Below are 66,880 nucleotides of genomic sequence, written 5' to 3' on the forward strand. Positions count from 1 at the left end.
CTAGGCACTGAGGCAGGGGCCAGAGGATGGCCTCAGAGCTGCACAGACTCATTTTTTTCTGGAGCATATTCTTGGTAGTTGGCATACTTTTCATAAGACATAGCCGAGGCCGGGCACGGTGGCTCAAGCCTGTAATCCCAGCACTTTGGGAGGCCGAGACGGGTGGATCACAAGGTCAGGAGATCGAGACCATCCTGGCTAACACGGTGAAACCCCGTCTCTACTAAAAAAATACAAAAAATTAGCCGGGCGTGGCGGCAGGCGCCTGTAGTCCCAGCTACTCGGGAGGCTGAGGCAGGAGAATGGCATAAACCCGGGAGGCGGAGTTTACAGTGAGCTGAGAGCCGGCCACTGCACTCCAGCCTGGGCGACAGAGCGAGACTCCGTCTCAAAAAAAAAAAAAAAAAAGACATAGCCGAGTGGACTATGGATGAAGGAAAACATGTTGTAATTGCAAATCTTTAAAATGTTGACTGGGGTTGATGGAGTAATTATGAAGGATCTAGGTGATGATAGTCAACAAAATAAAATAAAATAGGCTCCTTCCTCCCTCCAAAATCCCCCGAATCTATTTGCCACTGGAAATAGACCTTTTGAAAAGAGAGATGAAGCAAACCAACTCTTGACTGATGTCATTTTCTGTTCTCTCCCCAGCCTTCGTGGTTAACCTGGGGATGATGTGGACCTGGGCACTGTGGATTTTCCCTTTACTCTGCAAATTCAACCTGGCAGGTAGGTTGGCCTGGGCCCTTTTACGGGTCATGTGATTATTATTGCCTTCTTTGGACAAGCGTTGTTAACTTTAAAACGACACTGGACTATGGACATCCACAGATAGAAAAGGGGACTTGTGAACACCCTGAATTTGCATGTGTGTCTGTGTGTGCACACATGCATGGAGTTTCACATATACTCATGCATTTGCAAATGTGGCAAGATGGCTTACCATATTTTCAAAGGGAGATACGACCCCAAAAGTGCTGACATCTACTGTTTTAGAATAGAGTAGTCTCCCCTTATCTGTGGGGGAATATGTTCCAAGATCCTCAGTGGATGCCTGAAACTGTGGATAGTACCAAACCCTATATATACTATATTTTTTCCTTCACATACATACCTCTGATGAAGTTTAGGCACGTTTGGGCATGAAGAGATTAAAACACTAACTAATAATAAAATAGAGCCATTATAATAATTTAGTATAATAAAAGTTAGGTGAGGTCGGGCACAGTGGCTCACACCTGTAATCCCAGCACTTTGGCAGGCTGAGGTGGGCAGATTATTTGAGGTCAGGAGTTCGAGAGCAACCTGGCCAACATGGTAAAACCCCATCTCTTTGGGGTTTTACTAAATTGGTAAAATACAAAAATTAACCAAGTGTGGTGGCTCATGCTTGTAATCCCAGCTACTTGGGAGGCTGAGGTGGGAAGATCACTTGAACCTGGGAGGCGGAGGTTGCAATGAGCCGAGATCATGCCACTGCACTCCAGCCTGGGCCAGAGCAAGACCCTGTCTCAAAAAAAAAAAAAGTTATGTGAATGTGGTCTCCCTCTCTCTAAATATCTAATTGTACTGTACTCACCCATTTTCAGATGGCGTTGATCACTAGTAACTGAAACCACAGAAAGTAAACCCACAGAAAGAGGGAACTACTATGATAGGAAGTGCTTAGCTCCATAGTTTTTGTGTTGTTGCTATGGCTTCATATAATACACATATATAAATACAAAAATAATCGGTTTTCATACTATTTGCCATAAATTCCAAGGATATAAAGGGAAATAATGAAACAACATATTTCTAGAGTGTTCCAACTCAAGACTACAGGCCTAATATCCATACAATGGCTTGTAGATCTAAGATCCATTAGTTTGATTATATCTTATGTTTAAAAAAACATTCAGAGCAGAGACACTGGTCTGGTAGTGGGAAGGTGGGGAAGGCGTCATGTAGCATATTCATGTGCTTAGGCTGACATAACAAAATACCTCAGACTGGGTGGCTTAAGCAACAGAAATTTATTTTCTCACGGTTCTGGAGGCTGGAAGTCCAGTGTCAAGGTGGCAGCTGAGCTGGTTTGCAGGTGGCCATCCTTTTGCTGCCTCTTTACATGGTCATCCCTCTGTGCCCACACAACTCTTGTGTCTCTCCTCCTCCTAGGGATGCCAGTCAGATTGGATTAGGGCCCATTGTAATCATCCCATTTTAACTTAGTTACATCTTTAAGTGCTCTATCTCCAAATACAGTCACATTTTGAGGGACTGGGGGTTAGGGCTTCATTATATGATTTTGGAGAGACATAATTTAGCCTATAACATGTACTAATTGGAGTCACCAAGAGGGCAGTCATGACCCAGAGATAATGAGAATGCCTTCAGACTTCTGTCCTGGCATGACCTGCCTTAGCCCCCTGGGGTTACACCTGTGGCACTCAGGAGCTTGATAGACCAGGGGTCCCCAACCCCCAGGCTGCAGACTGTGTTAAGAACTGGGCTACACAGCAGAAAATGAGCTGCTGGTGAGCCGGAGTTACTGCCTGAGCTCTGCCTCCTGTCAAATCAGCAGCTGCATGAGAGTCTCATAGGAACACGAACCCTATTGTGAACTATGCATGTGAGGGATCTATTGATAGATTGCGTGCTCCTTATGAGAAGCTAATGCCTGATGATCTGAGGTGGAACAGTTTCATCCCGAAACCATCCGTACCCCAGGTCCATGGAAAAATTATCTTCCACAAAACTGGTCCCTGGTGCCAAAAGGTAGGGGACTGTTGTGATAGAAAATAGATGATACAGGCAGACAGGACTGTTGCTCTCCCTCTCATCAGCAATTGCTCCCAGTTATCCAATCTAAACTTCTAATTACAGATACTGTGGCTCCTATCAAGTCACCCTTTCCCTCAACTTGTCTTTTTCTGTCTTCTATCTCTGTTTTCCACTCTTCTTATGTTGCACATGTACCAGCTCCTACAAAACTGGCTCCAATATCCACCATTGTTTTCATCTAGAATATCCTTCCCTTGGTCCTGCTTAGCTTTGCTTTTCTTCTCGGTCAAGATATTTTTCAAAACACTGACTTTGCAACAGCACCAAAGTGATATGAGTATAGAGGGAAGGAGGGAGATGGAGAACATCTTTATAATTTTGGAAAACGTTCTTCTTGCATACGGGAAATTCTCTGATAAGCAAGAACATTCTCCCAATTTTTCTTAGAGGAAAGTGATGAATGTTTTTTCCCTTATTTCTAGAAATAGGGGGATATTGCTATGGTTTGTATTTTGAGGGTGTAGGGAAAGATAGATGGGAGTGACCAGCATCTGAGATGGAGTCTCGCTCTGTCACGCTGGCTGGAGTGCAGTGGCACAATCTCAGCTCACTGCAATCTCTGCCTCCTGGGTTCAAGCGATTGTCCTGCTTCAGCCTCTTGAGTAGATAGGATTATAGGCGTGTGCCACCATGCCCGGCTAATTTTTGTATTTTTAGTAGAGATGGGGTTTCACCATGTTGGCCAGGCTGGTCTCCAACTCCTAACTTTATGATCTGTCCATCTTGGCCTCCCAATGTTGGGATTACAGGCATGAGCCACTATGCCCAGCCTGAATGATTTCTTTGTATTCCAGAATCCAATTTAGGGTACCATATTGCATTGAATTGTGATGTCTCCTTGGTCTCTGCTGGTCTATGACAAATTCATAGTCTTTCTGTACTATTCATGACCGTGGCAGTCTTAAGGAATACTGACAAGTATTTCTGGGTTTAGGGGGGAAAATACAACAGAGGTGAAGTGTTCTTCATTGTGCATCACAGTTTTACTCATGTTTGTGACAATCTTCTGATGGAGAATTGAGTAAGACTTAAAATAGGCATACTGATTGCCAACAAGGAGGAAGGCAGGACAACAGATGTGTAGGCTCTGCCAGCCAAGGCAGTTCTAGTACATAGAGCCAAGGTTGTTCAGCTATGTGGAATCACTCTAGATAACTGAAACTGGAAATGGTAAAGAAAAGCAGGAAAGTAGAAGTGAAGTCTAACGTTGATTTGGTTCAGTTTTTATTCCAGTTCCCCTCAACCCCCTAATCTGTGACAAAATGAATCTAAAATCCTCATATGCAGAATTAAAATGTCACGAGGACACAAAACTAGGGAAAACTACTGTTAAGTTCCTCCTGCAAGTCTGAGAATACTGGAGAGAGCAGGCTATTTAGATATTAGTCAGGGAGAGTTGTTTATGCTGTAATAATAAACAAGCCTAAAATATTAGTATTTAAAACAGCCAACTACATGTCCGCCGCAGGTAAGTAGGGACCCAGGCTGGTGGGGCTCTGCTGTCCTCACACACACCATGTCAGCATGCGTTTTCAAGGTGTGCAGTGACAGGAGGAGGAGAGAGAAGAGAGTCATACACCAGCCCTTGGACGCTTCCTCTCACATGACAAAGGCCAAGGCAAATCCCATGGCCACCCTATGGAGGAGCACTGGAAATATTGGTGAGCATTCATTTTATCTACCACAGATCTATTTCGTAACACCAATGTCAAGAGAGCCTTTGTAAGACTATTGCTGTCTCTCACCATATGCCACCCAATAAGGGAAAAACAAGTGTAGTCTCATAAAAACAGCCTGGGTTGAGTGGAAAATCATTTTGGGAGCCACCTCCTCTTCTCCTGGTGGCTCCAAAAATCATTGACACCTGGTGACACTTTTAATGGTTCTGAAAAACAGATATTTGACTCTCTTTTTGGCTGATGGCTTCTAATATATGTTACCAAAGCTTTTGAAGAAGCTTGGGAGAGGTATTTAAGGAAGAACAGGAAAGAGCAGGATTCACTTAGGTTTGACTGGGATGTATTTAGATCTATGAGGATCTATTCCTACACTGATATCTTGGTGGCTGGCTTTGGATTCAACCAACACAAGGGAGAGCAAGAAGGAAATAAAATAAAATATGACCACAGGAGGCCGTAATGAGAATAGTATAAGACTAAGACTATTCTGGGGAAACAGGGAAAGGCTTCTTGTTTCCTTGTTCTCTGGCCAAGAATCAACTTTGAAATCCTCCTGAGAGTTAGTGTGACGAGTATGAGTGAAATGGGGGTGGGGCAGGCTACCTCTGTGTGAATATGTGTAAGAAACTTGGCCAGGGACTAAGGATAGACCCACATATATACACACAGACACACACACACCACACATACCGCACATATACATCGCACACACCACACTACACACACCACACATACCACACATATACATCACACACACCACACACACACCACATACCACACATATACATCACACACACCACACTACACACACCACACATACCACACATATACATCACACACACCACGCACACACCATAAACATACTACACACAGCACACTACACACACACTATAAACACATTACACACACTACACATGCCACACATATGTCACACATACCACACAAACATGTCACACCACACACACATCGTAAACATACCACACACACCACACATATGTCACATATATCACACAAACATATCACACTCACCACACACATCATTTACATACCATATACACCACACACACACCAACACACACACTTCAGCAGACACACACTATACACACATTATAAACACATCACACACACTACACACATACTGCACATACACCACACATACCCTGCACACACTACACACACACACCACATACACATCCACACTACACACATACCACACACACTACACACTCATACCATTCACACATATACTATGCACACATACTACACATACCACACACACATCACACACATTATACACATCACATACACACCACACACTACACTCCCCCCCATACACACACATGCACTGTGCACGCACTGCCCTTATCTCTGAGCCATGGAGACAGGGAGTGAGTGGGACAGTGTGTGAGTTATTCCTCCTGGGTGTTGCGAGCTAACGCTTGGTTCACCTCTTGTAGGACTTTGCACTTCCTCCTGACAGTTGGGAGGCATGGGGTCTGTTAACATTCTGCTTGTTGACCCCAAAAATCCCCAGGGAGTGTTCCAAGCTGCATGGGCTGTTTGAGAAATGTGTTAATGGTGTAGCTTTCAATCTCTATGTAACATGCAGTATTATTTGATTCAGGTCCAGTTAACTTTGGTCCTTTTAAGCATTTGGATCTGGAGATCACTGGCTTTGTCATGGTTTTCAGCGTGGAAGTAGTAAAGATAGAAAGCCTTTGAACTGCTTGTTGGATGGGTGCTGTGGGTGCCGGGCTCATGTGCAGGACTAGGAGGAAGGCAGCTTCTCTGGAGAGAGCTAGAAATGTTGACACAACAGGAAGCCATTTAGCTCTCCCTCACCCTCATTTGTCATTCTCAGTGGCTCCTTTACACATGTAGACAATGCTTAGTTCATAGACCAAATACATGAATGTATATACAAACACACACATTTACAGCCCTTTTAAAATCCCAAACCTAAACAAAACAATGAATGCCACCCATTCTGGAACCCCTTTACACCACCTTCGTGTTATAGGGTAACACCTCTGACAGAGTTGAAATATATATAATATTATTCAGATATGCAGAGAAATGGAGCATCCCTATTTTCTATGATCAAACAAATCAATTTCTAAAGTCCCCTTACCACTGGAAAGTCAGGCAAGGGTGAGAAAGAGGAGGGTGTGGGTAGCACTTAAATTTGTTAACATTGTGTCATTTCTTCTGGTTTAAGATGTCTTTGGCTAACTCAGTCTCTTTGGGGTTCCTGCCTTGCTCTCTGCTCCTCCTTAAGATGGTGTCTGAATAGATGAGCAAGGCTTATGTGACTGCAGTCTTGGATGTGTGGGAAGAAGTCCTTGTGTTGCCCTCTGTCTTTCCTGAACTGTCTGGTGTGGTCTGATCCCCCTCTGCCATCTCCCATGGGACAGCTGGCTTTGGCTGTGCTTTGAGCCATAGCTTATGCGCCAGTTGTTTGCCCATGGTCCTGAAGTTCCTCTGTGGATAGAAGCTGCTTCATCCTCATCCCAGGCCTGGTCCGGTCTCACAGCTGTATCCTCACCCCCCACTCTGAGGGCACAGGGAAATTTCTGGATCCCTGTGTGCTACATTCACCTGCATGGAGCTCACGTGAAGAGTTGCACCAGGCCACCCTCTGCCAGCACATTGTTAGGACTTCCATGCCACTGTAGAGTTGGTGCTTAGTGGAACATGAGGCTTCCCCTAGACTAGTGGTTCCTAGCCTTTTTGGCACCAGGGACCAGTTTCATGGAAGACAATTTTTCCATGGACAGGGGGTGGGGTTGGGAGTCAGGGAATGGTTTTGGGATGAAACTGTTCTACCTCATATCATCAGGCATTAGTTAGATTCTCATACGGAGCGAGCAACCTAGATCCCTCGCATGCGCAGTTCACAGTAGGGTTCAGCTCCTATAAGAATCTAATGCTGCTGCTGTTCTGAGGTAGGGGTGGGGGTGGGGGTGGGGAGCTCAGCTGGTAATGCTCACTCAACTGCTGTTCACCTCCTGCTGTGTGGCCCCGTTCCTAACAGGCCAAGGACCCATACTTTGCCCAGCGATTGAGGAATCCTACTAGACTACAGCCTGGCAATCTTCCCCAGGCTTGCTGTACCCGGTGAAATAGGCTACCAGCCAGATGACCTTGGTGCATGGAACCCATCCGCTTGTTTGTACCGCTCTATCAAGAACACTGACATCAGAATTCTTTCCTTTACCTTCCTTTCATTCCCTCCCCATCCCTGCCCCCATATTTACTTGTTAGAAGTGATCAGCTTTTTCCTACTTTTTATCTGGTAGAGACTTCCTTCCTAGGAAGCACTAGAGCTTCCTTTGATATGTAATTTAAGAAGTTGCCCTCCTCTCTCAAAAATGCCTGCTTCTTAAGACTATGATCTTGCCAAAGGTTCAACAAAGAATTGAGTGTAAGCCTCAGAGCTGAACATGGCCCTTAGTCTAAAATTGCTCTTAGTTCTTAGTTGTGCGTGTGTGTGTGTGTGTGTGTGTGTGTGTGTGTGTGTGTTTATGATCAACCCCTTGGTCATCTAGTGAAGTCTGTGGGCTAATTCTCAAAACAATGTTTGTAAATGCACAAATAAAATAAATAGCATTACAAAGATACCAAAATATACTGAAATGAAATCATCAAAATATTAAAGAAACAAATTTGTGATCTGGTAATATGTGGTCTTCATTATTAACACATTAAATAAGAAGACCTAATAATTGCCTTAATTTAGATCTAATATTAATAATTACCTTAATTCAGAAATAGTGATAATTTTTTCAAATTGTATTAGTCCGTTTTCACACTGCTGATAAAGACATACCGGAAACTAGGAAGAAAAAGAAGTTTAATTAGACTTACAGTTCCACATGGCTGGGGAAGCCTCAGAATCATGGCAGGAGGCAAAAGGCACTTCTTACATGGCAGCAGCAAGAGAAAATGAGAAAGAAGTAAAAGCGTAAACCCCTGATAAACCCATCAGATCTCATGAGACTTATTCACTACAATGAGAATAGCACAGGAAAAACCAGCTTCCATTATTCAATTACCTCCCCCTGGGTCCTCCCACAACACATGGGAATTCTAGGAGATACAATTCGAGTTGAGATTTGGGTGGGGACACAACCAAACCATATAAATATTTTAAGGTACCTGCAGCAACCAAAATATGATATGAAAATATTTGTGATTTATAATGGTGACAAAGTCACAGGCAATGATGCTATTACTGTGGTTTGCTGATTACACTTATGATGGAAGAAAATTCTAAATTTCAACAGTAGGTTAGTGAAAATTAAAAATGTAAATTTTCCCCATTTAAGTTCATGGACCCCTGAATTCTACCCATGAACCCTTAAAGGTCTAAGTCCCTGTTCTAGATGGTAGTATCTGGTTTCCCTATGAAAGTGTGGATGCTATGGAGTGGGGAGCTCTCAGGAGCAAGATTTCTAAGATATGGAGATACAGTTGAAGATATTTCATAAATTACTGTACAGTCTTCTGGAAAAGAAAATTGTTGATACACATGGGTGAAGTGTGGCATGGTCGTATTCTTGCTTATGCCCTCATCATCTGTTACCCATGGGTTATCCAGAGTGATTCTACCATTTGATGCTTTACTGAGTATATCACAAATACTTTGTATGTATTTCTTGGTGTTTTAAAAATGCTTGCTTCTCCAGTGTTACTTTTAAGTAAGAATGTAAAAAAGGATTTCTTAAAAAAGTAGAAATCTAGCTCTTCAAAGGGAATAATTAAAGAGATGAAGTTAGATTCTTTCCATTGAACCTAATTGAAAGAACCCATTACATCTAGCCACTAACCAAAAAAATCTAGCTTTTGATCAGCATATTTTCCATTAAAAATGTTCAATGCTGGCAATATTTATTGTATACTGAAATTTTTGTGTTTGTGTGTGTATGTTTTTAATTTATTTAGCTCTGCCAGCTAAGCCTGAGAACATTTCCTGTGTCTACTACTATAGGAAAAATTTAACCTGCACTTGGAGTCCAGGAAAGGAAACTAGTTATACCCAGTACACAGCTAAGAGAACTTAGTAAGTACAGGAGCTTGTGTTTTATCGGTTGGGGCATGGGGGAGGCAGAGGCTCCTGATTCATTCATGATTCACATCCCAGATGAAGCAAAAAAGTTTCCTCAGTGACAGCTTCTGGGTGATCTCTGTGTGCATCCAGTGGCTTGTGGACGGGATCTGGAGCTGCAGAGGGAGGGGAGGCATAGCCAGTGGTGACCTCCTCCTGGATTCCCCATTGGCTGAGATCAGTCACAGTGGAAAAATCTGTTTATTTACTCCACCCAACTATACCCTGCCTCTTCCCAGAATGTGTTATAAAACTGTTCATTCTTTCTGGATCCAGATATAGTAAGTAGGGTTGTAATCCCAGAACCAAGAGGCAATTGACCATGGTCTGCCACTAATTTGCTGTGTGACCTCTGTCAAGCAGTGTTCCACAGGACAATGATTCCCCAATTTTTTTTTTTTTACTACCTTAAGCATCCCTCTTTATTCCAATTCTGTAGAATGAAAATTTTATAATTTTTAATTATAATTCTAGCCAAAAGTTAGATGTTTTAAGTAAATATTTGCAGGTTAAAAAATTTTTTTTTCTTTTTTTGAGACAATCTCACTCTGTCACCCAGGCTAGAGTGCAGTGGCGTGATCTCAGCTCACTGCAACCTCCATCTCCCAGGTTCAAGTGATTCTCCTGCCTCAGCCTCCCAAGTTGCTGGAATTACGGGTGCACACCACCATACCTGGCTAACATTTGTATTTTTAGTAGAGACGGGGTTTCACCACGTTGGCCAGGCTGGTCTCGAACTCCTGACTTCAAGTGATCTGCCCACCTCAGCCCCCAAAAGTGCTGGGATTACAGGCATGAGCCACCGTGCCTGTCCTTTTTAACAAAACTTTTTAACATAGCTCATTACTTCCTTCTTGTGAATAATGAATAAGGGGGCCCATGTTGGGAAGCATTGTAAGATGATCTTTAGTCTGTGATTGCAAATTCTTTGTTTTTAAGCAAAATCTCATGTTGCAAGGGAAGTCCACTTTATGTTTTCAGTGGAAAAAATGAAAAAAAAAAAAAAAAACAAGCAGTATTCTCTGCAGCACTGATATAGCTATGAGCACCTATGTCAGAGAGATGCTTTAAAATAGGAGTCAGCAAACTTCTCCTGTAAAGGGCCAGATGGTAAATATAGTAATATTCAGAAGGAGATCGGTCTCTGTCAGAACTTTTCAACACTACTGCTATAGCACTCACACAGCTATAGGCAATATATAAACCAATAGGCATGGCTGCTTTCCAATAAAACTTTATCCATTGACACTGAAATATGAATTTTATGTAATTTTCACATGCCCCAAAGTATTTTTCTTCGTTTTATTTATTTTTCAACCATTAACAACATGTAAATAGTCTTAAGCCTACAGGCTGTGCGAGAGCAAGAGATGGGCTATATTTGACCTACAGACTGTCATTTGCTCATCCCTGTTTTAGAAAATAAGAATGATAGAGGCCTAATAACCCGTGATCCAAATGACTTTTCTTCCAGATTTGTCAGTTCTAGTCCCAGTGTTGAATAATCTGGGCACCTTTATAGGTTTACTCCTATTTTTCTGTCTTATAGAAATATTTCCCCTCTTCCTCCATCTTTCCCTTTGGGTTGTCATCATTATCACCAGTTGGACATGGAGAAATAGAAAACACCTGGGCGTCCCCAGGCCTATACACAGCTCCCCTTGATGGCCTCAGGCCAGCTAGGCTCTCCAGAACTCCTAGACTGCTTGCATTTTTGCAAGAGGATCTCTTCCAAGCAAAGTGGAAGGGTTTCCCTGTGGATGGCCTACCTGGGAGCACTTTTCAGTGGGTCGTGTTTCTGATGTCCAGAAACAATAGGAAATAATTTTTCCTGGGGAAAAAAGGAGGAGTTGGGGATGCCTTCATGGAGATAGTGATTTTTGAACTGAGGCTGAAAGGAGGTCTAGAGGTGTGGAAAAGGAGAGAAAGGTCATTTCTCAAAGGTCACAGCATAAATAAATGCAGAAGCATTCAACTACAATAACAGTAGTAACAGCTCACATGTATTGACTCTGTGCTGGACATTTTAAAAGTGCCTTATGTGTATTAGCTCATTTCATCCTCATAACCCCATGCTATAGATATATTACTGTCTTCATTTTACAGATGAGAAAACTAAGGCACAGAGAGGTTAAAGAACCTGCCCAAGTCACACAGTTAATAGGGGCAAAGCCATGATTCAAACCTGGTCTGATTCTAGAACCTGTGCTTATAACCATGACACATTGCCCTGGAGGCCATTTTTGTGCTGTAAAATAACCATCAACCACTCTTGAGGTCCTTTCTAGTTTCAAAATTCCATGATTCTATGTGACTATGTTTTCCTGTATGACTTCTTCCTGCACACCAGCAAACACTGGTACCTTGCAAGGTGGGCCTTCTTTTCTGTTCTCAGCCTGCTTTATCTCCTCCACAATCCCCAGAACCATGTGGACTATAGCTAGAACCACCCATCTGATTCCCACTAATATGTGTATTTGTTTTCGTTAAGTTACAGCTTGATAGTATATATCTAATCTATCATCAATCTATCTGTTTTAAAGATTTTTCTGAAAACAATATATACTAATGTTCAAAAATTCAACCTGAAAAATTATAAAGAATGTAAAAAGTTACCCAGAATCCCACTGCCAAAGGTAACAACTTGAACATTTTGATGATCTCTCTAGATATCTCTACAAATAGTTATGTAAATATCTTTATATTTATGTAACTATGATCGTTCTATACATGATATGCATCCTACTTTTTTCACCAGCAGTAGATGCATCTTTCCATATCAATCAATATAGTATGTTAAAAACCATCATTTTAAATTCTATTTATGTATCTACCGTAATGTATTTAACAAATCCTTATATATATAAATATATTTTTACATACATATGTAAAAGAATAAATTTTTAAGGCTAGAATCTGGCTTTTTCAGGAACCTACCCATGATTTCTTGCCAATAGGACATACACTGCAACTGTAACTTTTCATGACTTACAGGGATCCAAAGAGGTTTTCATGGCTCCTAAAGCATCTCAGGTGGCAGAAAGCAGGTAACCTTTACCTTTCCTTGGAGGTGAGGAAGGAAGTTGGAAAGAGGACAACCAAATATCCTGGACTATACAGTTCTCAAGAAAAACCCAGAGAAAAACTAACAAATACTGCTTAATACATTAAATATGGCTAAGTTTCCAAACCATTGTACTAAACTCATGTTGAATAACTTTTTCCTTCAAAGCGCTTTTGGAAAAAAACATGATAATTGTACAACCAGTAGTTCTACAAGTGAAAATCGTGCTTCGTGCTCTTTTTTCCTTCCAAGAATAACGATCCCAGATAATTATACCATTGAGGTGGAAGCTGAAAATGGAGATGGTGTAATTAAATCTGATATGACATGTTGGAGATTAGAGGACATAGGTAAGTGTTATTTGATATTCTTATATACTCTTTATTAAATGTTTACCTCCTTCTTCTTTGTTAAAGAGGTATCTGTGAACTCAAAAGTAGGCTCATCAGGTTCAAGGATATAATACGTGTTGTGGGTATACAGAAAGTTCATCTTCTAATTAAAGAAGAAAGGAAGTGGGGGAGGGAGGGAGGGAGGAAAGGAAGGAAGGGAGGAAGGAAGGGATTCACCAAATGAGAAAAAAGGAATGAGAAACAAGAGCTATTTTGTGGGCCACTGGTTTCCTCTTGTAGTTTGTAATTGCACTCAAAGAAACAAAAAGGTCTCTCCCCACCACCTCACCCTGCCAATGTCATTGCTCATAAAGGAAAAGAGCATAAAATTATTCGTTTTTAAAATGCCTCACTACTTCTGACTTAAAAAAAATATTTTCCAGCCGGGCGCGGTGGCTCACGCCTGTAATCCCAGCACTTTGGGAGGCCGAGGCGGGCGGATCACAAGGTCAGGAGATCGAGACCACGGTGAAACCCCGTCTCTACTAAAAATACAAAAAATTAGCCAGGCGCAGTAGTGGGCACCTGTAGTCCCAGCTACTCAGGAGGCTGAGGCAGGAGAATGGCGTGAACCTGGGAGGCGAAGCTTGCAGTGAGCCGAGATGGCGCCACTGCACTCCAGCCTGGGTGACACAGCGCGAGACTCCGTCTCAAAAAAAAAAAAAAAAAAAAAAAAATTTCTGTATCTTTGTTGATATTCTCATTTTGTTCATGTATCATTTTCCTGATTTCCTTTAGTTCTTTGTCCGTGTTTAACTTTAGCTCTTTGAACATATTTAAGATGTTCATTTTAGGGTCTTGGTCTAGAAATTCTGATTGCTGGGCTTCCTCAGGGACAGTTTCTGTGGTTTTATTTTGTTTACTTAAACGGGCCATGTTGTCCTGTTTCTTTGTATGCCTTGCAATTTTTGTTGTTGTTAAAAATTAGGCATTGGAAAAAACAGCTACCTCTTCAAGTCTTTGCAGACTGACTCTGTTCTGGGGCTGTTCTTCATAGATTTGTTGGGCTTACTCTGAGCCTAGGGATTAGCCCTAGGTGAAAACTTAAAGTCTTCTCAGTTCTTTTCTGAGTATACATCTTGCCTAGGTCTGGATGGTGCTTTCTCAGTCACACTATGTATACACACAGCTGCTTTTTTTCTTCGTTTTTTGAGACAGGATCTGGCTCTGTTGCCCAGGCTGGAGTTCAGTGATGTCATCATAGCTCATTGCAACCTCCCCTTCCTGGTCTCAAGCCATTCTCTCACCTCAGCCTCCCAAGTAACTGGGACTAAGGTACACACCACATCCAGCTAATTTTTATATTTTTTTGTAGAGGTGGATTTCACCGTGTTGCCCAGGCCAGTTTCAAACTCCTGAGCTCAAGCGATCTGCTTGCCTCGGCCTTTCAAAGTGTTGGGATTACAGGTGTGAGATGCTGTGCCCGGCCATAGCTGCTTTTGAATGTCTTAATTTTCCAAAGAGTCTTACCCAGTTTCTCCTTATGATTTTATATAATTTATTGTATGTCTCCTTACATAATCTCTTGCCCCAGGCTTCCACGAATCCGTAGTCTCCCTGTAGCTTTTATGAGCACTGCCTGGCTCTTTTCCTGCCTAAGATTAAAGTTAGGCAAAACAGAGACCAGTCGTTTAGTCTGCCTTCCAACAGGCTGGAATGTAAATAAGTATTCTTTGTTCTCTCCAGTTGGTAGAAGGGAAATAAGAGCAGAGATGCCACCTTCTCCAAACCAAGACCACTGATGTTTCAGGCAGAGGGTGGGGCAAGGGCAAGTAAGACAGCCACAAAACTATTTTCCTGCCACTTTGAAGGTGACTTTGTCTTGATTTGGTGTTTATTATGGTTATAAACCTTGGGTTGATTTCCAGAGCTCCTACAAGTTTAGTTCAGCCAGTGTGTGTCCCTTTTTTTTTTTTTTTTCTGAGACAGAGTCTTGCTCTATCTCCCAGGCTGGAGTGCAGTGGCACAATCTCAGCTTACTGCAACCTCTGCTTCCCAGGTTCAAGTGATTCTCCTGCCTCAGCCTCCCAGGCAGCTGGGACTACAGGCACGCACCACTTTACGTGGCTAATTTTTGTATTTTTAGTAGAAACAGGGTTTCACCATGTTGGCCAGGATGGTCTTTTTCTCCTGACATTGTGATCCACCCGCCTTGGCCTCCCAAAGTGCTGGGATTACAGGCATGAGCCACCACTCTCGGCCCTGTCTTTTTTTTTTTTTTTTTTTTTAATCTTTTCATGGAAGAATAAGAACGTAGAGCTACCTAGTCTGCCATTTTGCTGATGTCACTTGATATAAATCAGTTCTTAATGAGATATTCTGAGAGCCATTTTTATTCAGAGGAGTAACTAATACTTTCTATCTTCTTGGTGACAGAGTGTTAGAGTTAAGTGGAACTACACTAGGTATTTGTGTTTATTCTGACTGGAGGTAGTTTAGTGTAATGAGTAAGGGCAGGAACTTTGGTGTGGATACAAATGAGCCTTAGATTGGCTTCTTATTAGAAAGTTATTTTCCCTTTTCCAATACCAGTTTTATCTTCTGTAGAATGAATATAATAAATGTTAGGTGGTTGAAAGGATTCAACAAAATGATTCACCTAAAAAAATACTTATCAAGTGCTCAATACATATCAATAATTTTATGGAAATATTTAATATGTTTATTGTATACAGCTCTACTTACTAGTGGCCACACGGATTGATGATCACCCTTTAGTCCAGGCATCAGTACAAATTACTTTTTGAGTAGCTAACAAGAGCTTTCTGAATATTTTTACCCAGTTAATGTTTTAAAGTCCATGTCTCTAAGTAGGGATTTTGCTTTCCAAAACTCTTCAAGAATTACAAAGACCCCATTCTCCATGATGTGATTATTTTACATTGCATAAAACAGCTCATATGCTCCATAAATATATACACCAATTACGTACTCACAAAAATTAAAAATTTTAAAAATTAAAAAAACAGTATTACAAAGACTGAAAAGATAATACTATTCAATTCTAGCCAGCAAGAGTGTGGTGAATGGGTATTCATACAATGTTGATGGAAACTGAAATTAGTATAACCTTTCTGGTAAGCAAAATGGCACTGTGTGACAGCAGCCCTAAAAACGGTCATGCCCTTTTACCCAGTCAGCTAGTGCTAAGGGGTCTAAGGAAACAATCAGAGATGTAAAGAGAAATTCAACTATCATCCATTTACTCATTCACTTAACAAATACTTGATACCTGCTAAATGTCAGGTGTTAATTCTAGACTCTGTGATCAAGTCCAGCCTTTGTCCTTAAGAAGTTTTAAATGAAAAATTAGAAACACTATTGTTAGTGGTGGAAGTTATCTGAGTTACCTGCAGCAAATCCAAATGGGTCTGCAGTAACCTCAGTTCTTGCCTCCTCAGAAGAAAGAATTCAACTGAGGGGCATAGGACAGAAGGAGAAACCAACACATGTTTTACAGCAGGAGTGGAAGTTTATTAAAAAGCTTTAGAGGCCGGGTGCAGTAGCTCACACCTGTAATCCCAGCACTTTGGGAGGCCAAGGTGGGCGGATCGTGAGGTCAGGAGATCGAGACCGTCCTGGCTGACACGGTAAAACCCTGTCCCTATTGAAAATACAAAAAAATAGCCAGACATGGTGGCGGGCGCCTGTAGTCCCAGTTACTTGGGAGACTGAGGGAGGATAATGGTGTGAACCTGGGAAGTGGAGCTCGTAGGGAGCCGAGATCGTGCCACTGCACTCCAGCCTGGGTGACAGAGCGAGACTCCATCTCAAAAAAAAAAGAAAAAAAGAAAAGAAGTTTTAGAGCAGGAATGGAAAAAAGGTAAACAACCCTTGGAAGAGGGCTAAGTGGGCGTCTTGGCAGTCAGGTGCCCCATTTAACCTTGGACTTAGGGTTTTCCATGCTGGCCTACTTCTGGCATCTTGTGTCCCATTTCCCTTGATTCTTCCCTTACGGTGATCTGCCCACTTGCACGTTGGCCAGCTGGCACTTAGGAAGTGAGCATGCGCAGTGTGTTTACTGGAGTCGTACGCATGCTCACCTGAGGCGTTCTTCCCTTTTCCAATGGAATGCCCCCAGAAGCTCATATACCAGTTAAACTCTGCCATTTTGCCTCTTAATGCCCATGCTTGAGCCTACTCGCCCAATTCCTGAGTTTTTGTTTCGTTTTTTTTTTTTGAAACGGAGTCTCGCTGTGTCGCCCAGGCTGGAGTGCTGTGGTCCAATCTCAGCTCACTGCAGCCTCCACCTACTGGGTTCAAGTGATTTTCCTGCCTCAGCCTCCTGTAGCTGGGATTACAGGCACCTGCCACCACGCCTGGCTAATTTTTGTATTCTTAGTAGAGATGGGGTTTCACTGTGTTGGCCAGACTGATCTTGAACTCCTGACCTCTTGATCCGCCTGCCTCAGCCTCCCACAGTGCTGGGATTGTGAGCCACTGCGTCCAGCCCAATTCTTGAGATCTTATTTTGGAGCTGCCAATCACTAGTAAAAGATGTTTTTATTTATTGGGAAACTGCCTTTCCCTGTTGCTGGCTGCAGCCAATTATTAGGTTTGCAAGGCAGCGTGACAACTGTCTGAGCATCACCTGATGGTCACCTGACTTTCCTGGTGGTGTGTAGGGGAAGCCCTCTCCTGTCCTGCTCATGCCTGATTAGCTACCTACTGTAATACTGTGAATGTGCAATAATAGAACATAAGTCAAAAAATTATGTTAATCCATAAAGTAGAATATTATGAACCTTAAAAATCATGTTTTGAAGAACTATTAATAGAAGGTGATATATGCTGATTGCATATTTTAAAAAAACAAAAGCTTTATTTAGCATATCAATTTTGTTTAAAAGATAATGCAAATAATTACGCAGAAAACAGCTGAAAGGAAATATACCAAAATGGTAATAAGGGTTATCTCTGGTTGGTGGGATAATGGATGTTTTTTAGTTTTTCTTGGTATTTTCTACACTTAAAAAATGTTGTATAATGAGCATATGCTACTTTTATAACTAGAAAAATGCATATTTTCAAAGAGAGAAATTCGGGGCTAGAATGTTTGCAGTGTGGAAGGAAAATGAGAGTTATTTGATAGTGTTTATAGTGGGTATTCCATCATCCTGGAGGTCAAGGAAGGAGAGGCCTAGGGGAGGTGAGAGTAAATAAGAGAGACAGCCTATTTTCTGGTTCTGTGGTCTCTTTTTACCTCCTTTCTGCTTGGCATAGCATATGATGACCCAATCAATAAGAGGCTGATTTGTTGAAAAATCACAGGAATGCATCCTTTTTTCACTGGGTATTCCTTTTTCAGAGGTGTTGGGGTTGGGGGTGGGGGTGACATTCCTTTTGTACTACCTTGCAAATGCCATCTGCATTCATATAGCAGACCACAAAGCACTATCATTTCCTTTCTAAGGTTTTTTCTTTTTTCAATTTTGGATGGATGCTGTTAGCAAATTCTTATCTTTTTGCAAATATGAGAGTTGTATGATTTTTATTTTCAGCGAAAACTGAACCACCTGAGATTTTCAGTGTGAAACCAGTTTTGGGCATCAAACGAATGATTCAGATTGAATGGATAAAGCCTGAGTTGGCACCTGTTTCATCTGATTTAAAATATGCACTTCGATTCAGGACAGTCAATAGTACCAGCTGGGTAAGTTATGCCGTTATAATAATGTTCCTATTAGAGGCCCAGAGGAAAAGAATCATTGACAACTATTGTTGACCTGGAATCATTATTTCACTTTTTACATTGAAAATAGAAGAGAGACACTAGGAAGTATTTCTCTTCCTAGTGTTCCATTTTTCCTTCTGGACCTTTTAGATTGGAAGAGTGTTCTACAATAGGCATTTTTGCCTTCTGAGCACAGGGACACAATAAAGAGTGAGAAATTTACTTCTGCATTATATCCAAGTTTGCGTCTGGCTGTGTGGCTACCAGAGAGTCTATGGTTTGGCCATTTTATTTTTTATTTTTCTGACCCTTTATAAAATCATGAGGTATAACATACATTTGGAAAGGTGAACAAAACATAAATATTGCATTTAACAAATTACTAAGTCAGTGCTCATGTAGAAACCACTGCAGTCAAGAACAGAACATCTCCAGGATGCCAGAGCCCTCTGCTTGCCCTTTGCTCATGACCTCCGTGAGAGCTAACTATTGCCCTGATTTTCATGGTAATCTTCTTTGCTTTCATTTTTTACCATTTAAGCCTGCATCACTGAAGAACATAGTTTAAAAGACTATGCCCTCTTTCCTTGAGCCCTCCTCCTTCATCCTGAAGGAGCGCCCAGTAGAAATAGAGGAGCATATAAAGGGAATCCATACATTTTGTATTTTCTAATGTTTGGCTTCTCTCTCTCAATATTGTGCTTTTAAGACTTATTCATGCTATATAATGCTGTAGTTTATAAATCTTCATTGCTGTGTGGTATCCCATAGTCTGAACATGATGGAATGGTGACTTTAATTTGCATTTACTTGACTTTTAATGAAGTTACACACCTTTTCATATGTTTATTGGCCCTTTGGATTCCTTCTTCTGGAAGTGCTGATTTAAGCCTTTTGCATGTTTTCTCTATTGGCTGGTCTGCCTGATTTTTCAACTGCTTTGTAGGCATTCCTTATATATTCTGTTTATGAGTCTTATTTGCTACGTGTATGGCACACATCTTTCACTATGTGGCATGACGTTTCACTCTCTTAATGGTGACTTTTGAGGAACAGTCACTTAATTTTAATATGGTTAAATTTTATCTGTCTTTATCTTTATGCTTATGCCTTTTGTGTCTTAGGAAATGTTTTCTTACCTCAAAGTTCAGAAAATATTCTGCAGTTTCCATCAATGCAGCCTGAAATTGTATCACCTTTTTGTAATCATCTCATATTTATTGCCTTTTTATAAATTTTAGACAGGGTCTCACTCTGTTACCTAGGCTGGAGTGCAGTGGTGTGATCACAGCTCATTGCAGCCTTGAACTCTTGGACTCAGATGATCCTCCTGCCTCAGCCTTTCGAGTAGCTGAAACTACAGGCATGTGCCACCATGCCTGGCTGATTTTTAATTTGTTTTTGTAGTGTTGCCCAAGTTGGTCTTGAGCTCTTGGTCTTAAGTGATCCTCCTCCCTCAGCCTCCCAAAGTACTGAGATTACAGGTGTGAGCCATCATGAGCAGCCACATTATTGACTTCTAATCAACTATTGGCTAATTAAACCTTTAAGACTTTTTACCTCCTGAAGACTTGCTAGTAAAACATACCTCTACTATCTTATCGTTTGTTGATTTTTAACCTAAGTTCAGGTGTTTTATTTATTCTTATTGAATTTCTTCATGTTGGTCTTATCTATCATTCCAGCCTATTTAGAATCCTGTTTGGTCCAAAACTTATGATTAACTTTTTACTTTTTAACTTTTCAGTATCTCCAGATTTGATAACACTTCCTTCTATACCTTTATCTAATTATTAATAAAAATGGTGGCCGGGCGCTGTGGCTTAAGCCTGTAATCCCAGCTCTTTGGGAGGCCGAGACGGGCGGATCACAAGGTCAGGAGATCGAGACCATCCTGGCTAACCCGGTGAAACCCCGTCTCTACTAAAAAATACAAAAAACTAGCCGGGCGAGATGGCCGGCGCCTGTAGTCCCAGCTACTCGGGAGGCTGAAGCAGGAGAATGGCGTGAGCCCGGGAGGCGGAGCTTGCAGTGAGCTGAGGTCCGGCCACTGTACTCCAGCCTGGGCGACAGAGCGAGACTCCGTCTCAAAAAAAAAAAAAAAGAAAAAGAAAAAGAAAAATGGTGACTACATCAGAGCCCTGTGGTAAACCAGTAGAAACCATCCAGAGGATCAACCCTTCTTTTGGATATGGTCATTTATTCAGGGTTCTATGAATATACCTAATTACCACTATCGTCATTCAGGCTACTTTTTTAAATCTTGTCCAGGAGGCTATCATGCGACCCTTTCCCTTGTGGAAACCCATAGACACCCTATTTACTGCAGCATCGTCTCCTTGTCTGGAACCCTTTCAGTAAAGCATTATTTGTCCTATTGATGCAGAATTTTTGAGCCTTAGATCAGCTAAATCTGGGTTCTTGTGTCACCAAGAAAAATTAGGCACGCGGACACATTGAAGGGTGAGGAGAGAGGAATTTATTGGGTGAAAAGGAAACGAGAAAAAAACTCTCAGCAAAGCAAGATGGGCTCCTACTAACAGGCTACCATCTCACAGATTGAATACCAGGCCACCATACAGGAGCTGAAGAGTCCAGGCTCCTTCTCCCTGCACAAGGTGTGAACTTCCCGTGGCTCCACCCCATTCTCCCAGTGCACAGACGGATCCCCAGTCCATTGTGGGCATGCGTGGACAAGACCCTGGGCAGCTTTCCCCATCTGCACAAAAGCATCTGATGTAAACACTTGTGGGGCGGGTCGGAGATTCTCTGGGAACCCTCCTTATCTGCCTTCTGCCTCTATCACTATGTTCAGAGAGATGGTAGTGGCCACTTCTCCCCCCAGCTTCCTTTCTAAGCCAGCTCTGGAACCATTCTCTTTGAACCTGCCTACGTGGAACATTAGATTCAATAATCGTAGTTTGGGGAACCCCTAAGTGGGGCAGTCCCTGGTACAGCACAAGCTCCTCTTCATACCACATGTCATGGTCTCCGTGAACCTGAGAAACTTCTGGGATAATCTACTGGCTATAAACCCTTAATTCCTTCTATTTGACGAGCTCAGAGTCACTACAGCTGCTGGGATAGGATTCAACAAGAAAAATAAACCAGGACTAGAGTCCCTCTGGAAAATTACTATACCACATACAACACTAAGTGAGGGCAACAAGTATAAACTACCCAACCCTTGGCAGCCTGTACGCTGTCTCTTTGACAAACTCACCTACATCTGTACTCTTCTTCTACATCTGCTTCCTTCCTTCCAGTCCCCAAGGTAAAATGTCCTGCCTCCTGTTTTCCTGGAGGATGCAGGAAGGAAGGTGGAAGTCTGTACTACTCTTTCTCTCTCCTTGGATTTCTTTCTTTCTTTCTTTCTTTTTTTTTGTTTTGAGATGGAGTTTCACTCTTGTTGCCCAGGCTGGAGTGAATGGCTGAATGGCACAATCTTGGCTCACTGCAACCTCCACCTCCGGGGTTCAAGTGATTCTCTTGCTTCAGCCTCCCAAGTAGCTGGAATTACAGGCTTGTGCCACCACACCTGGTTAATTTTTTGTATTTTGAGTAGAGATGGGGTTTCACCATGTTGGTCAGGCTGGTCTCAAACTCCTGACCTCAGGTGATCCACCTGCCTCGGCCTCCCAAAGTGTTGGGATTATGGGTGTGAGCCACCATGCCTGGTCTTCTCCTTAGCTTTCAAATACATGCAGTTATCCTCAGTTGTAATCCCAGCTAAACCCAACTCAGCTCTTCCCAACCTTCTATCAAAGATTTCCATTGTTGATGGAAAAGGGTCCAAATTGTTAACCCTGTGAGACCTGGCTTCTACTGACCCCTTCATGCTCTCTCTCTTGCCTCTCTGGTCATTCTGAATTGCTTGTTTCCCTTGCATCATGTTCTCTCACTCTTTCTGTGCCTCTTCCTAGAACACCCTCTGCTTTTGCATCTCTTCTCCTACCCCAGTTTCTTCACCTTTCAGAACTCAGGACTGACATATTTCCTTCTGAGGACCTGGGCCTGGTCCCTCCTCTGCATGCTTCTGTCATTGCACTTAACAACAACGCATTTCAACTTTCTCTTCCAGTTAGACTGTAAGTTCTTCAAATGCAGGAATCTTTGCTTTCATCTGTTTTCCCTTTGCCTGGTACATGCCTGTGCTCAATAAATATTTGTTTAAGTGTAGCCGTGTAAAACTAATGCTAAAATTCCAACATGTCCATATAACAAGACCCATATTTGTATGATATGTGAGTAACAAAGAGCTTCCTTATACTCCAAATTATTGAATCCTTGCAAATATCCTGTAATTGAGGCCTTGCTATCCCCATTTTTGCAGATTAGGATATTAAGATGTTGAAAACTTAAATGATCTATTCAAGATCACAGGGCTTGTCAGTTGCAAACCTAAGCTCAGGTTTTCTGTCTCCCAGGTTTGCCATCCATGTGACCATACCTCAGCAGCCTCCAGATTCTTTTGTGGCCCTAGTTTAAAGGGTTTGCACCTTTATATAATAAAGCCATGTGAGCCTCTTAGAAAGGGATCTCAAAACTGTTTTAAGAATTTGATGTATGGACTGGGTGCAGTGGCTCACGCCTGTAATCCCAGCACTTTGGGAGGCTGAGGCGGGTGGGTAATTGAGGTCAGGAGTTAGGGACCAGCCTGGCCAACATGGTGAAACCCTGTCTGTACTAAAAATACAAAAAAATTAGCCAGATGTGGCTGGGCGCGGTGGCTCATGCCTGTAATCCCAACACTTTGGGAGGCCAAGGCGGGCGGATCACGAGGTCAGGAGATCGAGACTATCCTGGCCAACACAGTGAAACCCTGTCTCTACTAATACAAAAAATTAGCCGGGCATGGTGGCAGGTGCCTGTAGGCCCAGCTACACGGAAGGCTGAGGCAGGAGAATGGCAAGAACCCAGGAGGCGGAGCTTGCAGTGAGCCGAGATCACTGCACGCCAGCGTGGGTGACACAGTGAGACCCTGTCTCAAAAAAAAAAAAAATTAGCTGGGCATGGTTGTGCGGACCTGTAGCCCCAGTTACTGGGGAGGCTGAGGCAGGAGAATCGCTTGAACCCAGGAGGCAGAGGTTGCAGTTAGCCAAGATCGTGCCACTGCACTCCAGCCTGGGCAACAGAGTGAGAAACACATACACACACACACACACATACACACACACACATATATACACACACAGAATTTGATTTAGGTTTTGTATCAGAACTTCTGACTCATCTATTAAGACAAACACTTTGGGTGAGTTAGGATTTGGCACAAAGCATAGATTGTTAACAATGAACCTGATGAAGCTAATTAGTGTTTTGGTAGGGTTCCACTGCCTGTGCAGAGTTGGGGAAGTTTTAGATCTAAGCCTGTATATAAAGGATCAGTTGATAGAGGATCTTGGCTGGACAAAATAACAAAGTAAAGGAGCCTTACAGGCACCTTGTTTAAAAGACTGAGCAGTGGTTTCATCTCCTCTGAGGCTCAGGCTGGGAGGAAGAGGCTTCCGTGGCTACATTAGGCAGAACTTTCTGAGCATGAACATGATAAGAACCACCACACAGGCTGAGCATGTGCTAAGGGTACAAAAAAGCAGGAGGAAAAATTGAAAGATTAGAAAGAATATTATGTATTTTTTAAAGTGTGAAAAGTAAAATAGAGCTTTATTAGACTTCCTTACACTTGCTGTATGGATTAGTATTTGTATTTTAAATCACGTATGGAGGGCACCATGTGGTTGGGCCTTTCCTGGCAGTCTTAATCCTTTTCTAACTGGATCCCTAACTAACAACAGGTTGTCCCAAGTTATGCTCCCCACAACCCTAGTCTGCCGTCACAGCATCTCCAGGGCCTGTTTGAAGAGGATGCTCAGGGAACCTGGGATTTAGCCCCCAAAGTGTCATTGCCTCTTCTTGTTCCACCCCCATCTCACCAGACTGGGAGTTCCAAAGACCGTCTGCAGCTGGACAGAGTTCCAAAGTCCATCTGCAGTTGTCAGCTTTCTGCCATAGACACATATCCTCCTTCTGCCCAATTTCCTTAAAGCACAGGAGCTGCAATTAGGTACTAATTTTCACAGCTGGGACATAGATGTAGTAGTATCAGGACTTCCTTCTCTTGCAGGATCCCATGGGACTATGCTGTGTGCATAGTAGTTAAATAGACATGTCTATTAGTGCAGTTTATTTAATTAATTAATTAATTTATTTATTTAGAGACAGAGTCTCTCTCTGTAGCCCAGGCTGGGGTGCAATGGCGCGATCTCGGCTCACTGCAAGCTCCACCTCCCAGGTTCATACCATTCTCCTGCCTCAGCCTCCTGAGTAGCTGGGATTACAAGTGCCCACCACCACGCCCGGCTAATTTTTTTTTTTTTTTTTTTTTTTTTTTTGTATTTTTAGTAGAGACGGGGTTTCACCATGTTAGCCAGGATGGTCTCAATCTCCTGACCTCGTGATCCGCCCACCTCAGCCTCCCAAAGTGCTGGGATTACAGGTGTGAGCCACTGCGCCCAGCCAGTGAAGGTTATTTTTTATTAATCAGCTCAAAATAAGCTATATAAACCTTTAGGTTTTGGGTTTTATAACTTTAGGTTTATAAAGCTTATATTGAGCTAAATGTTTATATTGAACTAAAGGTTTATATTGCAGCAACAATGACTGTGTTCAGAAAAGGAATAACTAAATGTTTAGTTTCTCTTGGAGAGCTGAGTCCCAGAAATTGCATAAAGCAACACCTTCACTTTACCAATCAGAAGCTGACATCTAGAGAAAAGAACTGATTTATTTACCTCTTCCCTCCCCAAGAGAGTATCAAAATCAATTTATACATTCAGGCTGTTGAGACTTTCAGCAGCTTGACTGGTCACCCAAAGACCAATGCTTTGAAATGAAAGATTTGGGTAAAATGAAAAAGCCTAGGAGTGAAGAAATCTATGTTCCGGTCCTATTCTGCAGATCTTCTAACTTTCATTTAAATGGTTATTTAACTTTCCTGGGTCTCATGCATGACGTGAGTGCAGCTAAGGACTCTGTTCCTGCAGTTCCATGAGGCAGTATCTCTAGGTGTTGGAGTCACCTCCTAGGCTCAGGTTGCCCTGGATCTTCAGGCTTGCATCTTCTAGAACAGCAAGCAGCAGAGCTCTGCTCATTCAGACAGGCCAGAGGCAGGAACCTCTGCCCCATAAGCTTAGATACAGGAAATGGGGAGGGAGGTGGTGGTTCACGGAGATGTTCATATCTATGTAGGTACCAATTGTTCCCAGGCACATATGAAAGTCTGTTAATGAAAATGATGTATTTTAAAATTTGATTTAGAGTGTTACTAGTTCTAAAAATGTAAGAGTAAAGAGTAGTAGTTCTAAAAATGTAAAACCTGGGTAGTGAAGAGGAAAATGGGAGGATAACATGTGTGGTCTCCATTTCAGTTTAGAACTGTCTCTGTCTTGTAGATGGAAGTCAACTTCGCTAAGAACCGTAAAGATACAAACCAAACCTACAACCTTATGGGGCTGCAGGCTTTTACAGAGTATGTCGTAGCTCTGCGATGTGCGGTCAAGGAGTCAAAGTTCTGGAGTGACTGGAGCCGAGAAAAAATGGGAATGACTGAGGAAGAAGGCAAGCTGCTCCCTGCGATTCCCTTCCTGTCTGCTCTGGCGTAGGGCTGCTTTGGGCTAGACTTGGTGGGGTTTGTCAAGTGTCCTGGTTGGGAATCATGGAATCTCATGACCCCAGGGGGCCCCTGTACCCTCCAAGAGTGAGCCTGCACAACTTTGTGCCTCAAAGGCAAAGGGTCACATTTTAATACTCACAAGATTCTTGTACTATACATGAAAGGGTATCATTTGTTTTGTTTTGTTTTGTTTTTGAGATGGACTCTCGCTCTGTCACCCAGGATGGAGTGCAGTGGTGTGATCTCGGCTCACTGCCACCACCACCTCCCGGGTTCAAGAAATTCTTGTGCCTCAGACTCCCAAGTAGCTGGGATTATAGGGGCCCACGACCACACCCGGCTAATTTTTGTATTTTTTGTAGAGACGTGCTATCACCATGTTGGCCAGGCTAGTCTTGAACTCCTGACCTCAGGTGATCTGCCCAGCTTGGCCTCCCAAAGTGCTGGGATTACAGGCGTGAGCCACTGTGCCCCGCCAGTATCATATCATTTGAAGGTATCCTGTGATAAATTAAAGATATATATTGTGAACCCTGGAGCTACTACTCAAAATAAAGGTGTAACTAATACAAAAAAAAAAAAAAAAATCACATCTTTAATGACAGTGAGGAAAGGAAAGAGGCGTGGATTGCTGGTTGATCAAGCGCTTACTAAGTGTCAGTATGGTCATTAAGAGCAATGCTTCCCGTCAGTGGGCTTGGCTTGAATCCCAAGCCAGGTATCTTTGGGCAAGACACCTAATCTCTCAGTCCATTCTCAGAAGTTTCCTCACATTTGTTCCCCTTTTCTATATTGAAATATAATATGTAAGTTAAGTTTGTAGTAGTACCTATTTTTTTAGCATTATTTTAAAGATTAAATGAAATAATGTGTTTAGCCCATAGTAGATATTCGCTAACTGCTAGATTTCCTATTCTTATTATTTATCCTACTATTATTATTTTTAATCCTCCTAAAAGCACAATAAAATATGTAGAGTCATTCCCATTTTGGAAATGAGGAAACTGAGTTTCAGAGATGCTAATAAATGGCTCGGGGTCACTCAGCATGTGTTACTTTTCTCAAGAGTCTTGCCCAGAGTCTGACCCTCAGTAGGTGATCAATAAATGTGTGATGAATGTATCAGTTTTCTATTGCTGCTGTAACAATACAAATTTAGTGGCTTAATGCAATACAAATGTATTCTTTCATAGCTCTGGAAGTCAGATGTCCAAAATCAGTTTCACTGGGCTAAAGTAAAGATGTCAGCAGGGTTGTTTCCTTCTGAGACTCTGAGTGGAGAATCTGTTTCCTTGCCTTTTCCAGCTTCTAGTGGCTGCCTGTATTCTTTCTTGTGGTCCTTCCTCCATCTATAAAACTTATCCCCCCATCATCACATCACCTTTCCCCGCTCTTGTGTGTCAGACCTCTTTGCCTCCCTCTTATAAGGACTTTTGTGATCACAGTTAGGACCCACCTGGCTAATCCAAGATAATGTCCCCATCTCAAGATCCTTAACTTAATCACATCTGCAAAGTGCCTTTTACCATATAAGGAAACATTTACACGTTCCAGGGATTTGGACGAGATATTTTGGGGCCATTTTTCAGCCTAACACAGTAAATGAATGATTAATTGGATACACACCCAGTGATGGCCACACTTCTTCTTCTGAATTATGGACAAGAAATTTTAAAATGCCCACCCTTCTAACCTTCCTCTGAGGCTTTAACCTTATTTATTTATAAGGGATGTGAGTTTTAGAATATGAATTCCCCCATTGCCATGATTTAAGGCCTCATGATTTCAGGTGGTTTAGGGATACCCATATTGTAATAGAAAATGAGATTTCAGTCTCATACCCAAGTTGCAGACTAGTCTCAGATAACATCTGGGGTCAACTTCTGTGCTACCTCATCCACACAATAATGATTTGTTCCTTTGGATCCTGGTTGAGTTTCCAGTATTAACACTAGTATTAACAGATGTTTGGTGCATTCACCCCTATGGTCAGATGTCTGGAACCAATCTGATGCCTTCTGAATGTTGTGTTCCCCACCAGAGATGTTCATGCAGTATCACTCAGCAAATAGCTCTCTTCCTTTGCCTCACTCTTCAGCAGGCAAGCTGATGATTAAGTGCTCCCTTGGGTGCCGTTGTGTTTTACCTAGCTCTTCCCCTGCCATGGCTGTCACTCTTCTCTCTAGTGACCTCCTGGTGCCATCGTGGCTCAGAGTCTCAAGCTCCTCACAGACCAGCCAGTCCCTTGTGTCAGTTTTCTCAGCTTGTTTTGCTGCCAAAAACAAGATGTACTATTTCATCTGATTTATTAGTTCAGCTAACTTGATTTAATTAGCAAACACCAGATGCTGGTGTTACCTATGCCTTTTGCTAATTAAACCAAATCAACACTTATTTATCCAAGTCACCACTAGAGAACTTTTGCTTTTGTCCTTCTTCCTTTTTTCAGGATCCCAGAAGAAACTGATTAAAATGCACCCCCCTGCCCCCAGCAAATCCTCATTTGTTGTTTTCAAATTTATAAACCACGTGTTTTCCTATTTCAATGAAATGCCACTTGTTTAATGCATATCACTTCAAACCTTTCTAATTGTTTGAAAACATGTATTCTAAGTTGAATGTGAAGCACTGACTATTTTCTTTTGGATTTCAATATATTGATTATTAAAGTTATTTACCTATATTTAGACAATCTACTCACTACATGATACAGATATAATTTGATTCAAATCCTGGCTTTATTTCTTAAAAACTTGTGATATTGAATACCTGCTTAATTTCTCTATGCTTCAGAAATGACAGGACTGTGGGCATTAAATGAGAAAATTCACAGAAACTGACACTTGCTGAGAGTTAGCTTTTCTGATTGTTGTTCTTCAGCAGGGGTACCTGCATATGTCTAACTGGTGGTTGCTGTGGGGATACCCATATTGTAATAGAAATAGTACAGCATCAGTTGTTGCTGTGTCAATCCGGAGAAGTGATGCCTTCGAATACATAGATGTTTTGGTTGATTTGGAAAATTTTAATTTTGTTATTTTTTTTTCAGAGTCCTTACTTTTCCCCGTCTGATTAAACTGAAAATCCATTATCAATTTATGGTTAATGGAAAGCTGGCTATAATAACCATAGAAGACTTACATGCTAGTGAGGCAGTGGTTTCACTAACAGTTGCATCTGTGGGAAGTCTATACTGAGAAGACTGTTTCTCTTTGGACCATATTTGCAGGAAATAGTGACCTCGATGAAAGAAGAAAATATCCATTTAAACTCATTTATCATTACCATCTATGAAAACAAATGACTGCCTATGGGATTTTTTTTTTTTTTTTTTTTTTTTTTTTGAGACAGGGTCTCACTGTGTCACACAGTCTGAAATGTAGTGGTGAGATCTCAGCTCACTGCAGCCTCCACCTCCCAGGCTCAAGTGATCCTCCCACCTCAACTTCCCGAGTAGCTGGGACTGCAGGCGTGTGCCACCATGCCCGGCTAGCCTATGGGCTAAATCCAAGAAGAATTTCACTCATATTTCTAGTCAAGTGCCTGGAATGATTATTTAATAATCAGTTTAGTTTTGCCTGTATCTGTCCTTGAGATGAATATTTAGGACTGGGTAACAATGAACACCTTGTCTGTAGATTTTTTTTTTTCTTACTCTCAATATTACTGGCCCTGAGTTTGACTCTCCACGTGATTGGAACAGAGATTCTGCATGTGAGAGATGGAGTGAATGTCCCTCTAATCTTATGCGTTTCCTTGGAAGGTCTAATGACTTTGTAGCCCTGTACAAAGGCTGTCTTCTGGGAGGAACTTGGCCACTGCTTACATCTCACTGAAACCAGTCTGTTGCTTCCTGTCTGAGAAACTTGAGTACTGGCTGTTCTGTCTTCTGATTCAATAAAAGCTTTTGAGAAATCAGAAAACTCCTGGCAGAGCTTTTGAGACAACACGTCAGCGGGATTTAGATGAAGTAATATGTAAAGTCAACACATTTCAACCTCCTTATAAACAATTCTAATAGAATTGCATTTAATATATCTCATTGGGAGATCCTGGGCCTAACAGCTAGACTGTGTTAACTAGACTTTAGCTTCTGCAAGAGTATTTGTAGAAATGTGACTCTCCATTGAAGGCAAAACAAGTCATTAACTCAATTGTACTTGGTACATTTTCCTCATTATAAGATTGTCTTTAGTTGGAGTTCAGTAATTTTACTTTTTTTTTTTTTTTTTTTTAAATTTTTTGAGACATGGCTCCCTCTGTTGCCCAGGCTGGAGTACAATGGTACAATCTCGGCTCACTGCAATCTCCGCTTCCTGGGTTCAAGTGATTCTCCTGCCTCAGCCTCCTGAGTAGCTGGGATTACAGGCACACACCACTACACCCGGCTAATTTTTTATATTTTTTGGTAGAGACAGGGTTTCACCATTGGCCAGGCTGGTCTCGAACTCCTGACCTCAAGTGATCCACCTGCCTCGGCCTCCCAAAGTGGTGGGATTACAGGCATGAGCCACCGCACCCAGCCAGTCATTTTACTTTAAGATATCCAATCACCTACAATTTAAAAGATCCCTGAAGACAATCTCTTACTTCTAAAAAATAGTTTAGATCTTGGTCTGAGTGGTAGACTCATTCTTTGTGGACCTAATTACATTATCTGCAGCCATGTGACTTCCTCAAGAAAAAATTCAGAGTGCAACTACTGCAGCTTTGACTAGGGACATTTACTCTCTTCTCCAAATCGTGGGCCACTAGCCTTCTTGACATTTGTTTAGAACTCTCTGCTTTCCTCTCATGGCTAAAGTGGGTGGGTCATTCTTTAATCAGTAGCTCAGTATTTTGATATCTCAGGTGCATGTCAGGGCGTTCAACTAGAAATTGCCAGTGAGCCATCTCTTGACAAAACTTGCTTGAGACAGGATATTTGAGAGATACAGTCCAGAAATCAAGTGAAATGTAAATTCCTTGTTTTTTGTAAGTTTCATCCCTGTATGATTAGATCATCAGAAGCCTGTACACTTGGACTGTTGTCTCAGACGTGTTGTTTACTGGAAAAAGGCATGTGTCAGGATTTACGCCCTAGCTATTTATGGAAAACAACTATGAAAAATGCGCATATATGATATTTCTGTGCTTTTGCTCTATTGGGATTGCAGATATTGGCTTTTACGTTACTCTGTGTCCTTTTTGAAGAGATCCACGTGATAAATTCCATTTATGATTTCAGTGTTCGTAGCCAGAAAATAGTTTTCCTTCATACAAATTTCTAGGTTTCCTTTTTATTGGGCCACAAGAAATAGGCACCTCAATGTGATTCTTTTTTATTTTGGAAAAACCAGCATTAAATTTAGAGCTCAAGGAGGGACCTAGTGAAGCTTATTTTCTTGTTCCTTTGTCATTTAATTTTTTCTTATATTTTATAACATCTTAAGTATGTAGTTTTATTTTTTTGGAAGCAGACTTGGTATAAATTGTATATACATATATCTCCTTGTGAGTTATCTGTGTCATTCCCAGCTTTAATATATATGTTATGTCTAGAGGACATGAGATAGTCACATTTTGATCTAGATTTGGGAGACAAATTATATTACAATGGGGCCTATTATGCTTCTCCTTTAGCTTACGTTAAATCATCAGACTCAAGAGCGGTTTTATTTTTTATCTTTGGGTGATTCCAGTTCCTTGACCACAAAATGAAGACATCTTTGGTCATTGCAAGGCTGCCATCCCTCCGCTCCTCACCTTATTCCTACTGGCTCCCTCGAGCAAATCCTTCCCAACTGCCCAGCTCACCTTCCCTGTCTCCTTTGCAACTCCCTTCTCTCTGGGTTGAGTACCTCATTCTTGTTCCTTACAGCTCCATGTGGCCTGGAACTGTGGAGAGTCCTGAAACCAACTGAGGTGGATGGAAGAAGGCCAGTGCGGTTGTTATGGAAGGTGACCTCCCTCTGGGTTATTTTTCTCTCTCTTTCTTCCCCTTCCCTCCCTTCCCTCCCTTCTCTCCCTTCCCTCCCTTCTCTCCCTTCCCTCTCTTCCCTCCCTTCCCTCCTTTCCTTCCCTTCCTTCCCTTCCTTCCCTTCCTTCCCTTCCCTCCTCTCCCCTCCCCTTCCTTCCCCTCCCCTCCCCTTCCCTCCCTCCCCCTCTTGCCTTCCCCTTCCCCCTCCCCTCCCCTCCCCTTCTTTCCCTTTTCTTCCCTTCCCTTCCTTTCTCTCTCTCTCTCTCTCTTTCCCTCCCTCCCTCCAACCCCCTGCCTTTCTTTCTTTCTTTTTGACAGAGTCTTGCTCAGTCACCCAGGCTGGAGTGCAGTAGTGAAATCATAACTCACTGTAGCCTTTAACTCCTGGGCTCAAGTTATCCTCCCACTTCACCTTCTCAAGTAGCTGGGTAGGTGTGCTAGTACACCCAGCTAATTTAAATATATATATACATACATATATGTATACACATACATATATATGTGTGTATATATATAGTAGAGGCTGGGTCTTGCTATGTTGCCCAGGCTGGTCTCAAACTCCTGGGCTCAAAAGATCCTCTTACCTTAGCCTCCCAAAGCATTGGGATTATAAGCATGAGCCACCATGCCCAGCCTGTTTCTTTATCCTATTTAAAAGCCTTTGGTCTCTTACCCTTCCAAAAACTGTGATTCTTGAAATTTTACCTCCAGAATTTCCTTCCCTAGAGGGCTTTATGATGCCCCAAATCTCACATTGGTTGGCCAGCTCAAAAAAGCCCTATAGGTCACCTTGCAGATGGCCCAAACATGACAGACCCTGGCCCCCGTCCTCTTTGGTCTGAAACATTAACATTTGAGGAAGGTAGAAAGTGAAAGTGCAGGAGGCACCATGGCCTTCTGGAGGACACTATCACTGACAAGCCTCTGCTGACTAGTTTCTGGAACCCCCCTCCCGACCCAACCATCTAAGAAGAGCTCTGATCAGGGTCAGCTTGCTGGTGTGTCCTCGAGTCATTGGCAACATATATGGCACACGTGTGTTGAAACAGTGGGGCACAAAAACAGAAGAGGGACCACATGGTCCTTTCTAGGATGGAGGCCTGGGAGTGAGGAACAGAAGTCAGGTGGGGAATGCAGAGAAGAGGAGGAGGAAAGAGGACCTGAGAGAAGAAAGTGAGAGAAGGAGTAGAAAATGGGGGGACAAGGCAATAAACAGGAAAGGAAAAGGGCAGATGGAGAAAAAAAGAGTGAAAACGTGGGGAAGAAGAAGGAGGAGAGGAGGGAGATGCCAGAATTCCTTCGTGTACCTCCAGAATTCCCAGGAAATGCTCACGATGTTAGCTCACATTTGCTGAAGTCCAGGCAAGTTCAAAATCCTGTTGAAAATGGAGCAAGTGTCCTGCTTTGCCAGATGACATTCCAATTACCTCAGGGTTGGAGGCTCCCGCACCATCGCCCACTCCCTCCACACCTGCAGGCTATGGGACTCCCTGGGTTGCCAAGGCTCTACCGCCACATGGGACAGCAGCCAGAGATGCTGGGGAATCCTAGAGAATCAATCCCAGATGCTGTACTGTCTTTCTCAGCCATCAAGAATGAAAACAAGTGATTTTGGCAACACATTTTTAGGGGAGGAAAGCCAACAACCGCACACGCCCACATGTGGTCTTAGCTACATAGCAGTGGCGAAGGGCCAAGTAGGGCAGCTTGTGAAGTAGAGAAGATGGGTTTCAGTGCCCACCTCCTCCCCACCACTTGGTGGGTCTGGTCTTTTTTTTCCCCCTCCCACCTTCAAGAGGAAAGAGCTCGCTAAGAATTTGAGTTGGTTAAAAAAGAATGTACTAAAATGCTCTAAAATTAAATAATAGTGATAGTTGCATGACTGAACATACTATTAATAAAAGCCATTGAACTCACATTGAAACAGTAAATTTTATGCAATGTGAATTATATCTCAATTTTTATTATTATTTAAAAAAGAATATGTTATTTAAAAAAGAATTGGGGCTGTAATGTCACACCTGTAATCCTAGCACTTTGAGAGGCTATGGCGAGGGCATCACTTGAGGTCAGGAGTTCGAGACCAGCTTGGACAACATGGCAAAACCCTGTCTCTACTAAAAGTACAAAAATTAGTCGGGCATGGTGGTGCACGCCTGTAATCCCAGCTACTTGGGAGGCTGAGGCAGGAGGATCGCTGGAATCCAAGAGGTGGAGGTTGCAGTGAGCCAAGATCAGGCCACTGCACTCCAGCCTGGGTGACAGAGCAAGACCCTGTCTCAAAATAAATAAATAAATAAATAAATAAATATAATAAAATAAAAAAGAAAATGGGTCATCTTTAGAAATAAAAGGCTCCTGGTCATTAGGAAGATTCTAGCTGACCTTTTATGCCAAGGCAAGTGTGAAGGAAATTCCTGAACTGGGAAGGCACTGGGACAAAGTGCCTGCTAAAGTCCCACTTGTAAGTCCTGGACTTACATTCAGGCATTCCGCTCCATCTATGTGTGTAATCAGTAACAGAAAGGGAAGCCCTATAAATTCTGGGAAATACTCACCATGCTGTCTTCTAGGCAAATACTGGTGAGTGGGCCCAAGTTCAAGGCAGAAAATAAGAGTTTAGCTTAAAGTCCTCAGGATTCTACCTTAAACTTCTCGCCAAGCGCTTGGGACTGGTAGGGCAGCCCTCTTAGCTAGGATGCCTGGCTGGGGTGCCTGGTCCAGGGAAGCTGGCTCCCTTCTCAGAGGGAGAGGCATGGAAATAAAAGACTAGGGCATAGGGTGCTCTCCAACCCTTGGATACTCCAGGCAAGAGATGACTCAGGGCCAGACCAGACTTGGGATGGGCTCAGAGGGAATGTGTCAGCTTTTTAGCCCTTACTCCTCTACATGAATAGGATGGAGGGAAAGAAATAGGCAGAAGGAAATAAGGGTGGCTTGTTTACATTGTCTTGGGCATTCTTCTAGTTTAGCCTCATGGAATTAGTCAAAATTTAGTAAATCCCCTCTTCTGGCACTTGAAGGGTTAATATCACAGCCAAGGATGTGTTATTCATCCCTGGAGGGTAATTACCTCATTGTAGTTTAGTATCTAATAGTTAGCCTTACTTCCCACCCTCACCCCCACTGCTTCTCACTGTCTCAATGCCTTTCTTTTTCTTTGTTATTGGCAATAAATTTTGTTTTCTTTGGGTTCAGAAGGCAAGAGGAGCCCCAGTCCTAGAGAAAACACTTGGCTACAACATATGGTACTTTCCAGAAAACAACACTAACCTCACAGAGACAGTGAACACCACTAACCAGCAGCTTGAACTGCATCTGGGAGGCGAGAGCTATTGGGTGTCTATGATTTCTTATAATTCTCTTGGGAAGTCTCCAGTGACCACCCTGAGGATTCCAGCCATTCAGGAAAAGTGTAAGTAGAGCATCAGCTTCTTCCTTAGGTGCCTGGTCCCATCGACTGGCCAAGGAGCAGTCCCTGGGCTCTCAAGGGTGGCTGTTTCTCTTGAGTCAAAACAAAAATGGAGTGGGGCCTTTTATGTGGTGGTGAAGCAATGAGAATTTGCTGGTAATTAATGAACCACTTGAAGTCATGTTCCTTTGGAACAAAGCCTGTGTTGAAAATCAGAAACCTTATAAATTACAGAATAGAAAGCCATATGCCTAGAAGTTCTGTGTGCAGCTTTGATTTGTTCTGGTCTGGGTGAATGTAAGCTGGGTCGAGTCCTGTGAAACTGTCCTCTTTGTCACATCTGTCCTCCGTGACCGAAGCTGCTCTTGAACTCTTCTCCCCACAGATGGGACTCACCACATCCCCATCCTTGGTTTAATGCTTGCTGTCCTGTTTTCTTCCTTTTCCCCTTCCATTTGTCACTGTGGAAAAATTCTAGTGTTTATACTTGCCAATAAATTGTTCATTACAGTTTTGGTTGAGTAGTTTTTGACGTATTACTGCTCCCAGGCAAACTCATATTTATCCTGTTTTGGAATAAAAAAACTTTCGTTCAAAGAATTGCAGACAATAGATTTCCTCTTTTCTCTCTTATTTTTCTCTTTCAAACTTAGTGCTATCCCTTATTCTATAAATTATTTATTTTACGACCTTTTTCTTCCTCAATAGGATGTAAGCGTCGTGAGGGCAGGGATTTTTTGTCGATTTTTCCTTTCTTTTTTTTAACCTAATTCCCAACACTTAAAATAGCATGGAGCTATTTTAATCTTGGCTTCTTCAGTCCAGGATTTGTGGGCAAGTCATTTTTAAAAAAAAAAAAACGCCTCCAGGGAGATGAGAAAAGGAAGCTGCCGAAGCAGGCCAGGACACGGCAGAGGCTGAGACGAAGGTGGGCTTTCAGGGCTGCCAAAACAAAGCACTGCAGACTGGGGGGCTTCAAACAACAGAACTTTATTGTCTCATGGTCCTGGAGGCCAGAAGTCCCAAGTCAAGGTGGTGGCTGGCCATGCTCCCTAAAGTCTCTAGGGGAGAATCCTTCCTTACCCCTTCCAGCTTGTAGTGGCCCCAGGTATTCATTAGCTTGTGGTAGCTCCAGTAACTCCCATAAATCCAATCTTTGCTTCAGTCTTCACATGGCTAGCTTCTTGTGTGTCTCTGTTTCCATGCCCAGATTCCTCTTTTCTTATAAAGGGCCCGCTGTCTTAACTAATTACATCTGCAGTGGCCTATTTCCAAATATGGTCACATTCTGTGGCACTGGGGATATACTTTGGGGGGATACAATTCAACCCATACAGGTACAATCTGAGATAAAAGCCCCAGGGAGGGGGGTTCCCACTGGATCTTGCAGGGGACTCTAGAGTGTAAATGACGTCTCATAGTCATCGCAGTCAAGCAAAACACATGCACACAGTAGGAAGGAAGCTGAGTGGGTCTGGGTGGAGCACCAACATTGGCTGCTAGAAGAGTCTAGTTACATCTCCAAGGCTCCAGCAGGGACTTTCAGCCAGGACTGGCTGGGGAGGCTTCCAGGTGGTGAGCAGGGGAAGGCTGGAAGGAGAAACTCAGAGCCCTAGGGTTAGGTGGGGTCGATCTCCAGGCTCTGTGCTTCTTGCCCCAGCCTCTGCTCCTTCTGTGGCTTCACATTTCCTCCATGCCTCAGTTGTCCTTCTCAGAGTTACCTTTTCAGGTTGACAAATTACCTGGCCTTGCTGCTAGGACTAGCCCCTGGAGTGTCTCATAAGGGCCCTGTTTGGGAAAAGGATCCGTCTACTGTGGCTTACAAGAACAAGACTACTAAATATACACACAGCCTGCTGGGGTTTGTTGCCAAGGAACAGCAGGATGCAGGACCCCCGGTCCCCACCCCAGATTCCTACATGTGGCCTTGGCTTCCAGCTTCAAAAGGCTTTTGGGGTTTTTTTTTGCAGGACACTTTTGTGCCTGCATCCAGGATCATCTCTGGCATTCATTGAAACACTCTTCCCAGCTGGGCACAGTGGCTCATGCCTGTAATCCCAGCACTTTGGGAGACCGACTGAGTTGGGCAGATCACTTGAGGTCAGGAGTTTGAGACCAGCCTGGCCAACATGGTGAAACCCCATCTCTACTAAAAATACAAAAAATTAGCCGGGTGTGTTAGCATGCACCTATAGTCCCAGCTACTCAGGAGGCTGAGGCACAAGAATCACTTGAACCCAGGAGGTGGAGGTTGCAGTGAGCCAAGATCACACCACTGCACTCCAACCTGGATGACAGGGTGAGATTCTGCCTCAAAAAAGAAAAAAAAAGAAAAAAAGAAAGAAAAAGAAACGCTCTTCCCATGGATTCCAGTTTTGCAGGCTGAGGAGTGCTAAGCTGGTGAGGATTGGGTGAGGGGAGAGCATGCCCTGGAATTTCTGAGCCCCGCCGTTTGTACCTTCCACTTTCTGCCTCGCTATACCTCCAATAGATCTCTTCTCTTCTGTGTGTTCGAACATTTTCAATAAGATCTCTCTCTGATTCATATTAAGTTCCAGATATTGGATTGGAAGCCACACACTCAAATTTTTTATTAAATAAATCCTTGTGACCTGTTTCCAGATTCTTTTAGCCAGTCCCGCAGAAAATGTTGCCATTTATGTATTGATCCATACTGGGTAATTTGGATGGCAGTGTCTTTATCTTTCTGGTACAAACGCAATACTTGCTGCCTTGAGGATAGGAATTCATATCCAGCTTGTGTAGAGCCAGACTATACAGTGAAAGCGTGAAGCCATCTCCCTGGTATGATTTTAGGGTCTCCATCTCCCAGCCTCCCAGCCACACAATTCCCAGAGCCTGAAATTCTACCTTTGGAGATTCTCTGTCTCAGGTTTCCTTTCTGTTTGACTTGCAGAGACGCCTGTGGAAGGTAAGTCTTTTTAGCCATCAACTCTCTACTGAGATCCTTTTCTGCAAACAGGTTAATTTGGGGTAGGTAAAGGAAGATTAAGAAGCCACTTACTCCTCAAAGGTGTTGTGTAAGGAAAAAGGATGCAATAAGAGGAGGGAAAAGAGCGCCATCCGGGGAGGCTGCCGTGGAGATCCTGAACTTTGGCCTTGTTTTACAGTTGAGGCAATGAGGATGCCAATGTGGTTGTTGCATTTGGGGAAGGAGGTGGGTAGCTATGAAGCAGTCCTTTTCTCTCCTTTCAGCATTTCGGTGCATTGAGGTCATGCAGGCCTGCCTTGCTGAGGACCAGCTAGTGGTGAAGTGGCAAAGCTCTGCTCTAGACGTGAACACTTGGATGATTGAATGGTTTCCGGACATGGACTCAGAGCACCCCACTCTTTCCTGGGAATCTGTGTCTCAGGCCACGAACTGGACGATCCAGCAAGGTAGCCAGGGAGGAACCCACAGGTTCCCTCAGTGCAGGGTTTAGTTTCATTTTCATCCAGTTTTAGATCTTTAACTTTGACTTCAAAGCTGTTAGTGTGGTTAATAGCATTTGACAAGCTTGTGCAAGCTTAATGAAGTGACACGCTTCTTGGTATTTCCAAGGCGAGGCTGGCACAGAAAGCTGTGGGTGACAAGCAGACCAGGTATCTGACCGGTCTCCAGGTGGAAAACACCATCTTAACACCCACCATCAGAGAGCCCTTCCCGGACAGCTGGGTCATCCCACGGGTAACTCCAGAGTGTGGATCCCAGCTGGCCTACCTAGGATACTTCCTTCAGTTCTGGTTGCCTATTTAAGAGTTAGGCCACCTTCCCAGGTGATTGTTACAGGAATAGCCTTCTTTTCAGGAAAGTCCATGCCCTATGTAAGATACACGAGTGAGGCTTTACTCTTTATTTTTAATTTTGTTTGAATTTTTATTTTCTAGAGACAGGGTCTTGCTTGGTTGCCAAGGATGGAGTGCAGTGGCACGATCATAGCTCACTGTAACCTCAAACTCCTGGGCTCAAGTGATCCTCTTGCCTCAGCCTCCCTAATGAGGCTTTACCCTTTTAATCCTGTCACTACAATCATTTCTTAATGCTTCAAACATCCATATTAAGAATAATACACACACAGGGATGCAGGCAAGTAGAGGAGATAGAATTCGAAGTGTTTGAGATCCACAGGGTGATGATATGTTGTTCTAGGACTTAATTAGGCAGTGTGTTCAGCGATCCTGTGGATCTCTCTGCTGCAACAGTATTTGGTCAGAACAGACCTGGGGATTCCCTGCCTCCAAAAAAGGAAAAGCTAAAAAGTTAAATTTTAAAATAAGAATTAATTAGAAAACCTGAGAAAAGCAATAGATATTAGAGACCATTCAACCTAACCTGTTTATTTTCCAGAGGTGGAAACTGTAGAGAAATTGAATATCTTCCGTAAGTGTTTGGCCATAACTCAGTCTAGTATTCCTTCCACTCTGCCATGCTCTGCACTTACGCTTTTTTTTTTTTTTCTTTCTTTTTTACAGATAAATTAAAACCTTTCTGGTGCTATAACATCTCTGTGTATCCAATGTTGCATGACAAAGTTGGCGAGCCATATTCCATCCAGGCTTATGCCAAAGAAGGCAGTATGTATGGACAAGGCCCTGTGGGGAAAAGGAAACAGTGGGACCTGTCCAACATGTGAATAAGGCTGCAAGTGCCTGTAGCTCATTCCCAGCCATCTTAGGGCTCATTTGTGCTTCATCTTGTAGTGAGCTCTGTATGTTATGAACTTGCTGAATTCTGAAGCTGGGGTAGACATTAGAGATCATTGAGTCCAATCCCCTCATTTCACAAATGGAAAATTAAAGCTCAGAGAGGTGAAATAACTTGCCCAAAGTCACAAATAAACAGTGCAAATAGAGCTGCTACCAGCAATAACACTGAATTAAGACCACATCAGGGAGCCTACAGAGTTCATCCTAAGCTAGGGATGTTAAAAAATTATTTTTAATTATGTAGCAATAAGCAAGGGCTTTATTGGTGAATTGCTCAAGCTTTACTTTTATCTTTTTGGAAGTTCATGTCTTCCAGATTCAACATTGGAAAATATCTTCTGCCACTCAGAGGTAGCTTATGGAACCATATTCTTCAACTATTTGATAATAACTGCACTTTACAGATATGAATGAAAAAGCTGGGTACCAAATTGGAGTGAGCCGTCTATAAGAAAGGACTTTTTCAAGTGGTCTTGATGCCACTTCTCTTCTTGCTTAAGAGAGATGGCTCTAGAAAATAATTTTCCCAAACAAGCTGATTCATCAGTTCCTTACTCAACCCTCACCCCTCGCCTCCCGCACTGTGGTCTGGTCTGAGTACTGGCCAGAGCCTTTGTAGGGGAACGATCTCCTGGAGTGTGGTCCGTGATTATCATTTATCCCCCGTCCCTTCCAGTTCCATCAAAAGGTCCTGAGACCAAGGTGGAGAACATTGGCGTGAAGACGGTCACGATCACATGGAAAGATATTCCCAAGAGTGAGAGAAAGGGTATCATCTGCAACTACACCATCTTTTACCAAGCTGAAGGCGGAAAAGGATTCTGTAAGCGCACCTGTAGCCAAGTGGGAAAAAACCCCAAGCCCCAGATAGATGCTATGGATAAATCTGTCATAGGCATGGCTCCCCCACCTCATTGTGACCTGCAACCTGGCATGAGTCGCTTAGCTTCTTTAAGTCTCTCTGAAAATGGGGCCAAGAGTACCCGCCTTTTGGGGTTTTGGGGGTTAAATGAGAGTGAAGTGACAGTACCTGAGAGGAGAGTCCTGTGGGAATGGAAGGAGTTGATATAATTTGTCCTGGTTGGGCCCTGCGTTGACCTCCCGGGAGCTCCCCGACCATCATTCCCAGGAATGGCGTGCCTGGCTTAAAAAGTGAGGAGGAACAGACCCTGTCACCATGACTTCTACTGCCCCTGCCAAATCATGCTTTTGTTCTTCAGTCCACTGTATCTCCTGACATCTTAAATACTGGGCAAGGCTTGGATTCTTGCTGAGGCTAAATAATTTTTTCTTATGGTAAAATACATGTAAAATATTTTTCCAGTTTAAACATTTGAAAGTGTACAATTTAGTGGCTACTGTGAATTTAGACTACTGTGAATAGGGCTGCTATGAACAGATGTCTGCTATGAACATATGCTGCTATGTACAAATATCTGTTTGAGTTTGTGCTTTTCATTCTTTTGGGCATATACCTAGAAGCTGAATTGCTGGATCATACGGTAACTCTAGTTTAACTTATTGAGGAGCCACCAAACTGTTTTCCACAGTGACTACTCCACACTACACATTTCTTACTAGCAATGTATGAGGGTTTTCATTTCCCTGCATCCTTGTCAATATGTGTTATTTTTCATTTAAAAAAATTATTATGGCTGTCCTGGTAGGTATGTAGTGGTTATCTTGTTGACCTGCATTTCCCTACTGGCTAATAATGTTGGGCATTTTTTCATGTAGTTTTTGCCTATTTGTATGTCTTTTTTTTTTTTTTTTTTTTTTTTGAGATGGAGTTTTGCTCTTGTTGCCCAGACTGGAGTGCAATGGCACGATCTTGACTCACCGCAACCTCCGCCTCCCAGGTTCAAGCAATTCTCCTGCCTCAGCCTCCCAAGTAGCTGGGATTGCAGGCATGCACCACCATGTCCAGCTAATTTTGTATTTTTAGTGGAGACGGGGTTTCCCCATGTTGGTCAGGCTGGTCTTGAACTCCCGACCTCGGGTGATCTGCCCACTCCGGCCTCCCAAAGTGCTGGGATCATAGGCGTGAGCCACTGCGCCCGGCCAGCTCATTTATATATCTTCTTTTTTTTTTTTTTTTTTTGAGACGGGGTTTCGCTCTGTCACCCAGGCTGGAGTGCAGTGGCCGGATCTCAGCTCACTGCAAGCTCCGCCTCCCAGGTTCACGCCATTCTCCTGCCTCAGCCTCCCGAGTAGCTGGGACTACAGGCGCCCGCCACCTCGCCCGGCTAGTTTTTGTATTTTTTAGTAGAGACGGGGTTTCACCGGGTTAGCCAGGATGGTCTCGATCTCCTGACCTTGTGATCCACCCGTCTCGGCCTCCCAAAGTGCTGGGATTACAGGCTTGAGCCACCGCGCCCGGCCTATATATCTTCTTTGGAGAAGTGTCTTTTTAATCTTTTTTCTTATGTTTAAATTGGGTTGTCTTTTCATTATTGAGTTTATAAGAGTTCTTTATATATTTTAGATGTAAGTTATTTATCAGATATATGATTTGTAAATATTTTCTCCCGTTCTATGGGTTGTCTTTTCATTCTCGATATTATCTTTTGATGCACAAAAACTTTGAATTTTAGTGAAATCCAGCTTAACCTATTTTTTTCTTTTGCTGCTTGTGCTTTTGGCGTCATATCTAAGAAACCATTGTGAAATTCAAGGTCATGAAGATTTATCCTATGCTGTCTACTAAGAGTTTTTATAGTTCTAGCTCTTATATTGAGCTCCTTGGTCCATCTTAATATTTAAGCAGGACATGAATAGGGGTCAGACTATGAGACAGCTGAGCTTGGAAGCACAGGTTCCAATGTTCTTATTTTGGTGCTACTGGGACACAATTTTCAGTCTGGTTTGACTGTGGTGTTTGATCTCTGTATTTTTGCTTTAGCCAAGACAGTCAACTCCAGCATCTTGCAGTATGGCCTGGAGTCCCTGAAACGAAAGACCTCTTACACTGTTCGGGTCATGGCCAGCACCAGTGCTGGGGGAATCAACGGGACCAGCATAAATTTCAAGACATTGTCATTCAGTGAGTATCTCCTTCAAGCCTTAAGTACCTCTCCCTCATGTTTACCTTATGTCAGAGAGAAATGACATCTGCCAAAGGCTGGAGGAAGTCAAATGAAAGGGCAGTGCCTAGGTGAAAAGAGCCACCCTGCTCTCTGGCTCACCAACCTTCCTGGAAAGCATATAGGTGAGGAGATGGAGGGGAGAGAGCAAGCAAGTTGAGAGCTGAATTTGGAAATGCTGGTCATTTTGGTCGTTCCTCTTGGGCAGCCACAAATCATCTGGAGGAGGAGGTGTCAAATTAATGCCAACTTCAGTCTTAGCACCAAACCAGCTCCCGTCTCAAGGCTGTCTCCCCGTTCACAGTCACCAGTTTCTGCATGTCATAGGTTACGGTATGTATTAGTCTGTTTTCATGCTGCTGATAAAGACATACCCGAGACTGGGTAATTAACAAAGAAAAAGAGGTTTAATGGACTCACGGTTCCACGTGGCTGGGGAAGCCTCACAATCATGATGGAAGGCGAAATGTACATCTTACACGGTGGCAGACGAGAGAATGAGGACCAAGTGAAAGTGGTTTCTCCGTATAAAGCCATCAGATCTCATGAGATTTATTCAGTACCATGAGAACAGTATGTGGGAAATTGCCCCCATGATTCAGTTATCTCCCACTGGGTCCCTCTCACAACATGTGGGAATTGTGGGAGCTATAATTCAAGATGAGATTTGGGTGGGGACACAGCCAAACCGTATCACTGTACAACAGGGCCTTCAAGGGAAAACCTTGGTTAACACAGGACCACTGACCCATAGGAAGGGGCTTAACCTCATCATTTGTGGAGGCTTTTTTTGAGCAAAAAGGCATATGATATATTTAACTTACCCACTTTTACTTTTTACTTTAAAAAATAGCAAGAAATATTTACTACAGACAACAAATAATGTAAAATAAAATGTAGCTTCATATGATGGCTGGTTAAGGGAGATATTTGAGAGGGAGGCAGATGGAATGAGGGGGGGATGAAGCAGAAAGTAGGAAGGAGAATGGGAGAAAGAGAAATATGTTAATTTTGCTAAGTCCTTGAGTGACAGAGATTTGATTTTTAAGTACGTACTAAAACTGTCTTAAAGAATGAACAACTTTTTAGATCAAAAGTGAAGGGACACTGCCAAGTTTTTGCAATAACTGAGGCAAGCTAAAAATTGCTTGAAATATTCTTGAAAGCCTCTTAAGCATCACATTTTTCAAGAACAAAATTGCTTTATGACTCTGGAAAAATGTGAGTATGACATTTTTTTTTTACAGAGAAAACATATTCTGTTTTGATGGACTAACATTGCCTTCTAGGAACTCTTTTTGATATGCTGTTTAAAATTTTTTAAAGCTATATTGAAGTTTTGCAACACTGGGCACAAATTTCATCAGCTCAAGGAGTTTTCTCCAAGAGTTAAATGAAAGCAAGATCCAGCCCTGGAACCTAGAAGTTTCCTACCCTGGTCTATAGATTATAAATCACCCTGCTTCCGTTTTTGATAATCTATAATCCATTTTCCACACAGCAGCCAGAGTTTCAAACCCTGAATTCTCTGCTTAAAAGCCACCAGTGACTTTTATTATATTTTAAAGAAAATCCAAACTCCTTCCTATAACTTTCAAGGTCTTTCATCATCTGTCCCTTACTGACCTCATTTTTCCTACTGCTTTCTGCCCCAATTTATCTTCCTTACCTTGTTCCTGCTTCAAAGCTTTTGCATCCACTGTTTCTTCTGCCTGGAATGCTTTTCTCCATGGTTTTACATGGCTGGATCCTTCTCACTATTAAGATCAGCTTGAATTTTACTCCTTCCTTGGACACCTTAGCTAAAGTTGCTGTCTGGACACAGTGGCTCATGCCTGTAACTCCAGCACTTTGGGAGGCCAAGGCAGGAGGATCACTCAAGGCCAGGAGTTCAAGACCAGCCTGGCCAACATGGTGAAACCCAGTCTCTACCTAAAATACAAAAATTAGCCGGGCTTGGTGGCAGGCACCTGTAATCCAAGCTACCAGGGAGGCTGGGGCAGGAGAATCACTTGAACCCAGGAGGCGGAGGTTGCAGTGAGCCAAGATGTACCACTGCACTCCAGCCTGGGTGACAGAGTGAGACTCCTTCTATTTTTTTTTTTTTTTTTTTTTTTTGAGACGGAGTCTCGCTCTGCTGCCCAGGCTGGAGTGCAGTGGCCGGATCTCAGCTCACTGCAAGCTCCGCCTCCTGGGTTCACGCCATTCTCCTGCCTCAGCCTCCCGAGTAGCTGGGATTACAGGCGCCCGCCACCTCGCCCGGCTAGTTTTTTGTATTTTTTAGTAGAGACGGGGTTTCACCGTGTCAGCCAGGATGGTCTCGATCTCCTGACCTTGTGATCCGCCCGTCTCGGCCTCCCAAAGTCCTGGGATTACAGGCTTGAGCCACCGCGCCCGGCCTGAGACTCCTTCTAAAAAAAAAAAAAAAAAAAAAAAAAAAAACCTAAAAATTAGCTGGGCATGATTGATGGCTTGCACCTGCAAGTCCTAGGTACTTGGGAGGCTGAGGCAGGAGGTTACTTGAGTCCAGGAGTTTGAGGCTACAGTGAGCTATGATCATGCCAGTGCACTCCAGCCTGGGCGACAGAGCAAGACCCATCTCAAAAAATATATATAAAAATTAAAAAGTAAGTGCTAAATAAATATTCACTGAATGAATGCTGTTGGAATGAATGCTGCCGGGAGAAGATGCCTAGATGGGGAGCCACAAAATTCTGTGTTTTGTTTTTGTTTTTGTTTTTGAGATGAAGTTTAGCCCTGTCGCCCAGGCTAGAGTGCAATGGCACGATCTCGGCTCACTGCAACCTCCACCTCCCAGGTTCAGGCGATTCTCCTGCCTCAGCCTCCTGAGTAGCTGGGATTACAGGTGCATGCCACCACACCCAGCTCATTTTTTGTATCTTTAGTAGAGACGGAGTTTCACCATGTTGACCAGGCTGGTCTCAAACTCCTGACCTGGGGGTTTTTTAGTGGAAAGAAATGGAATTTAATTGAAAGAAAACTAATAAGAAATTGTGTTGCTGAAGCTACTAGAAGAAAAAGTTAATCACTGATTTTTGTAAAGGAGGTGAGGAACTCACTACTGACTTTTGTTCTTTCTTTTTCAAAGGTGTTTTTGAGATTATCCTTATAACTTCTCTGATTGGTGGAGGCCTTCTTATTCTCATTATCCTGACGGTGGCATATGGTCTCAAAAAACCCAAGTGAGTCTGCAGACAACAGTGGGTGCCTTAAAAATCAGGGACAAAAAGGGGTTGAAGTCATCATAGGTGCTTCGTAGGAGAGGGCACTCTACCATTAAGGGGTGTTCATTCATTTATTAACTTGGTGCATATTTATGGAGGTTATTAAAGGCCACGCTCAGTGGCTCATCAGAATTCTTACCAAGCAAAAGCACTTTCGTTTCCCAGAGCTCCATGCCCAGGTCTAGGCCTTTTTGAGGCCAGGAGAGTGCCAGCTGCCCCACAGACTCTGTCTGCTCCATTTGCCATCTGAGACTGGAGTTGGAGAGCAGGCCCTTTCTCTCAGTGTCTAGCGGGGCCCCGGCTGCAGCAGGAGGCCTTCTTGCAAGCTTCTGTCTCAGGCAGAGCAGGGAACAGCGTCTCCATGGTGTTGGAGTGCTGGCCAGTCGTCTGCAGGTGCAAGCTTGTTGCTTGCTTGCAGTGCAGTGAGGGTCTGGGTGCAGGGGCCTTTGCCCTGCTTGCCCTGGCCACTGTGGGGAAGAAAGCACATCTTCAGGGTCTTACACTTTCTCTCTGCAGTGAGCTTTATGGCACCCTAATGGTCCTTCCCTGGTTGAACTGGCTCTCCAAATTAGACAGCTGTGAGTCATCTCTGTCAAGCAGCTGCACTTAGTTAAGCTAATATCAACCTCAGTTACCAACTGTAGGTGGTAACCAAGCCACCAGCATAGATTCTTGTACATTATACACTTAAGTAATCATTTTGATCTTAGCATGCATCAGAATCAGGCCTCATCCCCAGAGTTTCTGATTCAGTGGTTCTAGGGTAAAGCCCCAAATTTGCATTTCTAACAAGTTCCCAGGTGATGCTGCTGCTGCTGCTTGGGACCACACTTCGAGAACCATTGCAGGAAAGTGTGGGTAGCTTATAAGATTTGTAAAACCTTATAAACTTGTCCTTCCCAGAGTATAAGCCTCAAAGGAATGACTCTGTGATGGTGCAATTTACAGCATTGGGGTAGGTATGGAGATGCCCGGATGGGAGAGAGGGGAAGATAAGCTTTGTATGGGGAGTCTCCTTTGATCACATCCCATAGAGAACTTGCAATGTCACTCCCCAGCACACAACGCAGAACAACTCCACTTTCCCAGATTCTATCAGGCAGACATGCCCTTATTTAGGAGGGAAACTTACAATTCCCTTTAGCACAGCCTCAGTCTTTTGACTCAGCCATATGGTGCTAATGCTTCTTGGATTCACCTCCCATCTTAAAATCTTCTCTCTCATTAGCAAATTGACTCACCTGTGTTGGCCCAGTGTTCCCAACCCTGCTGAAAGTAGTATAGCCACATGGCGTGGAGATGATTTCAAGGTAAACTCTTCTGTTTTTATTAAGGAAATCATCGTTGTGGGAGGTAGACAAGGTGAATGGAGATGGGGAAGAGTCCTAGGCTGAGCTTTTTTCGAGGTTCACATCAAGAGAACTCGAGTTGAAAAGTCTCAGGGAATGGCAGGTGGGGCAGATGGAATCAGCCTTCCTGGAACGACTTTGACCTCACGCTTTGACAAGAGGAAAGGGCTTCACCAGGCTCGTGAGGACCCAGTGTGTTCCCAGGTGGAACTGGTCCCATAAAGGATGCTGCAGAATAAAGACACTGGCCCTACCCTTCCTGACCCGATGGGCTAGAGAGAGAGACGAGGCCTGGCTATAGGATTTGAAACCATTTACAAAGCAGCCAGGAGCACATTAATCTAAAGACTGCCTAAATATCACCAGGGAATGCTGATGGGCATGGCAGTCTGAGGCTGCCTCATGTTGTTTTTCTCAGGTTGGGGACATCAGAGTCAGGCTTTGGCTTTATTTAACTGGCACTGGGGTTTTCTAGTGAGTATTCCTTAACTAGAAACCCTGCATTTTCATAAATTTTTAAGTGGAAAACTGTTAGGGAAATTTTAAGGTTTAATTTCTTGCTTACGTAGAAACAAGCCCAATCAAATATAACCTTTAAATCCTTACTACTGAAAGGCTGTTTCCAGTTTTTCCTTGATGCACAAATTTTGAATATTAGTCCTTGTTCCAACTCAGAAGTCTTTTTTGAGCATGGGCATTTTGTTATAATGGGCTTTCTTTCTATTTCCTCCTCTTACCAGTCCGGTATACTAGACTGATTTATACCATTTACTTTCCTGCTTATTTAATGTCATTTAGAGAGTAAACGAATTCATAGGCAGTGCTCTCTGATAACTAACATGCTTTTTGAATAATCTGCAGGTTGGGCCTCTAGAGTCAGCACTTATTAATCACTCACTACATGCCAGGCACTGGGCTAGGCCCTAGGGATACAAATGACAGAGTCACTGTCCCTGCCATGAGGCCACCTCTGATATTCTGGTGAGGTTGAACAAGTCTGACTCTATGATGTGGTTTTTCCATCCCTAAGAGTTGTAATTTTGGTGCTTCCATCTTAACTGGGGTTTTGTGAGCATGGGATGATGTGGAAAACAGCCTTGCACACTCTAGCAGAATACATTGTTTGAATTGGCTGGGTGCAGCGGCTCATGCCCATAATCCCAGCACTTTGGGAGGCCAAGGCAGCAGATAACTTGAGCTCAGGAGTTCAAGACCAGCCTGGGCAACATGACGAAACCCCATCTCTACAAAAAATAAAAAAATTAGCCAGGTGTGGTGGTGTGCGTCTGTAGCCCCAGCAACTCAGGAGGCTGATGGGGGAGAATTACCCAAGGCTGGGAAGTTGAGGCTACAGTGAGTGGTGATTATGCTACTGCACTCCAGCCTGGGCAACGGGAGTGAGACCCTATCTCAAATAAAAAAAAAAGTTATATACACATATATAAATATATTTAAAACATTGTTTGAATTCAGGGCACTGTTTCTCAGGAAATGTGCCACTCCTTCCAAGCTCTGTGGAAGGGCATATGGAGAGGGTTGGGCACCACTTCTGGGCCTGGGAGGAAGGTGGGGGCTGTTCCGGAGGTGGGCATTTGCTGTCCCAAGCCTAACAAGTTTTTGGCTATGTTATGTGTGACTTCTAAATGACTACTTGGGATGTCCCTTTTTCTTTGCCAGGATAAGCTAAACCTGAAGGAGTCTGATGACTCTGTGAACACAGAAGACAGGATCTTAAAACCATGTTCCACCCCCAGTGACAAGTTGGTTATTGACAAGTCGGTGGTGAACTTTGGGAATGTTCTGCAAGAAATGTTCACAGATGAAGCCAGAACGGGTCAGGAAAACAATTTAGGAGGGGAAAAGAATGAGTATGTGACCCACCCCTTCAGGGCTGACTGTCCCCTGGGGAAAAGTTTTGAGGAGCTCCCAGTTTCACCTGAGATTCCTCCCAGAAAATCCCAATACCTACGTTCGAGGATGCCAGAAGGGACCTGCCTAGAAGCCGAAGAGCAGCTTCTCGTTTCTGGTCAAAGTCTAGAAAGTCTAGCACCAGACCATGTGTGGGAGGCAGCGGCCCCAAATCCGTATTTGAAAAATTCAGTGACAACCAGGGAATTTCTTGTGTCTCAAAAACTTCCAGAGCACACCAAAGGAGAAGTCTAAATGCGACCATAGCATGAGACCCTCAGGGCCTCAGTGTGGATGGCCCTTGCCAGAGAAGATGTCAAGACTCAGCATGCAGCGCTTGCTTGGCCCCGCCACATCCTGCCTGGGTTAAAGTCTCCCCTGCCCTTGAGCTGCCAGTTGAACTTGGTCGGCACAGGTGTGACCTTGTGCTGGGAAGAAGGGATGGTGATAAGCCCAAGTTTTGGAAAGGAACAGCAATCTCTTTTCTTTTGTTCAGATACCAAGCTCTCACAGAAGCTGTGCCTCCTGACAGATTGGCTTTGGAGGAAGGGCCCAGGTTCTGAGCCCAAAGGACCCCCAAGGTGGACATACCTGGCCTCCTAGGAATTGCGTCATGGTGCCAGCCTTTGCTGGGGCTACGCCTCAGAGTTCCAGAGGCCTTTCCCTGCTGCCAGAGGACAGCTGTTTTGTTGGCTTTTGGGTGGTTTGGGCTCTGGGCTTCCCCTACGAGGTAGCCCTGAAGCCTTCCTCTCTCCCCACAGTTGGGGCTGGAGGTGGAGTGGACCTTCCTAAGGGGGTGCCTGAGGCTCCTCACATCCTCTTAGATCTCAAGTGTCTGTAGCAACACCACACCTGAGAATCCTCACCTCCAATTTAGAGTGCATTGACTACTAAAAAATCAAGGAATGGGGAGGGCCCTGGGGAATGCACGCTGCCGGGCACAGCTCTGTCCAGTCTCCCGGGGCCACTTCCCAGCTGCCGCTGCCCTTCTATTCAGCACCCAGCCTGGGAGCAGAAAGGCACCTGAGATTGCAGTGGTTGTCAGTATGAGGGGACGCTGGCCCCTCATACTGGCTCAGAGCCCAGGAATGCTTACTGAACATATCCTTAAAAGGCCTCTTCCCGGATGCAGCAGGGCAGGGCCTGGGAATATGCAATGCTTAGCAGCTTTGCAACCCCAGCAGGAGGACTTCTTCTCCTTCGCTCTAGCTGAGCACAGAGCTTGTGACTATTAGTGGAGCCTTTCACGAAAGTGTGGATTGCTGGCTTCAGCACTGAGATGATACTGGGCTCCTCCTGTAACTACAGTGACAGAGTCAGCTGTGACTCCCTTGACCTTTGTGGGAGGTCACTAGGAGCCTGGTGAGATCAGGGCAGGCGAGACAATGAGTGAGTGGCCCAAGGTGCAGTGAACCCAGCACTTGCCAGCCAGGAAGGCTGATGGTATTTTTTCTAGGCGAGTGTGAGGAATCAGTACTAGGATTGCAAGTGTGAACTTCGCAAGCCACCCACTCAGGTGTGCAAAACATCACTTTACTTTCCTAAAACTAATTGCTAGCCTGAGACCTGAAACTTCAAAGTAACCTCAGCCCAGTATGATGATTTCGGAGTTGTCTTGGGTTTGTGACTCAGTCACATTTGGGGTTTTGCCCTCCCGTGTCCTGCCTGGGACTGGCTCTGAGTGCCGAGGATGTTCAATGGCGCAGCATCTGTCGGGCAGTTGGTCACTCAGTGGAGTCCTCTGGGTCATGTATTTGTCCGGCTGTGGTTTTGACTCTGGCCTCGTGTATTTACTATGGTCCCTCCTGTCCCCGTTGGGTCATCTGCCATTCACCTTAGCCAATTGCTGCCTCGTTGCTATGGGTACAGGAAGGTGTGACTGCTCCTCAAAGCTCCGTCCTCATTAACATCTCCAGCGGCTGCAGCCATCCCCTAACCACCCCACCCAGGACTCGGTACTGCGGTTTACAGAACACTGACTTCTGGTACAGCAAGGAATGAGGGAGGCCCTAGGCAGGGCACTGGGGAACAGGACGCTAGGGCAATGCCCCTGACGCTTTGTCCTGCACTCAGGTCCAGGTGTAGGAAGGGACCAAACAAAAGGGATGCGTCCTATTCTCACACCGCCCCTGATGTCTGCTCTCCCTGCTCGCCACCGCTTCTGTGGTGTGGGCTTTTCTGTGAGCCCACTGTCCCCAGAGTTCCAGATGGAGCCTTTGGCAACCCCACCTTCGGATTCGTGAACATACGGGGAGATTCTAGCCTTGCCTCCTGTCTTGGTCCGAGGATGGGGGAGGGCACAGGTACTCCCACAGCTGTTCTTTCAACCCTCCTGCCCACCCGTAGTTGGGGGAATTTTCTCAAATTCTGTGGGAGGTGGGTGAGAAGAGAGCCTGGAATTAGTTTTCACAAACTTGTCTGTCTCACACCTGGATGTAGATGCTTTTGAACCTAAAATCTAAGAATTTGATGGGAGAGAAAATGGATCCCCAGTGGCTCCTGTGAGTAGATTCCAGAGATAAGTACGTTGCCCTCTGGCCTCTGCTCCTTCATCATCAAAGCCGGAAGCGTCTCCTCCTGGACAATTTGCAAATCCGCACCCAGGCCTTCCTGTTTCATTTCTTCTTCCTTTCTCTCCTCTTGCCCCTATCTTCTGCTTTGTTCCCCCACTGCCAGAGCTTCTCATCTTTTAACACTTCCTATTGTTTTTCTTGTTTCTTTTCATTCCTTTCTCCCCTTCCATCAGCCTCCTTTGATCATTTTCCATGGTTTTATTACCTTTGAGGGGTGGGAAGATGGTGTCTGTTTCTCTCTAGATGGGAGGAGCTGTTTCTGTGAGTCCCCAAAACACACTGGTGGGCCACACACTTAGCTCTCTTGAGCAGATTCACAGGATGCGGGCTCAGAGTTCAGAGCGCTGGTTTCTTCCTCTCCTGGATCGAGTCACCAATTGTCCCAGCTCTGGGCACCCGGGACTGCCTCTGTGACTGGAGAAGGGCATCTGTGTTTTCCCTGTTTACTGTCAGAGACATTGTGAGGACACAAACAGGAAGACTTGTGTTTTAGCAAGGTCATTAAAAATGGATAAAATTCCTGTTAACCAGTGTTCTGAGTCCCTGGGATCCATGCAGACAGCTAGGTTAGTGGCCTTTCTTTAACAGTAAGAGCAGAAAATTTTTGAAGAATGACAGAGAAGCCAATCTGTGGCTTAAATAAAAAGACCACAAGTTCCTTCTGGTGTCTTGGGAGGCAGCGGTGTGAAAACATGCAAGGGTCTGAAGGAGGCAGGAGATGGGGAGTGATGAAAAAGGAGAGGCCCCCAGTATGGATCCCTCCGGCCACTCTGCTGATGCTCCGGGTGCAAGGAAAGCCTGTGCTGGCCAGTCCACCCCAGTCTCATTCTGTCCCCATTTCCCGCATGCCCCTAGTTACTCCTGCTGCAGGAGGCACCCTGCCGCCCAGGGCACTGGCCCACAGGCCAAATCCAGGCCCTGTTTTTGTAGGTTCATGAACTAAAAGCCACAATGACCCGTTTAGATGGTTGAAAACAAAAAGAATAACATTTTGTGACAAGAGGAGTCCATGAAATTCACATTTTAGTGTTGACAAAGTATAATTGGAACACAGCCATGCCCATCGTTGACCTATTCCCTGTGGCGGCTTGCCCCTACAAAGGCAGGGTTGAGTAGTTTCAACAGAGTTTTTCCCACAAAGCCGAAAACATTTATCCTTTGCAGAAAAAATTTGTGGACAATTTTTTGTGGGGTACGGTGGACACCTACCGCAACCCACAGACGTGAAACTCAGACTGCCACTGTGTTTCAACTTTGAAATTAGCTGCAGATTAAAAAGAAATCAGGATATGTCATTCTGAATTTCCGACCAAATAGGGACTGCCGCCTTTGAAGGGCCCACACACACTGGTTTTCCACCAGCCCTCCTAAATTCCCGTCCCCTTCCCATAGCTAAGGTTGAGAGTTGGTGGCTTACACCAGTGGTTTTTCAACGGGAGTGATTTTGACCCCCAGCCTCCAAACCTCAGGCATTTGGTGATGCCTGGAGATATTTTTGATTGTCACTACTGGGAAGGTGCTACTGGCATCTAGTGGGTAGAGGCCGGCAATGCTGGAAATTATCTTACAATGCACAGAACAGCCCTCACGACAAAGAATTATCTGGCAGAAACGTCAGCTGAGGCTGAGAAGTCGTGGCCTCAACTACCTTCTGCCTTCTAGATCCACACACAGCATTCGCATGGGTGAGACTCACCTCTAGGTGTCCCCTCTTTTTTCTAATTTAAAATTTGTTTTAAATTCAACTTTACAACAATAATCCCAAGAGTTTTAAATAGCAATTATTTGTCATGCTTAATTAACTCCTGACGTGATCTGTGTGAACCTGTACACGTTTTCAGCTAATTGCAAATCATACTGAATACATTATGTTCTCCCTTTACTTTCAGTTATTTCATATATAAAAATTCATGCATGAGCAAAGCATTTTGAACGTCCACGAAGAACCCCATGGCATGCTGGCATGGTGTGGTTTGCTAAGGCATCCCTTGGTCGATAGGATTCGTTTAAAGTCCTCCTAGTATACAGTGCAATGCAATACACGTTTATCTTTTCTCACCTTTGTCCTGTCTCTTTGGGGCTGTTTTTTCAAAAGTGGAATTGCTGGGTCAGACTTTTATGGTTGTCATATTTTGCATGACTGTGTCGCATCAAAGGTTATGCTGATTTATAGTATCACCAGACATGTCTGACGGATCCTTTGTCCTTTTCCACTGAGAATCAGCTGTCTACCACTGTGAACTTGATTTTGTCAGTTTATCGGGAATAGTTAATGAAACTTTATAGTTATTTGTATTCCTTTAATCCTTGTGAAGCTAAACTTTTCCCATTTTTATTTTATTGTTGCCATGTCCCAGTGTTGACATTACAGAATGTTCTCTGCCTCCATGCTCCTGGGGGCATTGAGAGACCAGCTGAGTTGCTAGAAATAAGAGGGACTCAATAGGCCCTCAGCACAGCGGGTGGACTTTGCCACTTGGTTGACTTTTAAAATACTTGTTTTTGTAGGGCATTTGAAAAAGAAATTTCACACTGGTGTATTTTGTTAATTGTTTTTATGTAAATGTTGATTATTGACAAGCCTACCTGTAATCAAAATATGTAGTGTGGTCAGTGTCTTGCACTCTTATTGTGGCGGGTGGGGGGTGGTGGTGGTCCTGAAGAGTGGAGTATGACAAAGGATAACAGCAGTCCTCATTCCCTCTGGACACTGGAGTCAGTGAGGAAAGAGTTTGCTCTGAAGCACAAACAGCTTCAATCTATGCTGGAAGAGTCCCCTGGCCACACTAGCCCTTGACATAGAGCTCTATGCAGGGCTGTCCTGCCCAAGACGCTTGCTGTGTGCTGATGAGAAGGGCTGGGGAGAGGCGAGGGGCAGGGGAGGGGCAGAACTCCACAAGAGGGCAAAACCTGCATTCAGCAACGCTCTTGTGGCTGTTCATGGGAAGTGAGATACATGTACTATGCATTTCATTTTTAGGAATAGAATTCTCTCTTCCTGCCCAACTTCAATATAAGTGTGGACTAAAATGCCAGAAAGGTGTCCTGTGGTCTGCACTTTAAAGTGGAAATTAAAATATGCAAACTAGAAAGGACATGCAGAGTTTTCCGACTAGGAAGACTGAGTCTGTGGCCCCAAGAGAACCATCTCTGAAGACTGGGTATGTGGTCTTTTCCACACATGGACCACCTACGGATGCAATCTGTGATGCATGTGCATGAGAAGTCTGTTATTAAGTAGAATATGAAAACATAGTTATGCTAATAGGAACAGCTTTTAAAATGCTTTTGTATTTGAGCCTTCCATACAAAAAAGCCATAATACCATTTTCATGTAATGCTATACTTCTATACTATTTTCATGTAATGCTATACTTCTATATTAAAGTTTTACCTACTCAGCCAGGTGCAGTGGCTCACGCCTTTAATCCCAGCACTTTGGGAGGCCGAGGTGGGTGGATCAGGAGGTCAGGAGTTTGAGACCAGCCTGGGCAACATGGTAAAACCCTGTCTCTACAAAAAATACAAAAATTAGCCAGGCGTGGTGGTGGCGGGCGCCTGTAATCTCAGCTACTCGGGAGGCTGAGGCAGGAGAATCACTTGAACCCAGGAGGCAGAGATTGCAGTGAGCCAAGATCATGCCACTGCACTCCAGCCTGGACAACAGAGCAAGACCCTGTCTTAAAGTTTTACCTACTCAGCTATCTAAACTGAGACTCCACAATGTAAATATGTGAGAGATCAGGGGAGCCTGGTGGCTATGGGAAAGGGCTCCAGGTGACCAGGACTCGGCAGCTCATTACACTCTTTGCTGCAGGAAATGACTCCTGCCTGCATTTCCTGTGGAGGATCCGGGGCCCACACCTGGGCTCTCATTGTCTTCCTATTCCAGACTCCTTCCCACTCCTGGAGCTCCTCCGGGTCTCAGCTCTCTGCTCTGAGGCGACACCACCCGTGGAGCTCCCTGACTTGTTCCTGTTCAGGCTTCCAGGAAACCTCAGAGTGGCAGGTGCCTGCTGTTTTCTCTGTCTCCCGCCCACCCCACCATGGCCTCTCCTGTGCTTTCAATTTCTTTTTCTCTAGCCATTCCCTCCCTTCAGCTTCTAAACACACTTGGGTCACCTCCATTAAAGAAAGAAAGAGCCCCTGGATCTTCCTCTCCCTCTGGCTTCCCACAGACTCTGTCACAGTGCAGGCTGCGGTTTAAAGGGAACGGGGTCCACAGCCCATCTGGCAGCTTCTCCAGGCAGCTGAACTTGTTTCCGTTTTTTTGGTAGTGAGACAATTGCACTGCTAGAACTTTCTAGAGGTGTAGAAAGCAGGGAGTCACTCTGAACCCATTCTGGTTAGGGGGACTGCCTGATTAAAAAAAAAAAAAAAAAGTGTAGAAAGCAAGCCCTTGAGAGCAAACAATTTTGGAACAAGGAATAAGGACACCAGAACAGACTGGTAAGTATCCAAATATATGCCGAACATTCATCATGGTTCTAGGAGAAGCCCTGGGGCAGGGCGACATTCACACGCAGTGACCCCTGTTCACCACTAAGCTTACCACTAAGCTTATGAAGAACCATTTCCTGGCATTTAGCGCTAGGTGCTGTGCTCAGGGCATGGCACGCAGTACCCGGTAAGCCTCACAACTGCATTGTGAGTAGGTAGCTCTGGCCAGTGGCAGATGAGAAGGCTGAGCTCAGAGGCTACATGACTTGGCGGAGGCTCTCTGAGGCTGTACACGGGAAGTGGGGGGGTTGGAGCCCAGACCTTTGACTTTCCTTGTGCTTTTCTACCTCGGGTGAGTAAGATGACCAAGGGGTCGGGGAGATCAAGAGGAGCGGAGACTCCAAGGGGTGCAGGGCCTACAAGGACCTCTTTTTGGTGAGACATGTAGACCATTCCCCTCTCCCCTGGGTGCCTGCAGAGCTCTTGATACTGGTTTTAGAGCCAGTGAAGTCTAAGAGAAATGCTGACGGCAGGTTGGGGGGTGTGGGAAGGGGCACCATGTCCATATTCACAGCCCCGGTGACAAGAAGACAGAAGCCCTCAGGGACCCTGAGCTTCAGAAGGGTTTACAATGGCTCCAGAAGCAAGAAGTTCCATGAGAGTGTAGAATCTGTAAGCACCCCGAGGACCTGGGCAGGGCAAAAGCAGGTCTGCTGGAAGAGTGGATGTCCCATGACTGTTGGAACAAGGTGCCTCCTCCCAATCCTTGGGGCAAAGCGAGACTCGTCTCAAAAATAAAAATAAGTTATTGGCTCATGAGTTACACTTTCAAAGAGTCCACAGACTTAGTAAGGATTCGTGTCCTCTTGCCGCTCTAACACATTTCCATAAGCTCAATGCCTTAAACAACAGGAATTGATGATTTCACAGTTCTGCAGGTTGGAAGTCGCACTGGGCTACAGTCCAGGTGTTGGCAGGGCTGTGTTCCCCTCTGGAGGCCATAGGGAAGAGTCTTCCTTGCCTCCTTCAGTCCTAGGCGATGCCTTTATTCCTTGGCTTGCGGCTCCTTCCTCCGTCCGTGGACCAGCACAGACGGCTGGCTCTCAGTGTTGCGTCTCTCAGTTCTACAGTCACACTTGCTCTGCTTGCAGGGCCTGGGCCGCATAGCATGAAGGCCCCAACTAAAGCCTCCCTGTCTGTGTGGGGACTTTCTCCTGAGATGCCAGGTTTGTCCTCTTAGGAGTTCCTGGCCCATAGAAGACTGTGGCCATATAGTCTTACGTGAGATCAGAACCCAACGGGAGCTTGATGGGAACTGAGCCCAGAAACCCATCAAAATCTCATCTTATTGTTGTCAAAGCTATAGAGCCCAGAAAACCTGGCCCTAGATCCGTGGCCCAGGGGGCTCACTAACACTGCCCCTAGAATTAGACATCCCAGGTCCCTGGCCCAGCTGGATTCCCGTAGGCCTTGCTCTGCAGGGACAGGATCCTGAGAGAACAGGAGGGGCAGGCTCTAGGGATAGAACCAGGGGCTGCCTTGGCTGACTGGGCCAGTGGAGGCCTTGGCCCATCAGAACCTCAAGAGCGGGCCCCTGGAAGGCTGAATAAGGGAAAGTCCAATAATAGTAAGGTCCAAATGAACTTTCATCTGAATTCAGAATTCTTCAGGATTAGCAAGTGCTGCAGTTTGTGCAGTGCTCAGGGGTCCATGAAGGTGTACCCCAGTTAGTGAAAAGCCTAGGGTGCTGGTTTAGTCAAAACCACGACTGCATACGTGCACCTCACACATCTCCCAGGGGCTTGATTTCAAATGTTCCTTCACAGGAAACAAGCCACTGGACACAAAACACTTCCAGTTGGCCTTTTGAAAGAATAATATGTATTTACTTAGAAACAAAATTGCAGTTTTCCCTATGAGTCAGCAAATGCTAAGGATTCTGGATGTCAAATACCTCCCAAGCGTTTTATCAGCCAGACTTTGTTGTCCTTCAGGAAAAACTATGAGTTCCAGGAAAAATGACAGGCATGCAGGATGCCGATTTCCTTCCTGATGGTAAGAGAGCAGCCTCCTAAACTGACGATTTCATGACATCTCAGGGGCTGGTTCCAGAGAACACCTTACTTTAACCAAAGGGAGAATGTGCTGTCCAAAGGCATCTTCTCTTGAACCCAAAGCAGTGTTTTCCCATCATATATCAGAATTTTCACTCTTTTCTAGATCCTTATCCCCTCAGTACCCCTTCCCCACCAAAAATATAAAACAAGAAATTTTTTTTAAAAGTCTTTTTTTTCTTAGAAACATGGTCTAACTTTGTGGCCCAGGTCAGAGTACAGTGGTGGGATCATGGCTCACTGTACCTCCATCTACTGGGCTCAAGGAATCCTCCCACTTCAGCCTCCCACATAGCTGGGATTATGCCACTACACCCAGCTGATTGTTTTGGTTTTTTTTTTAGAGATGGGGGTTTTGCTTTGTTACTCAGACCAGACTGGTCTTGAACTCCTGGCCTCAAGCAATCCTGCTGCTTCAGCCTCCCAAAGTGCTGAAATTACAGGCATGAGCCACTGAGCCCGGCACAAAATCTTCCAAAAAACAAAACAAAATGAAAACCCCAGGAGTCCTGAATATCATCCTTCAAATCCTCCTGACCTCCTTGTTTGGGAGAGCCCTGAGTGAAGGAGCTCAGGACGGTACCCCTGAGGCCTGCACTCCAGCCTGGGCGACTGAGCATGGGTGACCCGTCACTGTGCTGCTGACAGCAGAGTGGACTTGCAGGGCTTCCAGATGGGCACCTTCCCTGTGAGAGCATCTTAATGCCTTAGGCTGAGTCCCTTGTCAGAGTCAGGGCTTAGCTAACTTAACAGGTGGGAAGCTAACTTAACTCACGGCATGTTTACAAGTGTGATAACATTTATAAATTCTAAAATAACAAAGCTAATTGTATTAGTCTCTTCTCACACTTCTAATAAAGACATACTCGAGACTGGGTAATTAATAAAGGAAAGAGGTTTACTGGACTCACAGTTCCACGTGGCTGGGGAAGCTTTGCAATCATAGTGGAAGGCAAAGGGCATGTCTTACATGGCAGCAGGCAGGAAAAGAAGGATAACCAAGTGAAAGGGGAAACCCTGTATAAAACCATCAGATCAACCAGAGGCCGTGGCTCCCGCCTGTAATCCCAGCACTTTGGGAGGCTGAGGTGGCGGATCACCTGAGATCGGGAGTTCGAGACCAACCCGACCAACATGGAGAAACCCTGTCTCTGTTAAAAATACAAAATGAGCCGGGCATGGTGGTGCATGCCTGTAATCCCACCTACTCAGGAGACTGAGGCAGGAGAATCACTTGAAGCCTAGGGTGCTGGTTTAGTCAAAACCACGACTGCATACGTGCACCTCACACATCTCCCAGGAGCTTGATTTCAAATGTTCCTTCACAGGAAACAAGCCACTGGGAGGCGGAGGTTGCAGTGAGCTGAGATCGTGCCATTGCACTCCAGCCTGGGTAACAAGAGTGAAACTCCATCACAAAAAACAAACAAACAAAACAAAACAAAAAAAACACACCACCATCAGATCTGGTGAGACTTATTCGTTACCACGAGAATAGTATGGGGAAACTGCCCCCATGATTCAATTATCTCCCACCTGGTCTCTCCCACAACACGTGGGAATTATGAGAGTACAATTCAAGATGAGGTTTGGGTGGGGACACAGCCAAACCATATCACTGGCCTGGGAGCCTGCCTCTCTGTTGCCAGCTGGATAGAATATCTCTGGCTGAGTGTTGCAATGCAAATACCCTGCTAGCATCTAATTGGAGACCATTGCGGAGGCCACTCAGGGAACTGCTACTTACTTGGAAGCAGGGTGGTCCCAGGTGGAGGGCATGGGGTTGGGGTCAACTTGGCTTGTGGGTGGAGAGGCAGGAAGGCACCTGCAGGCTGACAGGACCCAGCCGTGGTTTCCCCTCGTCCATATTTCTTGTTAGAGCTGGTCCCAGACTGGGTGGTGTGACGCATTGACAGGTAATCCTGATGGGCCCTGCTGGAGTTTGCTAAAATGAGGTCTGGTGAGTGAATCTGACGCTTTGGGTGGTTCTGTGTCCAACCATCACCTGGACCCTCCTGTGAACACCTTCCCACTGTCACCGAAGGTATCGGGCCACGCCCAAAGTGTCCCAATTCTGAATGCTGTATTTGTACAGGGATGAGGTTAGGAATGGAATCTCAGGTTAAGTCCCCCAAAAGCAAATCCTGAGACAAACATCCAGGTGTAACTAATTCATCCAGGGCATATTCCCAAGAGAAACTGGTGAGCGAGTGAGGGAGGCCTGAGAGGAGGGGAAGATGCCAGGGCAGGGTGGGGTTTCAGGCAGAGCCCTGCAGGGCAGCGCCAGTCTCATTCCCAGATGATGCTGGAGATAAGTGACTCAGTCCTCGGCGTGTGTCCTCCCCAGGCAAGGGGCCTGGGCTGTCACACTCCTAAGCTCCTCAGTCATTAGTAACAGTCATCCCCACAGGGTATGAAACCTCCAGGCACCTTCGACTGTGTGCTTGGAGGCCCGGAGTCAGGCTCAGGTAGCCCGAGGGAAGCTGTGGAAAGATAGCTGCAGGTGCCCGCAGTGGGAAGCAAAGCCCAGGGAAGCTGGTGGAGATGGGGGCGGATCCTGTTGCCAGATTTGGCAACACAAAATGCAGAGCACGTATTTACATAACACGCACCAGGTACTAGCCTATGTGTTTTTCAAAGACTATCTTGTTTAATCCCAGCCTGGCCAGCTCTGGAGTCGGTGCTCCCCTATTTTTTTTTTTTTTTTTGAGACAGAGTTTTGCTCGTTGCCCAGGCTGGAGTGCAATGGTGCAATCTCGGCTCACTGCAACGTCTACCTCCCGGGTTCAAGTGATTCTCCTGCTTCAGCCTCCCGAGTAGCTGGGATTACAGGCATGCGCCACCACGCCCGGCTGATTTTGTATTTTTAGCAGGGACAGTGTTTCTCCGTGTTGGTCAGGCTGGTCTCGAACTCCCGACCTCAGGTGATCCACCACCTCGGCCTCCCAAAGTGCTGGGAGTACAGGCGTGAGCCACTGAGCCCAGTCCAGTGCTCCCCTATTTTGAAGGTAGAATGTAGTCGTTTGAAGCAGGAGCACTGGGGTCAGACCAAATTTTAAGTCCCAGCTTTGCTCCCTGCTCCTCTGTTGCCTTCCACGAGTTCCTCAACCTCTCTAAGCCTCAGTTGCTTTATCTGTAAAATGGGTGAAATAGTATCACCACAACAATTGGGGCAGTGAAATGAAGCCATGATTCTACCACTTCTTTCTACCACTGTCTGCTGCACATGGTGCTTGGCACATAGTGAGCGCGGGGAGAATTACAGGGGCGCTTGTCGTCATCACCACAGATGAGGTAACTGAGGTGAGAAAAGCCCATGCTGTTTCTAAAGGGCGGCTTTGCATTGGTTTTCATTTCCGTGTGGGGCCAGGGGAGGGGCGGACTCTGGGGAGGTATGAACCCAGCTGTGAGTGTCTAGGGCAGGAGTCCCCTATTTTCCAGCCCTCTCTCAGGGTCACCTTCCTGATACTCTCCTCAAACAAGAAGGGGTCTGCCCAGGCTGGAGGACCCCAGAACCTCACGGCAGGCCTGGGGGAGGCTAGGCGGTGGCGCTGGAATAAAGGAGGAGGCATGGAGGAGAAGCTGGGCAGGGGATTGTCTAGAATTGTCCAAAAAGAGGAAATGAGCTATTTCTCAGCTATTTGCCTTTAGTGCTCATCTGGAGATGCCATTGTTAGGGTCCCAGGCCAGTCCCACAATCTAGAAACCCTCCCTCCCCACCTCTGGTAGACACAGCCAGAGTCGTGGCGTGGACACCGCATGAGCCTCTGCAAGCAACGCACAGGCCTCCTCAGGAGGGGAGGCGCCACCTGGTTTCTGGAGCCTCAGGCCTCCCTCACCCTCTGCAGGATGCTTCTCCTTGGACATGGTGTCCCCAGGCTTGGGAGCAGCTACCCTTCCTTCGCGTCCCTGGCTCGTTGCCCCTCTCTTTCCCTGGAGCCTTCAGCTAACCAGTCGCCTCATCTGGCAGCGCTGCTCCTGAGCTGGCTTAGATTTCCTATTTTCCTCCTGGCCTCAGCCCCCTTCAGACTTCACCCCGATGAGAAAAGTGCTCGTGAGTAGTGTCCTGTCCCAGGCTTACCCTCTCTAGTCCATTCCTCAAGTAGGTGCCACAATAATCTCAAAGACAAGAAATGTGAGAACTGGAATAGTCCCCATCTCATGGGATGAATGACAGAAAGCCCAGCTCCCCAGCTGATGACATCGTCACCAAGCAGGGCCTGGACTGGGGCGAGTCTAGGGCTCACAACAGAAGGAGGTGCTTGCTCTCGGGGTCGGCCAAGGGCACTGAGTGCCTCCCATGACTGGGTGCCCTGGGTACCTCTCTTGTCTCACCCACTGTGTTTCTTACTCTTCTCTCTGCTACGGGAGGCCCTTTGACATCACCAGATTGTGACCTTTCGTTTATCATGGAATCAGGAGAAAATCTGACACCTGCAGAATTATCTGCACAAAGAAAGCCTCCTGGTTTGGAAATGGGGCTGGCTTACATTCACACATGACTCTATTGGAGAAGACAGAAACCTGTTTGATGTTGCCTTGTGGTTGGGTTGTGGTTGGACGGGCACAGTGGCTCACAACTGTAATCCCAGCACTTTGGGAGGCCAAGGCAGGAGCATCGCTTGAGGCCAGGATGTTGAGGCTAGCCTGGGCAACATAGTGAGACCCTGTCTCTACAAAGCTTTTTTTAAAAATGAGCCAGGTCTGGTGGCCCACGTCTGCAGTGCCAGTTGCCTGTGGGGCTGAGGCAGGAGGATTGCTTCAGCCCACGAATTCGAGGTTGCAGTTATGTAAGAGTGTATCACTGCACTCCAGCCTGGGCCACGGCGTGAGTCTGTGTCTCAAAGAAAAGGTGGTGATTAGACGTCTCTTTTGAACCTGCCTCAATTAAGGTCAGAGGTCTATGATTAGGTGCCAGCTTGGGCATTCATTTCTGTCCTGGGAGCAGGACTGTAAGATGACCTCCCCACGAGCACTTGAGCATGGGTTGTAGATAAACTCATCTGTGTCCCTGCTGGGGCTGATGGAGATACGAGGACTGAGGGATCCTCCTTACTTGAAGTCACATCTTTGGCAAAGGGCTGGAAGAGGGCAGGGAATATCTGGATGTTGCTCAGAGGTCAACCAAAATTCTTGTGGCCAGTCCTGAAATATAAGTCTCATTGTAACAATAGGAATTATAGTTTAGTCTGACCCAGAGAACTGAGGCAACATTAATTGAAAATAGTTTGTGCACACTGCTGGCTCTCCTCGTCACCAGCTCATGCCTGCATGACAAAATTCTACAGAAGAGGGCATCCCAGATGAGCACAGCTTTTTGCCTGAACATAAAATGTTTTCTGAAAAATCTTTCCCCCAAAAAGAGGGAGTCCTTTAGCAAAGTACTTACAAAGTTTCTCATATCACAGTTTCTCTCTTCTTGTTTATTTATTTATTATTTTTCTGAGACAGATTCTCGCTCTGTCACCCAGGTTGGAGTGCAGTGGCATGATCTCGGCTCACTGCAACCTCCACCTCCTGGGTTCAAGTGATTCTCCTGCCTCAGGCTCCCAAGTAGCTGGGATTATAGGCACACACCACCAAGCCCTCAAGCAGTCCCCTAATTCAATCAGCCGGGCTAATTCTTTTACTTTTAGTAGAGATGGGGTTTCACCATGTTGGCCAGGCTGGTCTCAAATTCCTGACCTCAAGTCATCCACCTGCCGTGGCCTCCGAAAATGCTGGGATTACAGGCGTGAGCCTCTGTACCTGGCCTCTCTTCATTATTTAAACACAAAAGTTCTGTTTGTGAAAGACCCATTCACCAAAATGACGTCATCCAATGTTAATTTTTAATTTCGAGAGGCTCATGGAGATCACCAGAAGGAACTGGCATAAAAGGAGACAAAGTCATAGAACAGGGATTTAGTCATTGTTCCTGGGATATGATCTCAATATTAACTAGGTTAGATTTCAGTGTAAAGTTTTTTAAAGACCATTTTAAAAAGCAAAATGATAAGAGGTTACATTACTGGGATGGGGGAAAAGTCTCTTAAGATAAAAGTGGATACTTAAGGCTTGAATACTGTTTTCCATGACAGCATCGTCTGCTGTCTCTCACACAACTAGATAGAAATGTTAGGAACGAGCTCCCAAAACCTGTGCCGATGATTCACAAAGGGGATCTGGTAATGATGAGGAAGGACCTCAGTGTCCAACTGCAGGTGAAGAGTTGCATGGAACTATCATGAGGTACGAGTGAAAAAAATCAATTCTGTATTTCTGCATTGTTCCACATCATCTTACTTAAAATACGGATCATAGGCAGACATCTATTTAATCAACATCTGTAAGGCTTACACAGTTAAGTTGTCCAAAAACTTTTCTTAGGATCTTCTCATTGAGGAATTGGGGGATTGTTCTGTATTTGGGGCTGCCTGGTGTTTGGCCAGGGGTTAGTCGTAGTCTGCTTTGTGTGGCCCGAGCCTGCTTGCACTTTCCGATGTGTTCTTAAGGCGGAGCCTGATCCTGGTTCACTCCGTCTTCCTCGCTAGACAGTAACTTCCCAAAGGGCAGTGCTGTCCTTTTATAACCCACAAACCCAGCCTTTTCTCCTGAGCTGTTGGAAAGTTTACTGGCCCCTCTTCTCTGGACCTCATTTTCCTTGTCCAGGATGAGGAGTTTGGACAAAATGATTAGTAAGGATCCATCCAACTTTAATTTTCTCTAAATTTTTGCTTTTGGATTGAGTATGTATTTTGCTTCAAATGAAAGCTCTTGCCGAGGCATGGTGGCTCACAGCTATAATCACGGCACTTTGGAAGGTCAAGGATGGAAGATGGCTTAAAGCCAGGCATTTGAGACCAGCCTGGGCAACACAGTGAGCCTGTGTCTACAAAAAAAAAAAAAAGAAAGAAAGAAAAATTAGCCAGGCATGGCAGTGCTGCTTGTAGTCTGAGCTACTTGCAGGCTGAGGTAGGAGGACTGCTTGAGCCTGGGCAGCAGAGCAAGACTCTCTCTCGGTGGGGGTGGGGGAAGCTCTTGCCTGTAGCCAGGGTGGGATGGGAATCAGGAAATGATCCCAGGTTGGAGGTGCAAACGAGGCAGATTCCTGACTGCCCATGGCACTGTGCAACTCTGGATTAGATGAAACCTGAGACATATTTTAAACATTTTTTTAAATTAAAAATAACCTGTTGATTCACCCACTTACCTCTTCATATAAGCAAGCTCTGCCAAACACCAAGCACTATGCTGGGCCAGGAGAGGACTGAGCCGGGGCCTCTCTCCAGAGGCCCAGCAGTAGGTGTCAGGGTATAGAAGGCCCTTAACTCAGGGGGAAGGAGAGAGGAGAATGGAAGATTTCCCTGAAGAGGGTATCTATTTAAGTTGATTTTTGGTGAACCGGTAAGAATTTCCCAGCTTAACAGGAACTGGGGACTGGAGAACATTCTATGAGAGGAAATCATGTGCATGGGCTAGGTTAGAAGAAACTCAGTATGTTCCGGAAACTATAAAGTGTGGAGCTAGGGGGTTGGAAAGGTCTAGCGAGGCCCCAAAAGGACAGAAAGCAAGCATGGGGAATGAGGTTAGCACAGCGGGGCAGCAGCAGGCGGCCCCTCTGGGAGTGGCAGGAGATGGAGTGGAGTGGCTGGTGGCATTGTGAAGGTGAGGCAGGCTGGGACAGGTGCTTGCGC

At 44.7% G+C, this 66,880-nt stretch overlaps 1 protein-coding gene across 1 annotated transcript; it reads left to right on the forward strand.

Annotated features, from left to right (window-relative positions):
* The first annotated feature begins 658 nt into the window (after positions 1-658).
* On the forward strand, positions 659-56,051 carry IL31RA (interleukin 31 receptor A). The gene is made up of 14 exons (XM_045393721.3): positions 659-732; positions 9,450-9,567; positions 12,845-13,026; positions 18,570-18,721; positions 26,194-26,359; positions 32,275-32,354; positions 35,572-35,788; positions 39,002-39,184; positions 40,259-40,360; positions 41,169-41,315; positions 43,395-43,535; positions 46,685-46,778; positions 48,049-48,130; positions 49,847-56,051. Exons 1-14 carry the CDS (start codon positions 675-677, stop codon positions 50,330-50,332), a joined length of 2,208 nt encoding a protein of 735 aa, XP_045249656.2. The 5' UTR covers positions 659-674; the 3' UTR covers positions 50,333-56,051.
* The last annotated feature ends 10,829 nt before the right edge of the window (positions 56,052-66,880 follow it).

The sequence above is a fragment of the Macaca fascicularis genome, chromosome 6 (assembly GCF_037993035.2).
Source record: "Macaca fascicularis isolate 582-1 chromosome 6, T2T-MFA8v1.1".
Classification (NCBI taxonomy): domain Eukaryota; kingdom Metazoa; phylum Chordata; class Mammalia; order Primates; family Cercopithecidae; genus Macaca; species Macaca fascicularis.

Coding starts and splice junctions, on each gene's coding strand:
- IL31RA (XM_045393721.3), top strand. CDS start 675: ATGATGTGGACCTGGGCACTGTGGATTTTCCCTTTACTCTGCAAATTC. Junction 26,360..32,274: donor GGGAATGACTGAGGAAGAAG/GCAAGCTGCTCC, acceptor TGTTCCTTACAG/CTCCATGTGGCCTGGAACTG. Junction 48,131..49,846: donor GGCGTGGAGATGATTTCAAG/GTAAACTCTTCT, acceptor TTTCTTTGCCAG/GATAAGCTAAACCTGAAGGA.